This window comes from Acomys russatus, chromosome 26 (genome assembly GCF_903995435.1).
Source record: "Acomys russatus chromosome 26, mAcoRus1.1, whole genome shotgun sequence".
Classification (NCBI taxonomy): Eukaryota; Metazoa; Chordata; class Mammalia; order Rodentia; family Muridae; genus Acomys; species Acomys russatus.
Window position 1 is genome coordinate 23072276 of NC_067162.1, and position 72089 is coordinate 23144364.

A 72089-nucleotide genomic window follows, 5' to 3' on the forward strand; every position below is an offset into this window, starting at 1 on the left:
GATAAAAAGTAGCAGGTAGCCTATGGGCATTTCATTTCTTTATCCATGAAATGTTTTTTGCAGAGTATCACTTCATTATAAGTGTTAATGACCCAAAATAAATCATTCCAGCATGACATGCTTACCTTGGAGTGTTTTTCTTTCCCTTGAGAAGCACCATTTTACATAATATTTTAACTATCACGCTATTCTGTCTTTTGGATGGAGAATTCCCATGGCACCATTCTGGATGCGTCATGTTAAAAGGCTTGGCATTCATTGCTTTTGCTTTTCAAGCCTCTAACTGTGAAGATATAAGAATCGGGCCGACACCAACCACTTCAATGTTTTGCTTAGAAACGCAGTGGAGGATTGTGCGCCAGGCACGGCATTCATGTTGAGAAAGACTGAACTCTTCAGGGATACAAAGTGGCAACATTCTGCTTTGTGTAGCTTTTCACAAGCCCTGGACCTGTATAAAATAAAGTCTTTGACATGGGTGCCCTTGGAAAATTCCCATGCCTATTATCAGGCCAGCTCTACCTACCTGGTTCTAATTATCTTGTTTTAACAGCTTGAGAGGAGGTTTTTTGTTTTTGTTTTTATTTTGTTTGGGTTTTTTTGTTTGTTTGTTTAGGGTTTTTGTTTTTGTTTTTGTTTTTGTTTTTTTTTGTTTTTGTTTTTGTTTTTGTTTTTGCCTGTCAAGAAAATACCAAACTAGAGGGGATAGTGCAGTTTGAAATGTTTTGGTTGAAAGAAGCTAGTTTTGGAGTCCACTAGATGTCTGAAACCAAATTTAACACATTTGCAAAGTAAAGAGACCCCAGGAGACTTCTAAGTGGGTGGTTTTCTGTTGTAGCCATCTTGCAACTTTTTTCAAGCTCTTAGTGGAAAAAAAAAAAAACTAAACACACAGTTTAGTTGAACTTACATGGCATAAACTTAAATGTACGTATGCTTTCACATTTTACTCATTGAAAGACCTTTTCAGAAAAAGAAAACATTACTATACATTTTTTTTTTCAAAGATTTGGTGTGTCACTGATGTCTTTATCTTCGGCCACAAACTATGATAGCAACCTTGTTTTATTTAGCTCTGATTCTTGGACATACGACCTCACTGACTTAAGGCTTCATTCTGTATATTGGACGAAAAAACTTCTGGGAAGTTAAGGGAGTTGCTCATGCTGGAGTGTGAGAGGAGCTCAGGATGTCCTATCCTGGTGGAGGAACCCTTGTCAACAGATGGCTACTTCCAAAGGGGGGGCAGTTGTTTCTTCATGGATCAGCACCCCTAGTAGGCTGTCCCTGTTCCAGCAGAGGCCCTACACTAAGTGGATTCCATACATTAAAAAAAAAAAAAAAAAAAAAAAAAAAAAAAAAAAAAAAGCACAAGAAGTTGGAAGGGAGATGTGGTTGGTAGGTGGTTTGAGTGAAAACGGTTCCACGTGTCCATTTGGAGTGGCACTAGCAATTCTGTCCTTGTTGGAGGAAGTCTGTCACTGGAGGTAGATGTCGGAGTTTAGGTGCTCAAGCTGGGCCCAGTGTCACTCTCTCCTTGCTGCCTACTGACCTGGATGTAGAACGCTCAGCTCCTGTTCCAGCCCTACAGTCTGCCTGCATGCTGACAGACACACTTCCCACCATGATGACAATAGACCAAACCTCTGAACTAGAAGGCAGCCCCAACTAAATGCCTTCCTTTATGAGAGCTTCCATACACATGGTGTCTCAGCAGAGCAGTAAAACCCTAACTAAGACAGTAGAGGTGCATGTAGGAAGGACGTGGAAGGGATGACATGTATAAAATTCTCAAGCACTAAATTAAAAAAATAGAAAAGAAATGGACTCAGTTTTACACAACTCATAGCAGGACATAGCCTAGCTATAAAATTTAAACCATGTGATCGTGATGTTGCCCATTTTTCTTAAGGACTTATTTTTAATCGTACACATGGTTGTGTGTTGGAGGTCTGTGTGTGAGAGTATAGGTGCTCTCAGAGAGCATCAGGTCCCTCAGAGCTAAATTTACAGACACTGGAGAGCCTGCCTACACAGATGCTCGGCATGACACTTGATTCCTCTGCAAAAGCAGTGCATGCTTTTAGCCATCCTTTCAGCCTCACCCGCCTTACAGTTTTGAGACAAAGTCTTACTTACACTAAGTTATCCTCAAACTCACTACATTACACAAGGATGAGCGTGACCTTGATCCTCTTATCCTTCTGCCCCTACCACACTGGTGCTAGGATTTCAATGCACATGATGCGTTAGTCGGTGCTCTTATGTAGTGCTTGGGGATTTGCACGTGCTAGGCACTCTACACACGGTAATACAACCTCACTCCTTGTGTAGCACATTTTTAACTGTACAACAGATATCTAAGAAGATGAAAGTGGCAGCTGGATATTGTCCTTGGTAACCTCTTTTCCTCATTCATCACGTCGCTCAGGTGGCTCAGGCTGGCCTCCAGTTGATATGTGACTCAGGCTGGCCTCAAACGGGAGATCTTGCTGCTTCAACCTGTCAAGGGCAGGCATGGCAGTCTTGTGCCATCACACTTGGTCACCCTTACCTCTTTCCTCAAACATGGCCCTTCAATGACTGCTGTATTCAGTCAGTCCCTTTTTCTTATCTATTTATTTCTCCCAAAATGATCAATGAATGTATCATCCTGAAAATGTTTGTGAAGCAAACTCTACCTTGTGCCTGATATGAATAGTGTCTCAGGGTAAAGGCACTGTTTTCATCATTTTTAATGTGCACTTTAAAGGGATCATTGCTTTCCTTGTATCCCCCAGCTAACACAGGGGGAAGGTTATTCAATTCTTTGTTTTCAAACACATTAGTCTCTAATCACAAAACGTGAGATCCTTCTATTATACTAAGGAGCTTTGTTCAGATTTCCAGTTAACTTTTGTGCTGACACAGTTTCACCAGGAGAGTGAAAGGTGAGGGAAGTGTTAGATCTAAATATTTTGAATGGTAGGCCAATGTGTACTGCTATTACTAAATTTAGTAATTCTCTGAACATTAGTTAAGAAAAGCAGCAGTGCTGCCAATATGTGAGATTGGGTGGGTTTACAAAAGAGCACATAAAGTAGAAATGGGAAAGTGCTGGAGTAGTGCGGGGGCAGGTGGACAGCAAGGAGTCGGGTTGGATTCGATCAAAACATGTGTAGGCTTGTAGGAAATTCTCAAGCAATAAATTATTTTTAATTCTTTTTTATCAGCCCTGCACCTATTCATTCAACAGATGTGAATATACAACTCAAGTAAGAAGCTGCTCTAAAGGGGTTAATTAATTTTTTTAAAAAAGTAACTGCCATTTTTGGAACAAAATAGTTACCACATACTCATTGGAAGCTGTTTGAGTTCTTAAAGTAAACAAAATATGTAACATTTACTTTAAAAGAGATGAAAGGCATGTGATGTGATTGGGGTGTAAAGACGAAGTTTTCTGTTCCTGCTTGCTCATCCTTCTTCAATTTTTGTGGGGAGACAAGGTTTACCAGCAGGAGTGACCATGGCAACACTCATAATAAGAGGTTATCCCACAGGAGTGGCCTAGATTAGCTTGCACTTCAGAGGGAACTGTTACTACCTCAGAAAAGAAACAGTTACTTATTTAGACAAAGTTTCTTGAGTTTATTTTTATCTCACTAAATAGGAGTAGGCCCACATGGTTTACAATGAGGGAATGGTGATGTTCAGAAAAAAAATAAGGTATCTCACTAAGTCATAATAGGATCTGAAAATCCAGCTGACTTTTCTTTCATACAAAATAGATCATTGTCTTTGCATACTTATGTATTCATTCTTTCTTAGTCAGAAAGTTTGTATTTTCCCTACATTTATGCTACATTCCAATGTATATTATATTTATGTATTAGTTTAGTATAAAAGAAATATTCAAAGTGTCAGAGAAGCCTTTCACACACCACGCTATTTGCTGAACTGAACTGAGCAAGTCAGGACTCATGTGTCCACAGTTGTATAATCACCCAAAGTCAATGTTGAAACATTCAGACATGCCACAAGGAAATTCTGTCATCTATAGAACAACATGAAGATGATATCATCATGGCTAAGAAGGTAGAAAATTTGAGCTATCAAATAGAAGGAATACTGTTAACTGATGAAAAAGAGTGAATAGTTAAGTTATGTAATGAGGGGAATCTAATATTACAGTAATGACAATAACACCTGAAATGTACCACGTAATAAGTTATAGCAAAGTTGGCTGTCAAAGTACACATGGTAGTGTCACTGACAAGTAATGCTTCCTCTGGTCTAGGTTAGCTTTTCATTACCCAACCATTTTCTTTCATAGATTGGAAGCCTGTATTTCAGAAGTGATGGTGGTGGTAACAGATAGGAATGTGATAGACACTGAATTACATTGTGCTATTCTATAGAACCCTCAATGTTTCACTGCAGAATGGTTGTAAATATTAACAGAGATCATATAATGCTCCTGAAAGCCTTTATACACTTCTACTTTACAGAAAGATGTATTCTTTTGTTGGAAAGTAACTCGAGCCAACACCGATTATTAACTAAAGCAGTTTGAACCTATGTTCCCATTGTGGTCCAAAGAATATTCTTGGTATCACATGATGCCTCTTTTTCTGACTCGTTTTCTTCAAAGTTAGGCAGCATAGCTTCCTGTGATGAACAGTTTTATGACAACATGATAATAACTATAGTCATCTGAGAGAAAGGAACATCAATTAAGAAAAAGTTTCCATAAGATTGGGCTACATGGGTCCCAATAGAGCATTTTCTCATTTAGTAGTTGATGAAGGATAGTTCAACCCACTGTGGGTTGTGGGTGGTGCCATCCCTGGCCTAGTGATTCTGGGTTTTATAGGAAAGCAAGCTGAGCAAGCCATAAAGCAGCATCCCTCCATGGCCTCTGCATCAACTCCTGCCTCTAGGTTCCTGCCCTACTTGAGTCCCTATCTTGACTTCTTTCAAATACAAACAGTGCTGTGGAAATGTAAGCCAAATAAATGCTTTGCTCCCCAATTTACTTTTGGTCATGGTGTATCATCACAGCAATAGTAAACCTAACTAAGAGACTCCCCCCCCCCCAAAAAAAAAGAAGGAAGGAAGGAAGGAAAGAAGGAAGGAAGGAAGAGGGGAAAAAAAGGTCTCCTGCTTAAGCCACAGACTTAGTCATTATAGAGACATAAAATAAAATACTTTGGCCGTCAGCATTTCTTCTTTGGTAAGCAACTGGGTTCCATTTTTTTTCAGGATAGAATATTTATTTATAATTTACCCCCTCTCACACTATTTGACTAATATGTTTCTTATATTTATGTATGAATATATGACTCTTTTTTGTTTCCAGATTATTTATCTTAGTAAATGTATTAGACTTTTTCAAGATGTGAAACATGTCAAAATCAATTTTGTAATTTATTATTAATATGTTTTATTACTTCTCATTTATTTATGATGTATACATTTATTTATATTAAATTTATTAGTAAATCTATAATATGAGGTGTTTTCAATTCTTTACAGATATATTTTCTTTTTCATATTTTGCGCTTTTCTCTTTATAAAAATATGCACCAGTCAGTCTGGATGCCGTAAGTATTGGCTCCTCTGATCTGGAGTTACAGGTGGTTATGAGCTGCCTGGCATGGTTGTTGGGAACCAAACTAAGGTTCTCTGGAAGAGCAGCAAGTACTTTTAACCACTTAGCCACCTCTCCAGTGCCCTCAATTAATTTCAGTGGTGAAATATGCATACAGTGCATCCTAGGCACCCTTCTGGGCTCTAGGTGTTGATCAACAATCAAAATTCCTGCCTCTGTAGCCTTTCTCTCTAGTGCTAGAAGCAAATTGGCTTACAAAGAGATCAGTAGAAAGTAGCAGTGAGTTTTTCCCAAGCGTTCACTTTAAAAGTTAAAAATGAAATATCTCAAATGGTGTGTGAGAGAAGATAGATAATCATAGGATTTCTCCTTGATGAGGCATATTTAGTGTAAGATTTCAAATTAAGGAGGAGTCTGTCATGGCTAATTTTTTTGTGTGTGTGTGTCAGAAAGATGGTATTTCAGACAGAGCAGAGGGTTAGTTAAAAAGCTTACAGCAAGGGAAACCCTTGGAAATCAGAAAGAATCCCTTGGTTCAATCCAGTGATTGAATTGGCAAATGATGAAGTTAGGAGGCAGAGCAAGGAATTAGAATTTGTTCTAAATATAATCTAAAGGCACTTGAAGCTCACAAGTTTTATGCAGAGAGTGAACCAAATTACAGTTCATCACCGTACATAGTGATGCTCTTTTGTAGGATAGCAAAGCCCGATAGGCTCAGGAGAAAAATTCAAAATTCTTAGAAATGTCAGGTCTGGGATGCCTCTAAGAGCTAAAGTGGGCATATGAAGAAGACATTGGATGTGTGACTATGGACATCAGGGGAAAGTCTTCAAGCAAAGATATAAATGCGGCTGACAAGTTTCTAGATAGTCTTCAAAGGCACAGTTTCATCTGAAGAGGAGAAAACGTTAGTTGGGGCAGCACATTTCGAACTGAAATAGCTGAAGGTTAATGAGAGCATAGTATCTGGGAAGAGCCTGGATAAGGACTTGACAGGGAAAAAAGAAACTTCTATGTGACACGTGAGGACATCATGATCTCTCAAGAGGCCAGGGTTGGAGAATGTGTGAGGCATGCTTATGGGGATATCGGTCTTCACGGAGCGGTTAGAGTTGCAACTAGAAAGTCATGAAACATGAGCTCTGCACTTCTTTCCTTTCTGTTTGTTGTCTGTGTTTTTGTTAGTAATGGAATGCTTAGTTGCCCCCCCAGACCTTTGCCAGCATCTCAAGTAGCAAAATTAAATCCATTGCCTACATTCTGATTTCTGAGACCGTTCTCCAATAAGATGTCAGAGTTTCTGGGGGAGATGTCGTTTTAGAATTGGAACAAGAATATACTCTCAAGCATCAAGGAAGCATGTTGAAAAAGTCCTGGAAAAAGTACCAAGACAGTCTAAGAGCTTTACCGATAAGTGTTGTGCTAATTGGAGAAGTGAGCCTTGCCTTTAATGGCTGAGCCATCCTTCCAGTCCACTGCTTCATTACAACTAATTATAAATGTGTCTAAGTGTTCCTGTCACTACAAATTAAAGTATTAGATAAATTAATGGGAGAGAAAAAGAAAAATTATTTTTATCTTTTTGTTTGCCTATAGTGAGTATGTGTGTGGTGGGTGTGCATGTGCATGCTTGTCTGTGTGCAAGCATGTGTGCACATGGGGAGTCCGAAGCAGCCCTAGAGTGCCATTCCTCCTCAGACACTATCCACCTTGTTTGCCAAGTTCTCTCACTGTGAACCAAGGCTCACATAATAGAGCAGGCTGGAGAGGCAGTGAGTTCTCCCTGTCTCTGTACTCCCAGCCCTGGGATTTCATGCTGTGAGTCCACCTGACAGAAGCTAATCAATTAGGGATTATGAGTAACACTGGCAATGACGTCATGCTAATCAAACACTCACATAGCAGTTGATTGGTGAGTGTGATACAGATGAAAGCGGTGCATTACCTTTGTAATTTAGCTCTTAAAAATCCATAACCCCAATATAATCATAAGAAAGATGATAGGCCAAGTCCATTCAGAGGATATCTTATAAAATAGATAATGAAAATATCAGAATAGCTTGTTATCAAGAACAAGAAAAACTGGAACAGTTATCAGAGGATCCTGGGGAATCCACGACAGGCAGTTATGATGTGGGAGCAGAGATATGGGTTTAAAATAGAGAAAAGGGACATCATGCAAAAACTGAAAGCATCTGTGTCAAGCACGGACTTCATCAATGAATATTCCAAATGTGTGGCACTACTGTAAGAACTCAATAGCAAAGGAGGAGATGTAGAATTCACTACACTTTATCCTGTTTTAGCCATTTTTCTGTAAAACATGTGTTCTAGTAACTTAGTCTATTTTAAAGTCGCTTATCAACAAGTTCCTGTTTAGTAACAGTGTAGGGTATCAATACAAGGCCAGAGCTAATGGGTATCAACAGGAATGCTCACTTCCCCTGCATCTCATTCTGCATGTTTCCTGCTGCAGCACCTAGAAGAGCCATTAGGGGGTGTTTCTTTAAAATTCACATGGAGGAAAACAAACTCCTTTGTTCTTGCAGAAGTGAAGAAGGAATTTAAAAGTATCCTGAGGAAGATTATTCTGCAGGAACCTGGAATAATGAATCCATTCCATTCAAACAGCAGGTGCTTCTGGGGCTGGAGAGAGGACTTTTGAAGAGGACTGAAGTTCCATTCCCAGCCCACAGCCCCCATTTAACTGCAGCTCCAGGGGGACCAATCACCTTCTTATGGACTCTGCAGGCACGCACCGCACATATCCCTGAAAGAAAACACTCGTGCACATAATTAAATAATAATAAAAGAAATGATATTCTAGAAGGGCAGTCACGAGTAAAGCCGGTGTATCTGGGTGAAGCAAACATGGGGAATAACAGTTAAACATGCATTTATTTATATTATTTATGTGACCCAGCTCTTCGTGTGAGATCAGAACGAGTCCGGGGCACTGGTCCAGGTGTAGAAGAACTTATGTGCAGAAAATGAAAAGCTCTTTGTTGAGGAAATGTCAGTCATTCTGAGAGTAAGAAGCCATTTTTCCTGCCTAAGATTTGGCTTCCTAAGTATGCTGAAGACCACAGATGAGAGAGCGCTATGATAAATGATAACGAAGAGACATTTCTCCTGAAGGAAACTCATATGCATCTTGAAAACTGAGGATATTACAGGAAGAGAGAGCAAAGGGGGAAGGATTACAGGGCAATAACAAAGTGATTCCATTATTTACTTTTTAAGAGTTTGTAGGCAGCATTTTTGCAGAACCTTTCCTTTAAAACTGTTTTTGTTCTATACATCTTAAATGCATATTAGTTTCCTGATTTAAACCAGCCTTTAAAAACATTGCTAATATGGCTTGGGTGAATTAGGATGAATCACCTTTAAATGTCAAGAGCTGTCACTGAAGTAATTAATAATATATTTGCATTTATGTGATGATGGCATATTTATCGGTTTGTTTAATATCAATTAAGACCTTTTGCATTGATTTATGATCACACTAGAATATCAACTTTTAAAATTAAGTTATTTTTTAAAAGTCTCTTTTAGAGACATATTTGGGATAAAATTTCTCCATATGATTAATGTTTCAGAAGGCATGCAGAGTAGAATTTACTTACAACAAGAAGAATTGGCACACAATACTGAGAAAGTGACTCAACTACATTATATCATGGCTTTTGGGGGGGTCTTGACAAGAGACATGTAGGATATAGAAATATTGGTTTTTTGTGTGTGTCAATGTCATGCAAAATAAGGTAAAAGCATCTTGTCAATTATTCTACACATTTAGTTTAACCAGACTGTGCATAGCAATTATAATGTAAAGTAAAAACAAGATAAAACTAATTAAGTAAACAAATAACTGTTAAACCTTTAGAATACAGTACTAGATAAACAACCAGTATGCTATTCCCTGGGAAAAACTATTTCTTTTGTTCTCAGCATAACATTATACATTATATATGGTCTGAGCAGTTTGTATTCATGTATTTAGAAACATATATACTTGTTATATATGCATATATTGCAATGCCTCATTACATATATATGTAAAAACAAGTAAAAAGAGGCCAGAACTTTTAATGAGAGAGGAGGGAAAGTGATAAAGGAGGATTTGTGTTTAAAAAGAGAGGAAATGGAATATGTAATTATATTATAATCTCAAAGAATAAAAGAGTTTTTTTTTTTTTTTAAAAAGAATCTGTTACTAAATAGGTATCTAAAGAAATATGGGATTCTGAAGTACACTTGGGGTTAGTGTAATTTTTTTCTCATTCGTACACTTCACAATTGTGAAGCCCATAAGGCCAGTGTACTGATGTGTCACGAAAGAGGCCTCCCACACTCAGGCACCACATAGCTGAATGGTGCCAATGGATTCCCCCTACATTTCGTATCTACCTATAGGTAACTTTGATGGCCCAGTAACTAATGCTGTGGAGATTAATGGAGCATATCTCAGGAACTGAGTTTTTCTATTTCCAGCACCCATGTGATGATACACACCGCTCTCAAAATAATTGTATAATATATTTAGAAGTGTCTCCCATATACTATTCTACTATCTATAAATAAATTTCAAAGAGGAAGACTAGAAAAGACAAGCTAACCACTCATTTCAGAGATTAAAGCAGACAGATGTCAATTTAAATCATGCTGTGTAGGTAGCATATATAGATGGGCATAGTATGCAATATAAGTCAATTTACAATATTGTCTTTTTTTCCTTCTAACAAATAATATGTTATCTAGAATAGCTGAAATATCATCTGTTAAATAAAAATACCCATTTGTTCCCTGCTGGATAGGTTATAAATTGTCTAGACTTAGTCATGTGCCAGCTTGAAAATCTCTTTATTGTGTAGTGTTTTCTAATATTTCCAAAGGAGGCAGAGCATCTGTCCAAATGCTTGCTATTATGCACTATTATGCTCCCAGAAACCTAATTTATCTTTTTACCATTCATAGAAATAGAAAGAGTAATACCTAATATAGTCTTTAAAACATTTATTCATAGAAGGCTCCTAAAAAAGGCAAATTTTTATCTTTTCCCTTTTGGTATTAACCTAACACTTAAGTGCAATATAGTACACACAAGAAGTCCAATGCTTGATTTTATTTACTTTTTGCTGTTGTTGTTGGTTTGTTTTGTTGTTTTAAGTTAAAAATATAAGGAATCATTTGTAGAAACTATCAGTTTCTACATTTCAATGGTATCATGAAATATTTCATCATAAAAGCTGATTATCTATCAATAAAAAAAAATCAATGAGCAAAATTCTTAACATTTTAAACTTGGCCCCTGCTAGTCACAAGTGCTATATTTCAGTAAACCACATTTTAAAAACTCTCAAAGGCATGCTTATGCTCTAAAGATATTAAGCCACTTGTATTTATAAAGCAAAGTAAGGAAATAAAGGAAAAACAAGGTGATTTGGTAATGTTCCTGAATACATTTTCAAATAGGCAATAATCATCCAAATGATGGGATTGAATGCAGGCCTCAATTAAAAACAGTGTGCTAAAACAATAAGAACAATCATCCTGGAAGCCTGCTAAAAAGGTCACTAGTCTTGGCAAAAGTGTATTGTTGGCAGCTTCTTTTTAATTGTTCTGTCTTTCCTCATTAAGGCACATTATATATAATTGGGGTTTCGGGTTAAGTCACAAGTAGATTATTTTCTTACCTGCCACTCCTTAAATGTCCTCAATCAATCTTCTATTTCTTACAAACACACACACACATATATATATATACACTTTTTTCCTGAAGAAGATTTGTTTGGAGTTTAAAGTGAGAATCCTGAGGCAGGTTAAAGTACAAACAATAGGAGCACTCATGCACGATGAGAAAAATAAGAAAAGAAAAAAAAAGCAAAATATTACCCTTTTCTAAACTGGAATGCTGCCCTCCCACTTTCCAGCTCCACTCTCTTCTTTTTAAGCAGAGATGAGCCTATTAATTTCCTACTGTTCTACTTAAATTCCTACATAGCAAGCACCTCAGGTACAGTGGGTTATCTCAGCAATACAGTGAGTTCATGTTAGGTGTTGGGGCCACCTAACCTTTCTAAATTTGGAGGGGCCTCTTTCTATGTCTCCTGTGTTTGCTGTTGCTTCTGGCCTAGGTCCATGAAGGTGTGCAGTGTTTCACTGTGTGTGCTTTGGCTTATTTTGGAAACTTTAATGAGTTCCTCATGGCAGCCATTGTTTGGGAAATGACTAGAAGGCGAGACAGAGTCTGTTGCTACCTGGTTTTGTTTACAAAAACAACAACAACAACAACAAAGAAAACAAGACATGTGAACTCAGCGCTCCCACCTGCAGTTCCCTGACCAGAGTCCTACAACAAGCGCTTGATTCAATCTTTGCTGGAAAGTTTAGAGAAGGGTTCATTCAGTCAAGGAAGATTTGGGTGAATCGTTTGGGTTAGGATCTGGACAAGATCCTGCTTCTAAAGGGTAGCCTCTGGCTTCTCACTGGTGAAAAGGTAGACTAGTATATACAGCTGCGTGAGGGACAACAGAGAGTGGCTTCAGGGTGAAGTTTTACATTGATAAAGTGCTGGGTCATAATTACATAGTAGGCAGTAGCATCCACTAATATTCATAAGATAATGGATAAGCTCGTCAAGATGTCCCTGTGACCGTAGCACGTTTTGATACTAATATATCTTTGACAGAGGTAAATAGATGCATAAACCCTGAAGTGAAATCAACCACCTCAGATGCTTACCTCTATGTTTTCAGTTTCTTATTACCCACATGAAATATGGAAGAATTCCCATTGCAGTCCCATGGAACATATTCCATAGTTAGTGTTCAATGCCCTCTATATAATAAGAACTGGAGCTCTCTATAATCATTGTAATTTCTATTATCTGGTTTCAACTTTCAGGTACCTTGGTTATTAAAAAAAAAAGAATGAAAAATAAAAACAGCTGTGGATTTCCTGAATGTAGTAAAGAGCAGATAAAGACAATGAACATTAAAGGGCATTTATGAGACTTAATTTGACCTCTGCTAAAGAATATTTAAAATCATGACCATCTAGGGCTCATAGACATGAAATGTTCTCAAGTTTTGCTTGTTTGTTTGCTTTTTCTTTTATGTTAACTTGGAAATAAATGTATATAGAGCAAATAAAATTATTTGTGGAAATTTTTGCTCTCTTATGTAAATCATTCTAGTTATGTCTTTATGATTACTTCATTCATACATAATTTCAAAAGTCTTTTGATTCAGGTTATATATAGATAATATATTATGTGTAGAATGCCATACTGTGGATTGTGTCCATTAGGCTTTCATCACTGTGACAAAATATCAGAGACAACCAACCAGAAAGAGTTTTTAGGCCATGGCCAGTTTTCCTACTGCTTTGTGGCCAATAAAGGTCAGCATATCACAGATTGTGGTGCAGAAACACAGCGGTACAAAGCCTCTTGCCTAGTAACTGACAGGAATGAGAGTCAGATATTGAAAGCTAATGGTGATCTGAGGCCCTGATCTCCAAGTGGGGCCTCCTTGTCAAGAGGTAGTCCTCCCCCAAAAGCCGACATAATCTCCAGGCCAAAACTTTCATGCACAGACTTAGGGAGACCTTTCAGATCTAAATATTGCATAGATATATACATTTAATCACAACTCTACTGGAAGAAATTTGTGAAGTTTGTTTATATTACATGACAGTAAAGTATTAGAATAATTATGCAATGCTTATCCATGTACAGGCACTCTTATCTAAATACATGCAGTCACAAAACATAATTTTCCCATATAGTTCCATATAAGAACTACCTTTGGCTAACTAGAAATAACAAGGCAGTTGTGCACAGCAACTTGTAGACCAATCCATTCCTCACTCATTGTATATTGAAAGTTCCCTTCTTGTATTTGGCTTTCATGTCTCCCCAAATTTATTCTTTCAGTCTCTTCAATTAATTTATTAAATGTTAAAAATCCCTTGAAAAAGAGAGGTGCGATGTTCCTTACATAGAGAACTACAGATAATCTAGAAATGCTGAGCGTGGGAAGAACATGCATCTGGTTACCCAGTACCAAATGGTCAGCCCTGAAAAGATGCATACATGTAACATTATACAGACTGTGCAGGTTAGATGAGGAATATCTGTGTGTGTGTGTGTGTGTGTGTGTGTGTGTGTGTTGTGTATATGTATATGTATGTATATAATTTATATATGCACAGAGCAATAATTAATGAAAGAATAGGCCATAATTTGGAAGAGAACAAGGAGGCGGGTGTGGGAGAGGTTGAGAAAAGAAAATGGATGGGAGAAATCATTTAATTATATTATAATTTCAAAACTAAAAGAAACAATTAAAAAATATATGGATGCAATAGGTAAAGGTTCTCAGGAATTCAAAAGCCAAGAGCACACTTGCATTACAAGAATGACTGAAACTTGTTCTTCAAAGAAATCAAAATTATTTTTATTTTAAAAATGTTTATTTCTAAAACTCTTTATGGGAAGAAGAGACTAAGCCAAAGACCAGAAAGAGGAATGACTTCCTAGAAGCTTATAGGGGAAATGAAGAGAGAGCAGAACAAAGAATAGACCCTTTACACCTGGTAAGGAAAACTGGTATCTTCTAGAAAGAAAGCAAATGTTCCATGATTATTTTTTTTTTAATAGGAGCTCAATAAAATGTCACGTGGAACGAAGGCCTCAGTGGTATTTAGGGACATGCTCCTTTTACTCACGGGAGACATTCCAAGTGTCTCAGGTCTCAGACAGAGGCAGAATGATGACCTCTTGTCATCTAGACACATTGAGGCCAGGAGCCTTTAAGCTCATTAGTAACAATAATCATGAATATGGGTTTTGCTTTAAATATAGAGCTTCTCTCTTGGGCAGCAGTTTTCAATCCAAAGGCCAAAAATGAATAAAAATATGCTTATTGAGGGGGTTTATTGTTCTTATTGTCTTTGAAAGGCTTTCCCTCACCCAGTATGTCAACTCTAAAAGTAGATCCTTGAAGCTAAGCAAGCCAGGATTAGGAGCCTCAGATAGAAGGTAATTTATGGTCATATGGAAATAGCTTGCTCTTCAGAAATACTCAGTCTTGTCAAAAGCAGTGCTAGGATTAAGAAAAAAAAAAAGATATTTTTTACAGTAACTCTATGATAAAATGAAAAGATTGTTTTCTTTGTGTTGAATCTAATGATTATCCATGCCCCATTGCACATCACTGAGTAGCGGCTGCCTCAATGGCTCTGCTTGGTTCTGTTTTCCTCTCACCTTTCCACTTGGATTCTAATTCCAGAAATGACATTAGCACTCTTCACATCAGAGATCAAATTAACTACTTAGCCAGATCCCTAAAGTGGAGGACATAACACTCAGAAGTAAGCATTTCATTTACCAAAATGCACGTTATCTAATGCAATAAATGATGATAGTGTGTCTTTAGGCCCTGGTTGTTCTGTCATTTCAGGAAATAATAAAGACTTTTCATTTTCTCCCTTAGATCATAAGTGCTGTGTTATTAGTGCCGTCTCAGCGTTAAACCAGGTTGCAAGCTGCTTATTCTTCAAAATGAAGCTTTATTTTTTCAGTTTAATTGCTTTCTCAGGAGCATTATTAACTTCCAGAAGGGGATAAAAAAATGAAAGCAGCTGAATCTGTGGCTCAGTATATCTGAAGCTAAGAAGCACCATTTCAAAACCAGTGCAACAATACTGCAGCAATTATCAAGAATATTACTTTGGAATATCCATTGCATGGCAATTATAAAAGAATGATCTTTTAAATACCAGGTGTGAGAACCATCTGCATTTTTCTTTCAAAGTGTCAAGTAAAGAATTATCCTTTGTCCCTAGAGACCAAATACTGCCCAAGCTCCCTGGACTTTCACAAACTAAATCTTTAATCCATTTTACATGTGAATCAATCATTAAAATCTAGCTTCACTCTCATTAATGGCTCTCAATCTCCTTCTCTTATTTTCGCAGACCTCCACTTGGTGTCAGAACAGGGACATCTGCTTAACCATCACCTCCTCCCAAATGGCATTGCCATCTGCCAAACCAAGAGAAAGACACAGTTTTCCACAACAAAATCAGTAGTGTGTGTGTGTGTGTGTGTGCGCGCCCGCATGCATGTGTGTGTGTGCACATGCGTTGGTTTTAATAGAAGGGCTAACAGTCTATAGAAATAATCTAACAGTAGGCTTTTGTACACTGTGGCCACTGAGAGCCCAGAATTGTTCAACCCACAAAGCTGGACACCTTGGAAATTCCAGTGTGGTGTCAAAGTCCTGGAAGAGTCCTGGAGAACTGTTGCTCTTCCATTCATGTTGGAAATTCAAGAAGCTGGAGTCTAATGTCAAAAAAGTTTACAGCAGCTGCAGTAGCAGCAACAGCAGGATCCGTTCACTCACCAGCAAGAAATGAAAGCAGTCCAGCAAGCAGCACAGACTTCATTCATAACTCTGTATGTCTGGTCCAACACCAGAAACATCTGTATTCTTTAGGGAAGAGTCTTTTTCTTTCAGCTATTCCTGGTTGAAAATGTCCTCACAGACCCACTCAGAGGGATTATTTCTTAGTTGATTCTGGACCAAGTAAGTCAACAATCAAGATTAACTACCACATAGATAATCTTTCATTAAGTCAGCTGTATGCTATCCCCCAGGAAGTTTCAACATCTATATAGATTCGTGTCATCAATCAGGTTGAAACAAAAGCAATAATACCCAGAATTTCTTGTACGGGTGTGATTGACCATTTCTGCCTCTGCTGTTTCTAAAAGAAGGATTGACTGCTCCTGAACATTTCTCTTTTGCTCCATTTTGTCCAACCAAGTTTGTAGATGTCTCTTAACCACCTCTGTCAAGCAATCAAGATCAGTTTAGGAGATCAGATGTTTCTAGGTATACTGAAGGATGAGAGGGATTTCTCCCTGTACACTTTCTTTCACAAATACTACCCCCTGAACTGTGACCAAGAAGAAACATGGAGAAGTGATATCTACATGAAATAAGCTCATCAACAGAAGTGAGTGGTGCTAAGAATTCAAAAGCATTGTCCTTGGTTGCTTGCATGCAGTAAACCTAGACCCCCCTGTTCAGATCTAGCCAAGGGACAGCTCATTCTCCACAGTTGTGGGGAGAGAGGAGACTGCCTCTGACATGAAATCTGATGCCCCAATTTGATCATTTGCCCTTGGAGGGGTGGCCCTGGCACCTAGGCACACAGAGGAAGAGGAAGCAGGCTATTCAGATGAGACCTGATAGGCTGCGATCATTTGGGGGGCGGGGGCAGAAGGGCCCCTTCTGTCAGAGGTCTAGGGGGAGGGGAAGAGGGTGGAAGAGGGAGGAGGGTGGGAACAGGAATAAACAAGCAAGGAGATAATAATCAGGATGTAATCTGAATAAATTATAATAAATTAAATTTTTTTAAAAAGAATTTAAAAGCGGTCTGTGGTAGGAGCTGTTGGTATTTCAGTGTTCTCTGGAGGGTGGATGAATCCATGGCCTGTTTCACTGTGCACCTTTTACCCTCTGCATCTCATGACTGTTGGTTGCCTTGGAAGTCACTCATGGGTAGTGAGTGTCTAAAGTGTGTGTCCTTTTCTAGTGCAGCTGGTGACTGGTACCTGAATGACCTTGTATGACACTGGCCCCATACTTTAGGTTAAATGGAAACTATGGGAGCATTCATGACTTCAAACTTGCAGTTGATTGGGGCAATGGGATTCCACTGGACACCCCACGTCTCTTCATCTTCACTGATTCTCCCCTCGTGGGCTTTCCTTATGCATTTGGCTTAAGAGGCCTCTTTTAGTTGTTTTCCACAAAAATTCTTCCCTTGCCCTTTACACCTAAGAAATTAACTAAAGATTGTCCCTGTTGGCCATTGGCACTGACTCAAGCCTGTGAACTCCCATTTGTAAACTTCAAGGTCTGCCCATGGACATCCCAACTGCTACATCTATTTCCTGGTGTCCCCTCTTCAGCTCCACAACTCTCCTAGGTGCCACCTCCTTCTGGTCCCTGAGACGGGTGCTGGGTCTTCAGCCTGTGCTGCTGATCTCTTTACACCTCCGGACAGCAACACCTCAGGGTTCCAGAGGAGCTGAGAATAAACCTCTACATCCCTGGGATCTGAGATCATACACTTGGAGAAACTGAGAAGCTAAAGCTCCAGAGAAGACAACACTGCCTGAGGCCTGAGTTATGGCTGCTGCTGACAGGGAACCTGGGGAGGGGGGGCATGGTATGTCCAAATGGAGCTAGTCTGTAAGCTCGGGGCACCATCTCTGTGGCAACAACATTTAAACTAGCCATTCCCCTGAGGCAGGGAGCTTGAGGTGGTCTGCCACTGCCAGTCAGGGACCAGGACTAGATATCTGGCTCCTTAGTATAAACTGACAGTTTATTAGAGGAAAGTTGTTTTGTAGGGCTCAGAGTTCAAGTCTGTGTAACCCACTTGAGGTATGAGTCAGTAGGCCCTTCCCTGACAACTCTCTGTCATAATGGCATTATCAGCTTCTGTAACTGTCAGAAAGGCCATCCCCAGTCCCTCAATAGGACCCTTAGCAGATTATGCTGATTTTAGGTGAAAAGTTTGAACAAAAACCCACCAATTCCAGAGCAGGAAACAACCAATCCCTGAACAGAAAAACCCACCAATCTCTGAACAGGAAAACCCACCAATCCCTAGGCTCCCCCAATCTTAGGACTTGAAATCCCACCAGTCTTTAGCCTGGAAATCTCTGCCTTAGAAAGCACCCACTAAGAAATCCTACGTAAAGGGTGTGTCTGCTCAGTTCCCCGCTGCCTTCTCCCAGGAGCAAGGGCAGCCACTCTTGGATTCATCCTTCTACTCTCCGGACCCTCCAATAACTCTCTTTTAGGGGATTTGCTGCCTGGTGTAACTCTCTCATCAGAAGAAGCCAAGAAGCAATGATGAGAAGAAGGGAAGAAGAGAAGTCAAGTGGAGTTAAGGCTCCTGAGCTCCTGAGCTCAGCTGGGAACACCCTCCCTGGGAGCTGCAATGCCTTTGCTGAAGAGGCTTCCTGTCAGAGCTGTGTGGCTCCCTCCTGGTCCCTGTGTCTCAGGATGCCCTTTCATTGGGACACTGTCCCACCTCAGAGCTGTGTGATTGCTGGGCTCCTGAGTCCCAGGACATCTTCCCATCCAAGCAAGAAGGCCAACAATCCCCATTCTACCATCCTGTTTTAAGTTATATGAATACTTTTGCTTATTTAAAACTCATTTCTAACTTTGCATTGTGTATAATGTACATTTTGAGTCTTATGTTATGTTGTTCCTGGAAGGAATTATGGCTAAGATCCTCAGTCCATTGAATGTAAGTACTAGAATCCAGAGGAATAAGTTGACCAGGTCAACACCAAATAAATAGTTTTGTACAGCAGTTGCCACAGAATCTGCCTCAGTGAAAATGTTCCAGATAATCTGAGTTTACAGATGATTTATTAAAAACATAGTGACCAGGGCTCATTCAATAAAGTGATTTCCCTGTTGGCACAAGGACATGAGTTTAGTTCCAAACATCTACATTGAAGTGTCCAGCTATAGTACCATGCATTTGCACTCCCAAACTTGGACAGGCAGAAACAGGAGGATTTCCAAGAATACTAGCAAGTCTAGACTACTTGAAAAGTTCCAAGCTGGTGAGAAGGCGAGAAAACCTTCCCAAAAGCTAATGTAGACAGTGCCTAAGGAACTTCTCCCTAGCCTGCCACTGAAGTGCATCCATATAATATCACACACATGCAGGCACACAGACACACACACACAGACACACACACACACAGACACACACACACACACACACACACACACACACTTAAAGCACAATGATCATTGTGGTCCACAAGCACTCATCTGAGATTTCTTTCCTTTGTATCATTTCTGCTTCTGGGTGTCCCCCCCCCCCGTATTCAAAATTACCCTAAAGAATGAAATAATGGCTACTGCCTTGAATGTTGTGTGATTTTCTTAGAGGTAGAAAAGTATTGTTTTTATTTTGCTCTAAGAAACTGTGTATGAGTGAGTCCAAGTTGCTGCCTGTGTTTCTTTTTGAAAATATGTTTACTTGCTCTAAAACTGGATAAAAAAAAGAGCAAATGCCTTCAGAATGTTTGAAGAGAAATAAATCAGAGGGAAAAATAAAGCTCACACTTTTCACTCATTGCATGAGTTAACTAAGAATGGGCCATTGACCTATATGTGAATCATAGGAAACTATTAAACTCTTAGAAGATAACAACGTAGAATATAAAAGATCTTTTTTGAGATCATGAGATTTTAGAGATTTTACCAACGACATCTAAAAAAATCTAAATCATTAAAATTTAAAAATCTATTCTTTGTGCAAGAACTCTGTCAGGAGAATGAGAACATATGCCAGAGATAAACATTTGCAAAACAGTTATCTTTTGATAAGTGTACGGTGTACCTGCTCTACAAAGCACACTTAAAGCTCAACAAAGGAAAAGCGAAGAAGCCAGCTGAAAAATAAGTTCTTAACCCACAGTACAGAGACAGAAGGAACAATTTGTCATTTTAATGCAATAATGTCCATGTCCTTCCTTGAATTTCTGCCCCCAAGCACCATCCCTATAAGTCACCATGAGGGAAATTGGTTCAGTCTACCTTTCTGAGTCCTGACTCAGAAATCTATTATTTTTATGAGTTTTTTGTCTTTGATGTTGTTTTTATCTTCTGTCTCTTTCTTTTGCTTTTGGATGCTTGCTAGAACCTAAGTATACTTTTTCTAATACTCTGGGCTCTCCTCTCTCTCTCTCTCTCTCTCTCTCTCTCTCTCTCTCTCTCTCTCTCTCTCTCTCTCTCTCTCTCTCTCACCTCTCACCTCTCTCCCCATTGCTCCATTTGTTTATTCCTTCTTCTATCTCTAGCCCTTACCGATGAATTTATAATAAATTTCTCTCAAAAATAGAACGAAACTTCAAAAAAAAAAAAAACAAAAAAATAGATATAAAATGTAAACAGACATCTAAACTAATAATATTATATAAATGAAAAATAACCACATGAGACAATGCTCTATATCATCAGCCATTAGTGAATTGCATATGAATAATAAGGAGATTTCACTACATACTGTTAGGATGGTCACAGTCAAAACCCAGATACAAGTAAGCACAGATGAGGAAATCAGCAAGAGAAATTGATACAGTCACTTTAGGAGACATTCTCACAAAACCAAACATACTTGTGTGATCAAGAACCTACAGTCCTTAGGATTTACCTGAACAAGTTGAAATTATGTCCCCAGAAACATTTGTATGAAAATGTTTACAGGAGCACCATTTCCAACTACAAAACATGGAAGCAAACTACGTCTCCTTCACTATGTGAGTATACACACTGACCCATCCAAATGATGGGGCATTATTCACTTGACCAATGAGAAATGATACATCCGGAAACAAAAAGTAATTGTAGAACACTAAGTGCATATTACAAAGTGAAGAAGAAAATATAAATGTTCCTCAACACTGATCACTGGCTTGTTCTTCCTGGCCTGGTCAGTTTGCTTTCTTATATAGCCCAGGTCCCCTGCCCGGGAGTCACAGCACTCTGAGTGGGCTGGGCTCTCCCACATTAACCACACTAATCAAGAAAACACTCCAGAGACATGCACACAGAGTTCTTTGATGGAGAGGATTCCTCCAGTGAGGTTCCTTCTTCCTAGATGACCTTAGTTTGTGTCAAGTTGTCCTCCCCCAAAATGGTCATATATGTTACCTTTGTTAAAATTTATAGAGCATACAACCCCAGGAGGGGAGCAGAAAGGAAACCATAGACTTTGGGTAATAAAAATCTACCAGTCAGTGTAGGCCCACTGGTTTCAAGGCATTTGATTCTGATGTGGGATGCTAGCAGCAGGAGAGCTGCACAAGGTAGGAAAGGAATATGTATATTCTACATGAACACTTTCCCCAATTTTACTGCTTTAAAACTATAGAGAGATGGATGTTGGGGTGCAACTTTCCAAGTGGTGGCCTGTGGAAAGAGAATTACAAATGGGGGCTGCTAAGAAAACCAAGAAGACTTTTGTTCGTAAGTGTGTCAGTTGCCATGCTGTGGAAAAGAGAGAAGCAAATCTCCAAGGTCTGTTTGAGTGAACGACAGGTCATGCTACTAGTTTGCTTGCACAGATGCCAACTATAACAAAGACATCACCTGGGGAGAGGATAAACTGAGATTATTTGCAGAAACCCAAAAAAGGCATCCCTGAGGCTAAAATGATCTTTGTTGGGATGAAGAAGGGAAAAAGAGTAGACCTGATAGCTGATCTTTAAAAAGATATCAACAATAGTAGTTAATAATAATAATAATAATAATAATAATAATAATAATAATAATATGTACTGCCTTACTCATTATAAAACAAATTTCTCTTATGGCTTTTTAAAAATATTTTTTAGTTGAAATAGAATTGTACAACTCCTTCTACCCCTTCTAGCTACCATTTCACAAAGGCCTCCCATTTTTCCCCTTAAGATAATAGCCATTTTTCCAATTTGATTAGTATTGTTATACACATATAAATTTGTAAATACATATATAACTGTATATATGTGTTTTAATGGAGCTCATCTCTAGCAGAGGTTAATTTTCCCCCAATGAATTGTTAGTTTCTTGTAGTTCTTTGTCAAGGATTGGGACCCAGTAAAATTTACCCTCATCCATATTAACTTGTCTATTGATACTGTTCATACAGTAATTTCTATGAGCAACTGTTTCACTGCAGACTTCCCTGGGCTTTGATTCTTACAATATGTCTGTCCCCTCATAGGCAATGTTCCCTGAGCCATATACACAGGAGCTGTGATAAAATGCATCCTTTAGAGCTGGGATCCTCATTATCTGTTGATGTCTACATTGTGTCCAGCTGTTACCTGTTACGGTCTCTATTTGCTATAGCAAAGTTCTTTTGATTTCAACACAAAGAGAATAAATGGGTTGTGGGTCTGGAAAGGCTTTTGACTTTGTCTCAGTCGTGAATGGCTACTAGAAGTTTTCAAGCGGCCCTGATTTAAGTAAAAGTTGGCTGTTAGTAAATATATATGTATATATATATACATATACACACACACACAGTAAGAGAAATTGGGTGAAATAATTAGATGAAAGTGACAGCAGAACATCACTTAATCTGTGACTATTTTTCTTTTCTTTTTTTTTTTTTTTTTTGACTATTTTTCATGGTTCCCTTCTCTATAAGAAACAAATCAAGAAGCAGAATTCAGTAACAACCAGGAAGCATCCGTCAGCATAAAAGTTTCTTTGTGTGTTATTTTTGCTATAATTTCCTTATAATATTCATATAACATCTCATGCATATTATGCATTGATCAAAATGTCTCAGTTTCAGCCTACACTTTATTGTTAAAGGTGCCTTGCAATATGTTACATTTTAAAAATATTTTCTGCAAAGTACTTGCGGTTGCCTGTAGTTGCTTAATGCTTCTATGATAAAGATGAGATTTGAACTCACGGAAACCATATGAAAGGCAACACACATCCAGATGATGCATATATAATGAAGTTTTAGTGAAGAATGCTAAATAAGTTCTGCTCATTCCCAAGTCACTGGTGCCAGTAGATGAAACCAAGCTGACTGCCTACTGAGAACATTCATATGCTTTTTTAAAAAGTTTAGCATTTTCAAATTTCATAAGTGTTAACATTAATTAAACATACACTTTGAAGGAAAGGGACTTCCCTTAGATGGCGTACACTGCAGTTCAGTTATTTTTTGAGTATCGTACAGAAGCTTTATAATGACTACTTTCTGGAATGTCATATTGTTTCCCAAATTGCTGGTCTGATGCCAACTGGTGTGACTTGCTGCTGTTTGTTTCCTACGCCTAGGGAAAATGTCAGGTTCTTTCTAAATTAAGAAATTCAATTATGCAACTGCCTCCTTCACCCTCTGCGCCCCCCCCCCCACCGTATCAGTTTTCTGTGCTACTATATTGAATGTCATAAGAAAACAAGAGGAACCACTTAGTTTTAAAGTCTCTGATAATCTTTTCACTGTTATATTCCAAGGCACTTGATCTTTCAGATAATTATGTGCATATACATACACCTTGTTCTATGAATATGTTGTGTAGCAGAATTTAGGAAAAATCAAATTATAAAAAGGAGAAATTAAATCATGACTATTTATTAAATTCCTACATTGATCTACCCACATGTATAACAGAGGGTGCCAATCAGGTAAATGAGAAAAGTAGGATTTCCTTTCAAAAGGAACACTCCACAACTCCTATGTATGATGTCAGAAAGTACAAGAGATGTCAGAAGACATGAATACCAATCTTAATGTCAAAGTCCTTGAGATAGAAAGAAAATAACAGAAAGAAGAAATCAGGAAGAGACAATCATATAAGGTCTTGCCAGTCGAAATACATTCTGCAGAATAGTGAGGCTGACTTTACCTGAAAGCCAAGTGTAATAGAAAAGAGCTCTTGAGCCCAAGTCTAGACTTGCAGAATTAAAATTGCACCACCGCAAGCTTTCCCAGTAATTCAGTGCACTGGGTGTTTGACCAAGAGTGGAGCAAAGGTTTCCCCTTTGAGATCAGTAATTTTGAGTAAAAAAATTCAGCCAGCCCCAGATGATCTTATAGGGGGGAAGATGGAAATCAATACACCTGACCTCACTGCCCTATGTGGTGTCCCTAGGTCCCTGAGTCAAACTTGATAGAAAGTCAAGAGCACGTATTTCCAAAGTGGTTTGCTCTGACCCCACTGCTCAGGGTAGAGATTCCAGGAAAGTAAGTAGATAACAGCACTGGTGTACAACTGGGAGAGAGCTTGGCGATAGGGGTAGGGACAGCAGGTGCCAGCTGAGTCACACCATTCCTTAACCACAGTTACCTGAACATACAATTTGCATAATACCATTCCTCAGCATTGGAATGGGGACCGACAATAACAGCAGGCCAAACATCAAATTGCTTGCTTATCTTCCAGAGAGCATACTTTTGAGGGTTAGGTAAAGGTATGAAAATTTATTTCTGTCTGAACCACATGGCATGACTGAGACTGTCACACAGATTCCCCAATTCAACTTCAGTTTTAGAATCAAAGCTTTAATTTTTTTTCTTTTTCTTTTTTCTTTAACTATTTTGTATTTTAAAGTATTTCTTTTATTTTTAAGATTATAATACAATCACATAATTTCTTCTTTCCCTTTCCACCCTCATTTACCACCCCTAGCACTTTCAAATCCACAGCCTCTTTTTTTTCATTTTTAATACATGCATAAATGTGTACATATATGCATATATATATTCCTAGATATAACCTTCTCGTCTACAGAATGTTAATTGCATGTGTGTTTAGAGGGATGAGCATTTGATATTGGAGATCCAGTTTAGTGTGCTCTTCCCTGGGGTAGACAATTTTTCCTGTTCTTAGCATTCCTATTTGCCTGTAGTTCTGTGTGTGGGGCTAAGCCCTTAAACTTCCTATTGTGAGTCCTTCATTAACATGTGCTTTCAGGTACCTAGACTCTTCCAGTAGTGCTGAGGCCTACTAAGTTAGATTAGAAATGCACATGCTCCCATGCTGCAGTCAGTGGGCCTCTTCACTCTTTCAACTCTCTCTCCTTCACTGTGCAGAAGCTTCCTAGTTTTGTATGACCACCTTTTCTTTTTTTTTTTTTTTTTTTTTTTCTTTCTGCTGCTTACAAAAGTAAAGAAGTACTTACAGAAAATTTGAATTGTATGTTCTACATTTTTCTGGTAATCTCATAGATCCAGGTATTGAATGTATATCTTTGTTCAATATTAATTTTTATTTTGGATACAGTAAAAAAAAAATAGTCATCTAGATAGATAGTCATTCGGTATATTTATATATCAACATTTCAGGATACACTTCCTGAAGAGATTGTCCATTCTTTAACACATTTCCTTGATTGCTATTTTTGGATATTAGTTCTCTATATATACACATGGATTAATTTCAGATTTGTCTATCATATATTCTCTCCTCTCTGTCTCTCTCTGTTTCTGTTTCTGTGTCTGTCTCTCTGTCTCTGTCTCTCTCTCTGAGTGTGTGTGTGTGTGTGTGTGTGTGTGTGTGTGTGTGTGTAACTGAGTGCTGTGTTGTTTTGTTACTGCAGTTTTGTCAAATGTTTTAAATTCAACTATTATGAGCATCCCACTTCCCTACTTGTGCTCAGGATTGTTTTGGTTATTTGGAGTCTTTTGTAAGCCCATATGAATTTTATAATTTTTTATCTCTGTGAAAAATGTCATTGGCATTTTAATAGAGGTTTCAATGAGTCCATGGGTAGATTTGGAAACATCAATGTGAATAACATTTTGGTAATTCTTATTTCTGGCTAAGGTTTTATTCCTACATATGACTGTTGTTAGGGTGAATGACACTGTTCCCTTGATATATCTTTTCAGCAAACATTGGTTATATCAGATTCTGTGTCCATCACTAAATTTATTCCTTGTCTGTGATTGTTCTTTGTTGGAGCATTTAGTGTTTGCTATACATAAAAATCAAGTCATCTGCAAACCAGGATAACTTGACATCTTCCATTCTGATTTAGAATCCCTGTTTCTCTCTCATGCCTGACCACTTTCACTAATATCCCCAATGTGTTGAATTACAAGGGTGAAGTGAGTCTCTTTGACTTAGTCCATGAAATACTGGCAGCATGGATCTGAACATATACCCTTTTTGGAGTGAGATAAAGTAAGTTTCTCTATACCCAAGCTGGTGAGAGTTTCTATCATAAAGGGAGATTCAATTTTATCAAATATTTTCTAAGCATTTATTTGAATAATCCTTTTGGGTTTGCTGTTCATTGTGATAATATGATGTTATATTTAATGAAAATATATAATGAATCTTCTTTTCACTCATGAGATCCATAAATACTAGTTTGACATGGATTAACTTTCAAAATATATAAGGAATTCAAGAGCAATATAATAATACATGAATTATAAATTAATAAACAATCTGGCTCAGTATTCCTGAAAAGAACACCTAGAATAGATTATGGGTATGTTAAAATCTCAGTTTAACTAATTACATCAAGTAAATGAAAAATTTTAAAAGTTTGAATCAATTTTACCAGAAAGACAAAAGTAACAAAGAGAGTGTGAAGAAAGATAAATTCTTGCAAATGGTGGGAGTGGAAATAATGTCACTACTGTAGGGAAATAGAGAGTGTTTCCTCCAGAGCTGAGAGTAGAAGAGCCTTGTGAAGGAGCTGTCAAGAGGCAGAGCATAGATGAAAGGAAGTGGTGTCGTGACACCTAAGCTGAGCGTGCTTCCGCATTTATTGCAGAATGTCTCACACCAGCCTTGTGTCCATCAGTGATGGGACAACAAACGCAATCTTCTCTGGGTCACTTACAGTGTGTAATAAAGCCTATGTCACTAATTGCTATGTTGCATTGGTTAGGAAAAGAGGAAGAAAGTTGTTTGTACCTATTCAGCCCAAGTGCTTCTTTTCTCCCATATACAATATTTTAATAAGTATTGGCTGAAGTCATAGATGTAAAGCATATGCACACGCACATATACATACATAAATACATACATATATATATATACATATATATATATATATATATATATATATATATATATATATATATATATATAGCTGTGTGCACAAAAGGGAATGGTTATTCCTTTTCATAACAAATACACATTTTTCTATTTTGGCAGGTGATGTAGTTGAAATTTTAACACATTTGTTTTCAGCTCCTGGGGAGTTCTCTTTGTGTAGTCTCTTGCTTTCTTTGCCATTCTTCGATACAGAAATCTGCAGTTAGAGAAAGGGTACAACCACCGCCACGAGTCTTGTTCTTGCTGTTGTCACTATCTAATGACACTGCATCACAGTCTGAAGAAGTTATAAGGTAAGGGGGCTTAGTTTGTCTAATGTTTCTGGTCTGAGGGCAAAGGCCATATATGATGACAAGCTTCTTGATGGCCAACTTCCACGGTAGCCTGGTAAACGTACATGTAAAAGACAGGGAGAGTATCTCTGTATCTTCTTACGTCGCTCACTGTTCTTGAGGACCCACCATTACCAATCTAGGTGTCCCACTCTGATGATCTAATACAATCCTAATGACAGTCCCAAAGAAATGCTACCAAAACCATTGCAATATGGCCCTTCAGTCACTATGAGAATTCCTCATTCCTCAGTAACTTTTCCAGTAAAATTAAAACTGTGGTTTTTTTCTTATTGTTGTTCTTATGCCATTGGTCTCCAAAAAAAGTTTAACAAAAGTCTAAAATGTAACAATATTGAGACAATCAAGGGGACTTGTAGATACTTTCTCAGGGATACCTTCTGGTTGCAAATGCATTGCCACTAAGTTTCTCTTGGGGAATCATGCAGAATTGAGGGAAGAAAAGTTATAGTATATTTTGTAGATTAAAAAGCCACAGCAATATTAAAGCTGGTCAAGTTTCTACATTTGGCAAATGGACATTTTAGTTTGTACTTTTCTGCTGGATTCTTTTCCAAATACCATTGTTTTAGCATTTGGCTTATCAGCATCAATTATGGTTATGGAGTTATACTGATTATTTCCTCATTTTTTTTTTTTCACATTCTGATTCTGATGAGTTCCCAACAGGTGGAGGGGTGGTGAAATATGAATGAGAATGTTTATTGAGTCAGACAATGTGAATCATTATGACTGGATTTTAGAGACTTACTCTAAACACAATACCCACCACAACTGCTTCTTTGATTTCTAATCAATTTTCATTACCAGAAAACTGAAGAAAACAAAGCAAACTGCATCACATTCAATGCATAGGGGTAGCAAATGCGATCCATGAACTCTGTAGCCTAGAAATCTGATGCTCTCCTCTGAATGGTGAATGAAAAGGACAGAGACCTAGATGGCGGGCGGCAGGGTGGGGGTGGCGCTAACCCTCTATCTCCCGTTAAAACCTGGCAGCCCAGGGAAAATGGAGAGCAGATGGCATTCATGATTTCTGATCTGCATTTTTCCTAGCAATGTAACCTCAGGCAATGGACTGAAACTTTTAAAACTTCCGCTGCTTATATCTGAATGTCTCACAAAACACTTGTTCCCCAAAATGTTATTGGGATTCTCTCTATGGAAATCAATGTTCTTGGTGTTATACACAAAGCAGGAAGAAATCAAAGCCTCTGTTTTTGGAGAGTTTCATATGTAATGGAGAGAGATATTCCAATAAATTATTAAACAATCTCTCACATAGTGATAAACACTATTAGTTGTTCTTGTCGGGAAACACTCTGTTGTAATAGAATGCATGTGAGTCCTTCGGTGCAAATATGTCTGTTAGAATGCCTGCCTTACAGCAGCAACGGAACCTCATTGTGTTAGATGGACATACAGAAGAATATATTTATGATGTTCAGCATAAGCATTCTGTGTCTTCTAATTATACATTCTGGTTTCTTTTTATTCATCACCTGATGGACTTTCTCGGGCTCCTGCCATATATAGAGAAGGGACTGTGTTTCTACACTGCAGCAGAGAAAGAGCTACAGAAGGTTATGAGGACTCTCCTTCCATACAAACACTCTGTCTACCTCATTGGAAATGGTTGTGAACTAAGGATAGAAACATGGAAAGAAACTAGAAAGAAAGGGTGGGTGGGGTTCTTAAATCTATTTTGAAGTCAAGTACAGTAAGATTGGAATAGTTTGGCTATACAGTGTGACATAGTAATCTATGCATTTACTGTGGGAAAATAAGTGAAACAGTCCAGGGCCTTGCTGGTCTTTCATCACCAGACATTGTGTGACCAGATCACCTTCTTGTGCTTCTTGAGTATTCTGAAGCGTTTTTGGTCCAGTGTTGGAGCTCTGTTCTCACACTGTCAGACTCTGCCATTCTTCCTTTAGGTTTCCTTCCTGGTGTTTCATTATACGGAAGAAAATTTTTCTCTAAGAAAAAATTGTCAATTTCTAAGTGTTTACATTCAAAATATATCAATCTAGAAAATTATAGCACATCATTTAAATTTGAGGAAGGGTGCTATATAAGTAGTAAAAATTATAATAGATTCAGGCTTCAGGAAAAATTTGCACTTCATTTAAATAAAGTGTTTCTGAGACATTACAAATCTCTATTGTTGAATTATCTTCACATAAAAAAAATTATGTTTTACAGGAAAAAGCTAGGTTTTGTGTCACAGATCATAATCCCAGGCACACAGAATCCTGAGGCAAGAGGATCATAAGTTCGAATTTCCTGGGGTAAAGAGTGAGTTCAAGACCAGCGTTGTCTTCTTAGAATCATAGTGTCTCAAAATTAAAGTAAAAGGAGGCCAGAGCTTGAGAGTAGAATTACTGTTGAGTGTGTGACAGACCTTGGGTTGAATTCTCAGTACTACTACCAACAACAACAACAACAAAAACAAAAAATAAAAAGAAAGGAAGGAAGAAGGAAGAGAACAGAAGGAATGAAGAAAGGACAAACGAAGAAAGAAATAAGCAAGAAAAGCAGCATATGCATTAGATATTAAACTATATCAGTGCATCTTCAGATAGGAAAGAACCTTGAATACATTGATTAGCATTGTGGAACACAATTGAAAGGAGGAATTACAACAACAACAGCAGCAATAGCAGCAACAACAACAAAACAGGAATGAACGATCGACACCATAGATGAAAAGCTGGAAGGAGTTAAGGAGCCAAGTGAAATATTAAAAGATCAATGTATCCCAGTCTGAAACTTGGTAAATCTCTACAAGTTTATCTTCCTTGGGGCTGAGATTTGTTTATTATTAAAGGGGAAAATGAAAACCCTAAGAATTTGCATCCTGAGGTCGTAGGATGAGGCGTGGAAGCTCAAACTGTCGTAGAGGGTTGCAGACGTTTCTAATCATACATCTGTTCATGCACCCATGTCTACCAAGGCGGGTCAGAGAAGTTGCTAGGCTTTGCTTTGTGTGTTGTTGATATCCCTGGGAGGTCTGTTCTTTTCTAAAGCGAAACTGAGGAGGAGTGGATCTGGGGGAAAGGGGAGTTTGTAGGGAGAGACTGGGAGGAAAGGAGAGAGGGGAAAGTATGGCCAGGACGCAACATAGGAAAGAAGAATAAATTAAATAAATAAATAAATTATGAGAGACAGAGATAGACGTAAATCAAATCCATAACTATTAAGTATTAGCAAAGAAATTTGTCAAGAAAATAAATCCCTTTTATGTTGTCTAAAATGTGTATAATTTGAATATATACTTGTACACTGCCCCACATGCTATACCTGATAGAATTATAGCAGTCATGCTGAGGATTCATTCAAAATGTGCATCAGTTCTGTTGTGTCTGAAGACACTGTTTCTTCCAAGCCACCCACCCCCTATGGCTCTTACAACTTTTTCACCTCCTCTTTACTATAGATACATGAACCTTGCAGGGTGGGGTGTGGATTTGATAAAGACATCCCTCTCCTAAGCAAGAAGCTGTTTGAAACTGAAACCTGCTCCTTAAGGAAAAATCAGTTTTCTCCAATGAATTGTCTCTGGGTATATGAAGCATGCTCCAGAGAAAGCAACATACCCAGGAGCCAGCAGAAAATGGAACCCATTTTTTTTTTTATGTGTACTTTTGTTTAGGTAATGTTTTGGGTGTTTTGTTTGGTTGGTTTCTTTGTTGTTCCTTTTTGTTTATTTTAAAGTTTTTGTTGTTTGTTTGGTTTTTTTGGAAAGACCATGAAGATGGTTAGGTAGGGAGGTGAGGAGGAAAAACAACATAGTCAAAATGTTGCATGTAAATTTTTTGAATAAAAATATATTAATAATTTCTAGCTCAATCCATTTATCCACAAATTTTTGAGCTAGAAATTATCATAATGAGTGAGTTAACCCAGAAGCAGAAAGACTTAAATGGTATATACTCACTTATATCTGCATATTAGCCCAAGGGGAATGTCCCACCAAAGCCTTCACTTACCAGGAAACTGGGACAGAGGGGAGGACATCCTATTGGGACTCTAAATGAGAGAAGCATGGGAGAATAGCAAAGTAGAAGGATCCAGAGGGTCCTAGAAACCTACAAGTAGAACATTATGATAGACAGATTTGGGCCCAGGGGTCCCGCTCAAACTAAGGCACCAGCCAAGGACAATACAGGAGGTAAACTTTAAACCCCTACCCAGATCTAGCCAATGGGCAGAACATTCCCCACAGTTGAGTGGAGAGTGGGATATGACTTTCTCACGTACTCTGGTGCCTCACATTTGACCATGTCCCCTGGAGGGGGAGACCTGGTGGCACTCAGAGGAAGGACAGCAGGTTACCGAGAAGAGACTTGATACCCTATGAGCATATACAGGGGGAGGTAATCCCCCTCAGGAGCAGTCATAGGGGAGGGGAATAAGGGGAAAAGGGTAGGGAGGGAAGAATGGGAGGACACAAGGGATGGGATAACCATTGAGATGTAACAAGAATAAATTAATAATAAAAAATTAAACAAATATATATTAATAAAAAAATAAATAAAACAAAATGTAAATGATTTTTAAAAGTAAATCCCAGGAAAGGATATTGTTTTATTTTCAAAATATGTCTACTTATGCGAGCACATAGGCATGTAAGTACCTGTAATGTTCCCTATATTTTGTGTGAAATATTTAATGAAACTTCATAATTGTCTTTTAATTTTTGTGGTATTTTTGGTATGTATGGGTGTTTTGCCTGCATGTAAGTCTATGTGGCACATTCGTGCCTGGTCTGTGAAGGCCAAATTGGATATTATAAACTCTGTGACTTCAGTTACAGATAGCGTGAAGCACCACAAAGGGACTTCAGATCCCTTGGGACGGGAATTCAGATGCCCATGAGGCATCCTTTTAGGTGCTGGGAATCAAACTTAGAGCTTCGAGATCTTCTAGAAGATCAACCAGTACTTTTAACTGCTGAAGCATCTCCCAAGTCCCCAGTATTTATAATAATCTTAATATGTAGGTCAGAACTAGCCTTTCACACTCTACATGTGAATACACATGAAAAAAATCTTCACTGAGTTTGTGTAATGAATGGCAGATCTGGGATTTAAGGGCAGGACTGTCTCACTGTCTGACTCGGAAATGTCTATGATTTCTGAAAAGCATACTACCCCTGCACAGCTACAAATGCTGTCTGTATTTTTTTAAAGATTTATTTATTATTATGTATACGGCACTCTGCTTGCAGGCGCAGGCCAGAAGAGGGTGTCAGATCACATTACAGATGGTTGTGATCCACCATGTGGTTGCTGGGAATTAAACTCAGGACCAGGACCTCTGGAATAGCAGTCAGTGCTCTTAACCTCTGAGCCATGTTTCCAGCCCGCTGTCTGCATTTTGTAAAAGCTGTCCATGTTATTTATCTTTTAAACCAAGATGGGTTTTTTGTAAGGTAAATACTAACTATGACAACAGATGTAAAGCACAACTATATAAACTGGGTCAAGCACAGTCTTAAAGGCATTTACCAGATAGTTACCATGTGGCATCGTGCACTATACCTACCTGTAGGGTTCTTTGCAGGAATCTGAACTATTACCTAATCTGCATTTATAAAATGTACTCTTGCATCCAATTTGCAGGAATTATTCATTGCAAATGGTTGATTTCCTGCCTTTCCTCGGATTTGTGTAAGTGACTCAATTATAATCAAGAAACAGCAGAGCACGCAATGTAACTATGCAATCACCAATATGGATCTCAAGCTCTGATGGGATGCTTCTGTGATAGTAAATGCAAGCTGAAAAGAGGACGGAGAGTAAATGAAGTATTTGCACTTACCACTTCGGAAAAAACTAGTAGTATATTTTCTTCATTTCACAAGCTCTATTCCTCCAAATTTGCTATCCTGACAGATCTAGGTGTTGTGGAAATACATCAGTGTGAGAACAACAGATCTGCACTGGTAATGACACAATTGCAAATGCTTCAACGCATGTGAGAAATTGGGCTCATCGGCTCTGCAAGTGGCTCTTACTCAGGTCTTTTAACAGCATTTTAGAGAGGAGCTCAGAGAGCTGCTGCCTCACATCGAACCTCATATCTGTGTCTTTTCCTGGTTTGTGGTAGAGGATTCTTGGGAATGCCTCGGTTTTTTTGTTTTGTTTTGTTTTGTTTTGTTTTCCTCTCTGGACCTCCATAAAAATGAGACCTTCCTTCTATAAGGGAAGAAAGTACTGTCTAGAAAATACACTAGACTAATTCTCATCCCAGGCTCACCTTTGCAGGGTAATAATAGAACAAGGCATTCTCGGTCAATGCTTTCTGCTGCATCACACACCTACCTGCTGAAATAGACAACAGCAGTGTGATAACAGCCACTGGACTTGTTTCACAAAGATTGGCACAAACCCAACCTAGGTACCCAAGGAGCTGGCAAACACACCAGCTTGAATTTGCAAATTATACTGTCTCCTCAAACATCCTTTTTAAACAGAGCAGAGAGGAGAAAGCCTTTCTTCCTAAATGTATCTTGTCCTGAATCCCAAACCACTAACATCAGTCTCTAAATGGGGCTTGTAGGAATATCCTACAGTTGCAGGAGCTGTGCCATAGCTATTAAGTGAGAGGTCTCCGAACAACCTAGGGCCACTTTTAACATCCTTGTGGCCAGTCTGTGTTATATATTTGAACCAATCTATAATCTGTCTCCACAGATTCATATATCACAAGTAATAAACAGTTTTGCTACGTGTGATGGCATACAAATGCAACTCTGCAACTCAAGGAGACTGAGGCCGAAGGATTTCAGCAGGTATAGGATCGGCCTGAACTATGTCATGAGCTTGAGGCGGGCCTCTGCTATAGAGTAGACTTTGCCTCAAGAACAAAGCACCAGGGGCTCAGTAGGTAAGAGCACTTGTTGCCCTTACAGAAGACTCCAATTTGGTTCTCAGCACTCACACTGCAACTCACAACTGTCTACGGATCCAGTTACAGTGAATCCAATGCCCTCGTGTAGCCTCTGTGGTCACTATACACATGTGTTATACATACATACATCCTGTTGCTAATACACATAAAATAATAATAAGTAAATCTTGTTTATGTTATATTATTTCCCTATTTGGATATTTTCTTATATGCATATAAAAATAATAAGTACACAAGCAAGGTTTTTATATCCACAGAAACTTCTTTTGAAAATTGAAAACAAGATCTCACTAGGTAGCTCGAGCTGGCCTTGAACTCAGGGCCCCCCTGGTCCCTTCCTACCAAGTGTTGGAGTTACAGGCCTGCGGCATCACGATCACCTCTAGATTTTTTTAAATTCTCATTTTTCAAGCACTCTAAGATCCACTTTACAGAGCAACTTATTTTTTATTTATTGTTGTGTACATAAACCAAGAAGATTGACCCCGGGTTCCTCAAACAGATCTTTCAAACCCAGAAAGATGTGTCGCTTTCACTGTACAAAGCAATGATAGATGTCAGATCTCTAACTGGATGAAACAGTTGGAGAAAAGAAGATTCCAAAATGTTTTTTAGCTGGGTTGGTGCCCAGGTTTTTCTTTCTATAGCCCACATGGTACCCTCTAATGCCAAGGAGACTAGAACACAGGGGCAAAGGCTCTAAACCAGCATCAGCTTGACTTCCCTATGTTCAGTGAACTGAGTAGAGATTGTCCCCAGCAATGGGGCCCCTTTGTCAGGTTTCAGAGAGTGGCCTTCTGTTCTACCATCAGCCTGGGTTGTTACCCACAGGGGTTCTCCTGGAGGTTCTCCACAAGATCCCCCTGAGCAACAATCCAATTGAATATAATTAAGTCCCATCCCTGGAAGCCTTGCCTAGTAGCAAAAGAGGTCAAGTTCAGGTCTGGATCCTCTATTAGTAGGAGTCCTCACATGTCACCCTCACAGATTCCAGAAAGTTTAGTAGGCTTCCATACCTTCTGCTAAGCGCTCTCTCTCCCAAATTCAGCTGTCTCTCCTGAATTCTCTCCTTCCATTCCTTTCCCAACCCCACACTATCCCTCCTGCTCCTATCTCCACTTGTCCACATGCAGAATCTATTCTGTTTTCCCTTTCCATGGTCCACCCTCATAGCCCCCCCCTTACCTAACCTCTCTAAGTCTGTGGATGATAGCTTGATTATCACTTACTTAGCATCTAATATACACTTACAAGTAAATACATAGCATATTTGTTGTTCTGGATGTGGGTTACCTCACTCAGAAGGATTTTTTCCTAGTTCCATCCATTTACCTACAAGTTTTATGAGGTTGTTTATTTTTAACCACTGAATAATATTCCACTGAATAATTTTCTTTATTCGTTCTTCAGTTGAGAGACATCTAGGTTGTTTTCAGTTTCTGGATATAACAAATAAAGCTGCTATGAACATAGTTAAGCAAATGTTCTTATACCAGGATAGACCATCCCTTGGGTACATGCCCAAGAGTGGTATAGCTGGGTCTTGAGGTAGATTAATTCCCAATTTTCTGAGAAATTGCCATATTGATTTCCATAGTGGTTGTACAAGTTTGCACTCCCACCATCAATGGAGGAGTGTTCCCTTTACTCCACATCCTCACTAGCATGTGCTCTCTTGTGTTGAAAACTTAACATTTTTATAGAGCTTCCTGAACCTTACCTCATGTTTCAAATATGTATTCAAGTATGAATATTGTAGTGAGATTTTTATACAGTATATTTTTATCATATTCTTTCCTGTCCTCCAACTCCTCTTAGATCCTACTCCATCCTTACCTACCCAACTTCATGGTCTTTAACTGATTAAATCAAAATAACAAAAACAAAGGGAAAAGAAATCACTAATCGCTAAATATATGTTGCCTAACTATTTTTGCCTGCTCTGCCTTGGAAGTGTAGTTGATGTAGCTCTATGTCACTCCATCAAAGATATCTGCTTTTCCCTTCTCCTGAAGTCTATGGTTTGTGCCTATCCTCTGGACTGGGCTAGAGCTTTGTGGCCACTTCCCCTGCGCCATCTTGGGATTTTGTCGGGTTTGAGTTTGTGCAAATGTTTTGCGTGCTGTCATAGTCTCTGTGAAATCATATGAATATGCCCTGTTGTGTCTAAAAATATTATTTTCTTAAAATCACCCATCACCTCTAGTTCTTACAATCTTTCTGTCCCCTCTTTTGCATATATCCTGGAGCCTTAATAATTTGTGTATGTAAAGATACTAATAGGTTGCTCCCAAAATAGAAAGATTCACCATGATGTCTCTAATGCTGTCACATGATCTTTAAATTAGAAATGAACAGTCTCTGACTTGTGGTAGAAGTATAAGGCAGAAAGGGGAGGCAAAGAAAGTAAAAAATGAGAAAGATAGATGCTTTCCCTATTCGAAGTATGAGAAAAACTTGATAACATACAACTAGGGATCTCAGTCCGGTGTTCATGGGGAACTTAAATCTATCCATGACCAAACTGAACCCAAATAGGTTCCCTAAATGATGGAAATTTTAATTGACAGCTGTGAGGTCCTAAGCAAAGAAACCATCTTAGCTACAGTATATAGTCATGTTTCTACTCAAGTCCAGGTTTCCTCACATGACAACTATGAGATAACTTGTGTTGTAATGCTGTAACACTATAGCACTATATTGCTATTATTTGGTAGTGTCACCACCTACCCTACAGAGAATCCAAGGCTTACAGACTTGACATTCGTTACACACAAACCATCTGGAATGCAGCTCAGTACCATTGTCATAACCATGCAGCTGGCGCACAAATTTACGATCTCATGTTAATGTCAGTAGTTGTCAACTTGATGTGGCTCAAAATCCCTTGAAAGAAGTTTTCATATGCACGTGCCTGCCTGTCACCCTCAATTTAGGACTCAGCTAACCTAGAACATGGTTAATAGTATGTTTGTATTTTAATACATCCATAGCGGTTCTGTTGCTTGTTGTCTGGGAATCCCACAGAGGAAACCACTGTTTTACAGGATGTCGCTGTTCCTTTTAGGTGTATTCTTCATCTTTCTTGGAAAAGGCTTATTTATTATATCTGACTTAGAGTTGCTGTGGCAGTTCTTTTGGTGGCAAATGAGCATTGTCATTGGTGCCTGGAACCCAAATGCTCTTCTGTGCCTGAAAAATGGAACGGAAGGACATATAGTATCTAGCTAAATTGCTTTTAAAAGAACGTTCAATGAAAATCGTTTAATCCTATCTGTGCCAACAATGTTAACCACATACCTGCCTCCATCAGATTTCACTCAAACTCAGCAAGCAATGAGTTTCTGCTTGCTTCCTCTGATTTTTTTTTTTTTTTTTTAAACCTGGAGCACATATCGAGTCCCTACTGTCAGGATCTTAGGAATTAAAAAGTCGATGGACAAACAGGGAATCTATGTCTCAGAAATTGGCCAAGAGAAACAACTCAAACAAGGTATCAGGGCCCTACAGAATAATGGTAATCAACTAATGGTTTCTCTTGAGTGGATAAATAAGAGGTGGATATTTGTTAATGTGGGCAGAAGTGCTCTATCCGTTCTGTACATAAGGATCCCCAAGCAAGCAGTGTTTTATGCCACACCGGAGAGTCTCTTTATTTTCTTTTTATATTGGATGAATTTTCAATATGGATAACACATTTAGTGAAGTATTGCTCATATATACAATTCTCTGGTTTTACATGTATCTTGAGCTTCAGCTTAAAATTTTTTTTTTGTCATATTTACTGAGCTATTTTGAAACAGTCCCCTGATAATGTTTCTAATCCTAACCATCCCCACAAGATCACTTGTACTAGTTTACACTTAGTCTTCATGCCTATCTCTGGTCCCTGGTTACCCTCTGTATCTAATGATCTGACTTTTCAGGGCATTTCATGTAGTAATAAATGGAATGGCCTGATGTGGACTTTTTGCCAGCATATGCAGGTGTTATAAGCTGGACCTGGGAACCCGAAAGAAAAGGGATGACTATAATCTGACACTAGACAACTTTACTTCAATTTTCATGTACTTTTACACAGGAATATATGACAAGAAAAGCAATGGTCCAAAGAAGGATGTTTGAGTTCAGGAAAACATGTAAATAAACTCCCTTAAGCACATACTAAATATTGACAGAATAGCCCTTTCCCAGACCTTTCTATTTTATATATATTTTATTAATTTATTCATATTACATCTAAATTGTTATCCCATTCCTTGTATCCTCCCATTCCTCCCTCCCTCCCATTTTCCCCTTACTCCTCTCCTCTAAGACTGTGACTGAGGGGGAACTCCTCCCCCTGTATATGCTCATAGGGTATCAAGTCTCTTCTTGGTAGCCTGCTATCCTTCCTCTGAGTGCCACCAGGCCTCCCCATCCAGGGGACGTGGTCAAATATGGGGCACCAGAGTTCGTGTGAAAGTCAGACTCCACTCTCCACTCAACTGTGAAAAGCATCCTATCCATTGGCTAGATCTAGGTAGGGGTTCAAAGTTTACTGGACGTATTGTCCTTGGCTGGTGCCATAGTTTGCACCAGACACCTGGACCCAGATCTGCCCATCTTAATGTTCTTCTTATAGGTTTCCAGGACCCTCTGGATCCTTCTATTTCCTCATTATCCCATGCTTCTCTCACCTAGAGAACCAATAGGATGTCCTCCCCTCTGACCCATTTTCCTGGTGAGTGAATACTTTCATGGGACATGCCCCTTGGGCTAGTGTCCAGATATAAGTGAGTATATACCATTTGAGTCTTTCTGCTTCTGGGTTAACTCATTCATTATAATCATTTCTAGTTCAATGCATTTGTCCACAAATTTCGGGAATTCCTTGTTTTTAATAGCTGAGTAGTATTCCATAGTGTAAATGTACCACAGTTTCTTTATCCATTTTTCTACTGAGGGACACTTAGGCTGTTTCCAGGTTCTGGCTATTATGAATTAGGCTGCTATGAACATGGCTGAGCAAATGTTCTTGTGTGCTGGAGCATCTTCTGGGTTTATTCCAAGGAGTGGAATAGCTGAGTCTTGAGGAAGCCTTATTCCCAGTTTTCCCCGACCTTTCTTAAGACAGAGCAATTTAAACACAGTTGCCTGGCATGTACTGTGGATCATATCTGGGAAAGCACGAAAGCAAGGAAGAAATCTAGATTTAGAGCACACTGATCACATTAGGTTCTATAGTTATGATATATCTACAGCTAGTTTACCAACAAGAATAGACATGTCAAAAATAAAAAATAAAATTAAAAAAAAAGAATAAACATGTCTTATAAATTAAATGTAAATGTTTGTCACAGGAGGCATGAAATCATGTCCAAGAACAAGCCAGGGAACAAAATGCAACTGTGGTAAAATGCCCTCTGCCTTTTTTGGGGGTAGCCTCTCTCACAGCTTCCCAAGCCATTGTTCACCATGGGTCTGACATGGGTGACCATGTTCTGACAGCCTGACATATGTTTTTATATCTGGTTTTTGTCATATTGTTATCATGATGATAAAGGCAACTCAAGTATCAAGACAGAAAAACATGGGTCAACAACAGGAGTTACATGAGAGAGAGGTTCATAGGTAGAGGAGATTTGTTTGTTTTTTAGGGCCATAAAACCATTTTTTGATACTGCAATGATAGATAGGTGCTGTGATACAGTGTCAAATCTATAGCATGCATAACTTCAAAAGTGGACTCTCAAGTAAATAGTAGGTCTTAAACTTTGGTCATGTGTTAGTGCATCCAAAATAGCACTTACCTGGATAACATTGGACAACTCTCCTGGGGGAGGTCATACAAGTGTATGAATAGGGAGACTATAGAAAGTCTTTAAATCATCTTCTTACTTTTGCTATATCTAAAAATGATTTAAAACTAAATTTCATTAAAATAATAAAAAATGATGAGGAATGTCAGCATTACTAATTTTATATCTTAAGAGGGTTTTTATAGAAATTCTTTAGAGTAAAAAAGAAAAGGTGAAATAAATAAACCCTTTAAAATGTAATTGTAGTTGTCCTTCTAATAGAAAATTTGATGGGTTGTTTGGCTCAGTGCTTTGTTTTTGTTTTGTTTTTAATACCGGGGTCTAGTTTATACCCAGACTTTTGTGGTAGCTAAAGGCTATCTCAGATGGAAAATCCCAGGTGGGAGATGTGTTTTTGGCAAAGCCCAAGTCAACTGGGAGCTTCCAAGTCTCATAATTTTCCAACTCTATTTTCTGGATAAGCCATAATAATATCAAATGCTAAAAATTTGGAAAACAAAACTTTTGGCACCAGATAGATCTAAATGTCAATTATGTTTCTACCTAATTAACTTTTCTCAACCTCAGAATTCCTGGGGATCCTAAGTTCTCAGTTATAGCTTTACTACAATCTCAAATCAATATAAAATTTAAAAATATGCATATTGTAATGCCTAGGGGGTCGTGGTCCTCAACACTGTTGGAATTTTATAGTATGAGTTGTTGGTCAGTCAGGTGTATTTTATGACTCTAATATTGCCTGATCTATTTTTAAGAACTTTTAGTATCAAAGTATTGCTTGTAAAAATAATGATTAATATATATTTATTGGTGCTAAAGTCCCAAAAAGAAAAATGATAAGTTAAAATCCATTATTTAAATCTTCACTAATAGGTCTATAATAGGTATTTTAGGCATAGGTAAAAATGGGAGAAAGCATTTTTCTAGCTCTATTTTTCATGACAGTTAGATCTGAAGACTCACTTCATGTCTCTAATTATAAATGAAAGCCACACATTAAACAAAGAGACCGTGGAGTTCACACTTCCTTAATTAGGGGTTCACAGGGATGCTAGGTTTGGCTATGCTGGCTTCATTTTCATTACTTTGTGCTGACATTCTCCCATAACCTCACCCTAGGTTAGTTTTCTTCCCAGTCATGTACTTTGTGACAGGTTAGCAACAATTCCAACTTCATGCTCCATTTTCTCTGCCTCCTGAGGCAATTTCCTACCCATGCACTTTGTTATTTCCTCCGCTCTGTCGCTCCGACCTGTGAGGTACTTCATGATGGGAGGAGCTGCACTTTGAATATCAACACTTCAACTGCTCTCCTGGCTGAACACTATCTATGTCACTTGCAGGGGAGGATTGTAATCCGTAGGTCATCTTCTGACATTAAATAGCTGGTCAAGACTACGGACTGACTCGTTTCAAAAACCAATCTCATCACACCTCACGTGCTTTTACCATCATGAAACTACAGGTCCTCTGATCAGGTTTCCATCCTCTCCCAAGTCTCTGCTGTCACCACGCCGTGTTAGGGGTGATGGGAAATGCTGAACTGTGTGATGTGCCCTAAATTGATTATGGCATTCTCACTGCTATATCCTTCTGCAGAAGCCACTTTCTCTACTTCTAAGATTCCAGCGTGTCCTGTGCTCTGTACTCCTTAAACAAATGCTGCCTTCCTTAATGATTCTGTTTGAGGATTGCGTCTGCTGAGTGGCCTTTGTGATTCATTACATTCCACTCCCTGACCCTCAAGCTGTCTTAGAATTCTCTGTGTGTCCTCACAACTCCCTGCTTATGACTCAGTTATGCAGTGCAGCTCACTGGGTTGAGGTTTTTTATTTTTACTCATTTTGCAATTTGACAACAAACTCTGTGCCTGTGCCTAATCTCTATGCATCTCCAGCACATCTGTGCTTGGAGCCCAGTCAAGATACTAAGTGCTTATTTCAGGGGTTGACATATTAGACGGAAGCAAAGAAAATAATGGTCTTATCATAGATCTCACCTTGTCCCGAGTATTATGTTAGCATACGTTGAACATAGACAATTACTATTGAGCCTTTTCCTTATATTTTTAAAATCTAGAGAGAATAAGATATAAAAAAAGAGCCATAGTAATTATTTTTAAAAAAAAAGTTTTAATATAGATATGAACATGAGCATTAAGAGAAGCCAAAGAGCTGAGAATGGATCTCAGCAGAGTGCCATAGCACACCCAAGGCTGGGTTTGATCCCAGGAACCACATTAACTGTGGTGTTAAGTTTGTAGGTCAAGCTCTTGGGAGTAATGACAAGAGGATCAGAAGTTCAAGGCTACCCTCAGTCATATAGCAAGTTCCAAGCCATCCAAGCATACAAAATAAGAGGAGGAGGAGAAAGGGGAGGCCGAAGAGGAGGGGGCAGAGGAAGTAGAGAAGGAGGAGGTGGAGGAGGATGAGGAAGAAGAGAAGGAGGAGGGTTATCAAACAGCCACAAAAACAAAACAAAACAAAACAAACAAAAAGCAGTATCTTTTTGTCCTGTCATGCTTCAGATCAAAGCTTTGGGTTTGCTAGACAAACATTGTACCACTGAGCATACCCAAGCCCCCAAAGCATCATGAATTCCATTAGTGTAGGCTGTAACCTAGGCTCTCAGAAACGCATTAAAATGGTGTTTTTGCAGGACTGTGGAATGCATGGAAAGGTATACAAGCTTCAAGTTGAAGCCCTCATTATATGCTGAATGTCCCTCATCTGAAATTCAAAATCCAAGTGTTCTAGAATCTGAAAATTTGGAGTGGTGACATGACACTCAAACGGTTTCAGATTTTGTAGCATTTGGATTTCAAATTTTAAGATTATGAATTCTCAAACAGTAAAGAATGTGCAAAGATCCCAAACCTGAAACTTATCAAATTGGAGACTCTTCCATCTCAAGCATTTCAGTTAAGGGTTATTTTACGTGTACCGCTAGTTACAATTATAGCTACGTGAGTTTCAATAATAATTACTATTTAATAAAGTATTAGGTGATTTACTATACACTAAACTTTCTGCAGTGTTCCTCTTATTTTTCACACTAAACTTGGGAATGAATACTGCTTTAATTATTCTCTGACAGAGATACTAAGCCACCAGAGAACAGTATTAACTTGTCCTTGGAATACAAGGGTGAAAATAAGCCTGAAATAGAACACAGGCCTTTTTTATTTAGTTTTTACTTTTTACTTTTTAATTTGTTCACTTTAATTTGCAGCCTCCTCCTTCATTGCCTCCTGGTCCTACTCTCCCTCCTTCATAACCCCTCCCTCCCTCCTCTAGTCAGAAAAGGGGAGCCCTGTTCCTGTAACATCTTACCTCAGCCTATCAAATCTCATCTGGACTGCATATATTCTCTTCCTCTGTGGCCTGGCAAGGCCGCCCTGGCAAGGAGAAGTGATCCAACATGTGGGGGCCAGAGTCCATGTCATAAGTGATCCCTACTCCCCATATTATGAGACCCCACTAGGAGACTGTGCTGCCTATCTGCTACATCTGAGCAGAGGGTCTAGGTCCTCACCATGCATGGTCCTTGGTTGGTGGAATCAGTCTCTGCAGCAGCCCCTTCCTCCACCCTGATTTGTTGGCTCCATTGGTCTCCTTGTGGCGATCCCGACCCATACAGGCCCTTCTATTATACCCCAACTCTTCTATAAGACTCCCTGCTCTCCACCTCAAAGTTTGACTGTGAGAATTAGAATCTGCTTGGACCCCCTGCTGGATGGAGTCTTTCAGAGGACCTCTGTGGTAGGATCTCTTCCTGTTCCTCCTCTTCTACTGCTTGTGGTGTGTATCCTATTTGTCCTTCTGAATTAGATTTAAGCATTCTCCCTTGGGTCCTCCTTGTTATTTAGTTTCTTTAGGTCTGTATATTGTAGTGTGGTCATCCTGTATTGTGTGGCTAATATCTGCTTATAAGTGAGTATACACCATGTGTGGCTTTCTGGGTCTGGGCTACTTCACTCAGGATGACCTTTTCTAGTTCCATCCATTTGTTTGCAAATTTCAAGATTTCCTTGTTTTTAACAGCTGAGTAGTATTCCATTGTATAACTGTACCACAATTTCTTTATGCATCCTTTGGTTGAGGGGCATTAATCAATCTTGTGCTTTTTCAGACTATTGGGAATAGTGCTACTTCAAGACCCAGCCATACCACTCCTCGGCATATACCCAAAAGATGTTCCACCAGACAACAGGGACATTTGCTCAACTATGTTGGTAGCAGATTTATTCATAATAGCCAGGCCTTTTTTCTAAATAATATTTTGTTAACTCTTTCAGAATTTCATACAATGTATTTTGAACATGTTGGCGCCATTTCCCCTAACTCCTCCAATGTCCAAACTCTTCATCTTCCCTATTTACCCAACCTTAAGTTTTCTTCTTCCTCACCCTCATCATATCTAGTTTATGTTGCTTAACTAGTCTTGGGAGTTGGGGCCTATTTTGGCGTTCAATTGACTTACCAGGCATTTTCTTTCTTCTTTTTTTAAAATATATTTTATTAATTTATTCATATTACATCTAAATTGTTATCCCATCCCTTGTATCCTCCCATTGCTCCCTCCCTCTCATTTTCTCCTTACTCCCCGCCCTTATGACTGTGACTGAGGGGGACCTCCCCCCCACCCTGTTTATGCTCATAGGGTATCAAGTCTCTTCTTGGTAGCCTATTATCCTTCCTCTGAGTGCCACCAGACCTCACCATCCAGGGGACATTACCAGGCATTTTCATTATTAACAAAAACTGATTCTCCCTCTCCTAGCAGGTATCAAATGGCAATAGCACCTCAGCTAGTGATGGGATGGTGTATATACCATCCTCTCTATGTAGTAAAATGTTGTCTGACTTGAGCTTGTCCATGTCTTGTGCATGCTGTCACAGCCACTATGAGTTCATATGTGTAACTGCCCTGTTGAGTCTAGAAAATATGATTTCCTTCATGCTATCTTCCACCTCTGGCTCACATGATCTTTCTGTCCTCTCTTCCATGAAGTCCCAGAGCCCTGAGAGAATTGTGTCTGTCCTTTCTAGGACAGAGCGTGCCACAGTCTGTTGTTTTCTGCATGTTGACACAGTTATTCTCCGTGTTAATTGCAAGCTACTTCAAGGAGAAGCATCACTGAGGATGTTGATGCTCCTATTTAATAATAAAGGAATTCCCCCACATTATCATGACACAAAGATGACCCCTCTGTAATCTTACTGAAATTGACTAGGAAGAGGAACATAGTCTAGAATGCGGTAGTGTTCACGGAGGTGAAGGGCTAGCTGTATTTTGGGAAGGTCTAAGAAGTGTGTTGCTGGGGAGTACAGAAACCACCTTGCAGTGAAATGCCTGCAAACCACCAATTCCAACTCTGTACCATCTTTACCCATATGAGGCTCAGCCCTTACACTCCCAAGGGTAGCAGAATGCAGTGGGTAGCACTGAAGAGAGTAATTATTGGTTTTCCTGTTTAGAAAGTGCTACAGTGCTCAGAAGCATTGCGAGAATGACAAAATACCTAGACCCTTCATCTTCCTTCTTTGCTGAGGGTAAAAGGAAAGAATAAATAACAACCTGGAGGAAAGATCAATGAAGGCCAAGCCTGCAACAACAGATGGACAGCACCAGGCCAAGGGAAACTATAAATGCGACAGAACCTCATTCCTCATCCTTTGAACTGAAGGTCTCCTCTGACCAGAGCGCTAAAGATCAACTGCAGTGCTTCCCTTGAGCACAGGTGCTTGCTTTACTTATCATCCTGCCCAGCAAGCTAGCCAGGCCCCAAAAGCTTAACTGGAAAACACGAGGCAGGCTTTCTCTGAGAGCTAATCCATACACTTCATAAAAGTTACATTTATCTATCTAGACCCATGAAGTTCCTAGTATCCACAATAGGGCATTTACTTCTCCTTCTTCCATTAGTTGTAACATCAAGCTAGCTGGCTGGGACCAAGGTGCTCGGGACACACATCCAATTGTTTCCCTGCCTCTCACTAGTGATGAATGGAAGCGACTGAGTTTTTTCATCCAGAGCGTTCACCCTCCTTTAGATTGTGCTGTTAGATGACAAGGCTTTGGCCGCTGCAGTTTCTTGAACATGATGGAGTGAGGTCATTTCCAGTTGAATCCTGGAGCCCCAGGGAGGCCATCCTGGAAAGTGGTCCACAGAGAATGGCAATGAGCTTCAGCAGTTTCAAATTCGTGTTTATATTCCTTCATGTGTTTTTTTTTTTTTTTTTTAAGAATAGAGAATGATCTCTTCTTCTATAAAAGAGCTACATTTATACTTGGGTATGGTGACACAAGCCTTGAAGACTGATGGTCTTGCTCATACTTTTCATAAAAATAATAGTGTTGTCTCTTGGGATGGCTAATGTTCACTGTCAACTTGATTAGTGCTTAGAATTACCTAGGTCATACAATGTAACATAACATAACATAACATAACATAACATAACGTTAGAGTGTATGGTTAGACACTCAAACTTATTTTGCTTAAGGTATCAGCAAAGTCCAAGGAATGTCAGTACGCATTACTGATGAGCCACTGTGAACACAGTGTGATGACCTCTCTCCAGCAGCTATATGTTTCCCACCATGATGGTCTGATCCTCAAACCATGATCTAAATAAATGATTTCTCCTTTAAGCTGCTTTTGTTAGATATTTTAGCAGCCAAATAAGAAAACTTGCTAACTCAATATTCGATCTCTAAGTTGCTTAAACTTTGTAAGTTTTATCATGACAATAATTACAAGGATGTATGGCATTCATTCTCTAGGTCCCAGACACACTACAAAATAAAAGCACCACATTAAATGTGAAATTCCAAGGAGCTGTTACTATAGTTGGTAGCCATTCCAACTAGATAACCTTTCTAAGCAAAGGTTATCTAATTTACTCTCTCAACTAGTTCAGCTGTCACATATGATGATGTCAGTAAACACAGCTTACCTTGTTTTGCCATTTTTATAACTTTTTTTTGAGATTATAATGTAATTACATCATACCTTTTTCCCTTTCCTTCCTCCAATCTATCCCATACCCCCTTCCTTGCTGTCTTTTAAATTCATGGCCTTTGTTTTCATTAATTGTTGTTGCATGCAACATATGCATGTGCATGTACATGTATTACTACTAACAACACAAATACAACCTATTTGGTCTATATAATGTCATCTGTACATATGTTTAACAAGTTTTTGTGCTCATCCTTGGGGAAACTGTTTCTCCCAATCTCAACACTCCTTAGTTGCCTGTAGTCCTTTGTGTAGGGTTGAAGTCTTGTAGTCATTCTCTCTTCCACTATGGCATGTTTATTGTTGTCTTGTTTCCCTCCAAACTCACCAGGATTCTAACAGAGACTGGAGACAATTAGCTATCCAGAAATCCTCCTCCAGGTCTGTATTTGTACTGTAGAGTCATCCAACCCTTTGGGCTTAACACATGATTTTTGATCTTCTGGTTGTGAGATAGCCAATGCCGGGCTACTCAGAACATATCCTGTAATCTAGTCTAATAAGTGGCTTGTTTGTTTTTAAGTATCTTATAAGATTTTTTTCCTTTAGTATCTCTGACTGCTATGTGGTTCCAAATGTCACACTGAAATCCCTCAGGTTGAGACAGTATTGTGTTTCAATTGTGTCATGTTGATCATTGATTTGATTTATAGGTATCATAGTTGAGTAGGACTATTGTTTGTCTCCTGTTTATGGAAGCTTGCATGATGCCTTTTGTTATCATAAAAGTTTATCCTCGGGGCAGAAGAATTCCTGTCAGATACAGCCCAGGGTGCCATCATTTTCTTTTCAGACCTCACAAAATATGTCATAGCAGACAAATATAAGGCATTATGTCGCAAGTATTTTTAAATTTACTATGATTATTATTTTATCTTATGTGTATGATTGGTTTGTCTGTATATCTATGTGTCAAGTGAATGCAGTCCTTGAGGAGATCAGAAGGAGGTGCTGGAGGCTCTGGAACAGTTGTGAATTGCCATTTGTATGCTGAGAATTCAATCCTGGTCTTTTGGAAAAGCAGCTTCTGTTTCTAACTCCTGCGTCATCTCTTCACTCCCTGCAAATGATTTTTAATGGAAATACTTCCTGAGGCAATCACCATGATCTATAAAGAGCAGGGCTGAGAAGGAGGGAGCCACGTGGGAGTGTCATTTGGGCAAAGGTCTGAGAAGAACAGTGTTATCAAACCTAGATGTTGTCACTGTTTAAGTAAGGCGAGAGTTTCATATTTCATTAACATCTTCAGTTAAGACCACACCTTTGCCCTGTGCATTTTTATTTCATAGATGTAAATATTAGTGAAACATATAATTAGAGTAATATTAGTTGAGCTGGAAGCCAGGGTTATTCCCTAGAAAAGCATGTACTAAGTATGTTCAAGATTTTACAGTTGATCTGAAGAGTTACCATAAGAAGCACACACACACAAACACACACACACACACACACACACACACCACCACCACCACCACTACCACAACCACCACCACCACCACCACCACCACCACCACCACCACCACCACTACCTATGAGAATCATGTTTGCTGTTCCTTGTCATGGATATTATAGTGATGAAAGCATTCACAAAACAGGATAGCAGAGTGGTATAAACCTATCATTGTGGTTTTATTGTGCACTACAAGTCTTTCGTGTGAACCTGAGTCATGGGTTATACATCTGCCCAACAGTGACCATAGCACATACGTCCCTAATTCTGATGGTGCCTCATTTGTCTTATTCTCTAAACCTTGGTTTTGAGTCAGTTGTCATCCTTTCTTTTACCCTAGAAAGGTTATTCCTCCTCATATGAATGAGATGACCAAAAGCAGACAGGGAACTCTTGTGGACCCAGACAAACATTGGCAGAAGGAAAAGAAGGATTGCCCTAAGGAGAAAAGGGCAAGTCACCTGTCACTAGCAACCTCATCAGAAGTCTATCCGGTAGAATCTGTATCAAAGCTTCATGACACGTATTGACATTGGATAAATTTTTACACAGAAGAATAAAATCAAGATGCAAACCTCTGTTGTGTATGTCATACCATACAGCCATCCCAGAGAGATGCAGTAAAATTACTGCAGCTGAGGATTTAGATCTTAGACTTAAAGAGAAGGGCTGGTATCATTTTTCTGGCAGTACATCAATCTATTGTCAAATGGATGAAATGAATATTTCTTACTGTAAGTGCAGCATTTCCTTCCTTCCCTCACCCTCCTTTCTTTTCTCTTTTATTCATTCTGCTCTCTTTCCCCCATTCCCTTAATGCATAATTTTCTTTCTTGTTTTTTTTTTTCTTTAATGATTTTCCCTTTGTGAGAGAGCGTGCGCGTGCGCGCGCGCGCGCGCACACACACACACACACACACACACACACATTGGTTGCTTGAATCTACATACCAACCAACCAACCAACAAACAAACAAAAAACTATAAAATTTACTTACATTTCATTGCAGGAGCAAGCTACCATGTAACTCCTACTGTGTATGAATCTAGTAATAGTTTAACAATAATATATGCCCCAGATGTCAGACTCACCTAGGTCTGAGTCCTGTCTGCCATAGTCACATGACTTTCATTGAGTTATTGGAACCTACATTCAACAATGGTGACTATGCATGAGATTCTGAAAAACAGGAAGTTATATAATCCATGCAAAAATGCTTATTGCTGGGAGGCAGAGAAATTACTAGCAATGAATATCACTTACAAAATCTTCTTCCTCCGTGACATGGCAGTGGTTGAGAGACATTACCATTCTGTCCTTTAGAGAAGTTTTAGAAAGCACTGGGGAAACTCAGCCTGAATAATAAAACTAAGGAGTAAAACTGGAGCAGCAAAACAGTGGGTTCATTACAATAACAGCATGGTGTTCCTGAAACTCTAAGCAGGGAACCCTAGATTGTAGTCAGTGCTAACTGCGCATATTACTGGAATTACATTACAATTAGGTTGCCACTGTAGCTAATGTCTCCAGTCACTGGGTTGGGTACCTAGTCAGTTCAGCTCTTGACTGATTTCTATGGTACCCTGCACAAGCTCAATAGAATAGAAAAAACACACCTCAGAGAATTGAAGTGTGTGTTATGCTAAAAATTAAAACACCTGTTTTGTTTGTTTGTTTGTTTTTATTTTGTAGACAGGGTTTGTCTGTGTAGCCTTGGCTGTCCTGGAAATTGCTCTGTAAACCAGGCTGGCCTGGAACTAAGAGATCCACCTGAAAAAAAAATTCTTTATTTGGGTCTTTATCCAGTACTGCCTTTCAAGAACATGTTCCTATGGTTAGCAGATGAAGAGCCATACTTAAACTTTCATTTATCAAGTTGAATGTGGTAGGACACACCTTTAATCTCACTACTCTGTAGGCAGAGGCAGGCACATGCTGTGAGTTTGAGGCCAGGTCTACATAGTGAGTTCCAGAAGCACCAGGACTATGTAGGGAGACCCTGTCAAAACAAAACAAAGCAAAACAAAACAAAAGGGGAAAACTATAATTTATAAATCAATTTAACTGTGAGTAAATAAAATCTATCCATTTACATAAAATGAAAGCATGTCGTATCTGCTCCTAAAAAGAATATATAAAGCAGGAGTAAATTCTAAAGTAGTGAAATAATGTACAATATAGTGTGAACTAACTCCTCACTTTACCTAAGGATCTACTGCAGTGCCAGTCATTTAAGAATGTGTTCTAAAGTGATTTCTTTACATGGTGCTGGTCAGGTAAAAGAATCAAACCTTTGAGACAAAGATTTTCCATATCTAATTCCAACCAGACTTGAAAGGCTTCCTTCTTAGGACATTAATTCTTACACTATACACTTCTACCAAACTAACGAAATTGCTACCATGGTCTGGGTTTCATGTTCTTGCAGCTTTGACCTTTGTTTTTTCTATTCCCACTGAATCTGGTGTATGCCATCAGCCTCCATCCCCAACCCCATTGCTGAAGATGTACACGTCAGCAAAGTGTTAGACGCCTTCAACAATCTTCCTACCACCTTTTCTCTGCCTGCCATTCAAATGATGGAGCTCTTTGTGGGTCAACTTGAACTCTCTTAATTGTATCATTCCTGCACAGACAATTTTCCTCCCTCTCTAAGTTAAACTACCATCCATTCCGATCAGTCAAATATGTGTGCGTTCAACCTAGACATCTCGTTTAACTGTAGAGTTTGGTAATATTCTTTGTCCATCTCGAGGACATTTAAATGCCTGTGCATGATCAGTGGAAATCCCAGAGAACCCTATACATCAAATCAAATGACCACCAGTGGTTCTTAAGTTATAAAAACCCACTTCTACTCATCCGCTCTCTTGTCCTAAATATGTAAAGGTGTTTTTGATTGGTCTTTCTGTGTCTAACTCTTCTTAGGTGAGCCTCTAACATATTTCACAGTTTCAGCCTCATTTCTCCATTAACACAATTCAAATACAATTGACCATTATATCTTGTCTTAAACATTTACTGTTCTAATAATATTGCTTCCCACTTTAGACTATTAATTTACTCAGCATGCAGTACGCAATCTTTGTAAATGCATTTCTGTCCTGATGGCGTTGAGGTTAGAAACAAACAAACAAACACCTTGATCAGCTTTGCATTGCCCTTCAGATAGGGCATAGTAACAAAGCTGGCTTTGCAAATTACATCATCCAACTAGGTCAGCTTCTTTGCACATGCCTCATGACACTCTTCCTTCCAGAATATACTTTTTCCAGATTCCAATTCTTCCTAAAAGCCTTGATCTCTGTGTGTGATATACTTTCTCCTCTCTTTGCATATTGAAAAGCATTACTCTCCTGTATCATCTTTTTTAAACAATAAAAATTTATTTATTATTATTTATACAATGCTCTGCCTGCATGTACACCTGCTGGCCAGAAGAGGGCACCAGATCACATTACAGATGCTCCTGAGCCACCATGGGGTTTCTGGGAATCGAACTCAGGACCTCTGGAAGAGCAGTCAGTGTTCTTAAGCTCTGAGTCATCTCTCCAGCCCCTTCCTTAGATTATCTTAAATGTTGCTTCTTCAGAGAACTCAACGCTGGACCAACTGAAGAGTCCTTATTATTTACAAGGACATCTTGTGCTCTATCCTTACAAAGCATATGTTTATAAATTATTCTTCAAATAATTATTTAAAATTCTATCTTGGTCATTATAGTTTATGAAAGGCAAACTTTACTGCAGAGAATTGTATCTACTATTCTTAGATGTCAAAACAAAATACATCTTTAGCTTTATTCTTTCTAGGCATATTTTCTCTCACACATATCTATATTCAGATTTTAACCTCTAGTACTTCAGAACGTTAGCTTATTTGGAAAAGGAATCATTGTCGATTTAATTAGTTAGGATGAGGTCATAATTGACTAACATGGTTTTTTAATCTAACATGATTCATATCCTTAAAAAGAGACAAGAGAAGCTAAAAGGGAAAACATTAAGTGAGAGATGGATAGAGGTGATCTAGCTAAAAGCTGAGATGCACTAGAAGAGGGGAGAAGGAGGAGAGACCACAAGGCAATGAAGGATAGGGCTACAATCACGATGTTAAGTGAACAAATTAAATAAAAAGCTGAGATGCAGAAAGATAGACGGACACCTCCAGAGAAAGAAGGAACAAGGCACTGTGAACCTTTGATTTTGAATCACTGCCTTCTACAATGGTGAGCATAAGGACCTCTTTCTTAAGTAATGGAGTTTGCAGTGCTGTTCTGTTACAGTGTTGTAAGAAACCAATACAGCTTCTATCCACGTCTTCATGTCTTCTTCTAATACGTAGTGCATTCTTTCACTCTGGGTACTCAATGACTAGTATTACTTGGAATATAATATAAACTTGACAACAGATAATAATAACAATGTTTTATATATGATGTATAGATATAGAATCTATCACCTTTAATGCAAACAAACAAAAATAGTTAATATAAAAAAGTTAACTGATCCCCAGATCTTGCCTTTATGTCTTTAAGAAACATATAAATACAAATGCTAACAACAGTGTCATGCATCATAGCTCTAAACCAGAATCCACCAAAATGTCTACATGTGAATTAGCAAACTGTAGTTTCTGCAGCCAGTGGTATACTATTGAATAATAAATAGTAACTGTATATACAAATAATATCTACCAAGCCCAAATGCATTACTATAAGTGAAAAAAGCTAGACTCGAAACATTTATACCACCCATGAAAAGGGGAAGCTGAAAATAGGAAGAGCAGAGACAAGACACTGTAGTTTGAAGTGAAAACAGCATTTGAACATGAAAATTAAATGTAGTCAATTTTCTTGGACTTTCTTTAAATTTTCGGAGTTTTGTTTGTTTTGGTATTTTGGTCGTTGACTTGGTTATGAGATACAAAGGCTTGATTTATAGAACTTAATAAAATAACTTATACTTTCATGTTTATAGGATGAAAAGCCATGGCATCAAGTTAAATGTGTGGAGGAAATAAGTTTTAAAACTAACAGACTCTGTGTGTTTAAGGTTGTTTCTTTTCTGTTGTTGTTGTTGTTAGAAAGTGACTCAGTTTTTTTTTTTTTTTTTTTTTTTTTTTGAACAGCTGTCTATAGTTTTCAAAGACATAAATCAGACTATATCCATCTTAAGAGAAAAGTCTGCTGTGTGGACCTGGTGGCTACCCTCATCTATCACTCCCTACTTAACAGCATCCTGCTTGGATTTGTTTAAGAGCTTAAGGCCTCTTTCATTCCTCATGATTAATCCAGAACTAGCCCTGAGCAACAGCAGCTGGAAGTTATTGCTTTATGATAGTGACTTCCCATTATGTAGCCTCAGTAAAGTAAGTCCAGTTTCTAGTAAACAGGTGTCCACATATCAAGGGTTTTGCTAATTGTCATCCTGCTGTCAGATTCGGTGAATCCATAAGAGAGAAGGAGCCCGAGAGGTTGGAAGACCCCACAGGGTGGTGTTGGATTTAACAATCTAAAATGGATGGTGCTGCTGGTCTCGCTGGCTGTATACTGGACATTGATTAGGGTCAGTAGTTAGCCACGGTCGGGTGATGGGAACAGTGCAACCCGTATTTCTAACCTGCCTTCTGTCCAGCCAATAAACGCATTTTAGGACCATTGAGCCAATTCGTGTTCTATAAGAAACACAAATAGTTTGGGAGCAAATGTTTCTTATTTAATATGCATAAAAATGCAAAATCTGGCTCCAGTGTTCCCGCTAGACAATCCAGTGGCATATAGTTTTTCCTTTAATAGGTTGAAGCTAACAGATCTTCCTAATTATTCTAGAGTGGACTGGTATTCTCTCAGGAAATAACCAGGCTTGGCTTCTAAATCATTTTTTCTTTTAATATAGTTTGATAGATGCAATTAATAAGTTGTCACTATCACTAAGAAAAGCAGACTGTATTTCAAGAATTCTAGGGTGACATTATCTTACTTTGGTCACCGTGACCTAATATTTAGTTATAAGCTTGGCAAGAAGACTAACTAATTCTCTCACTGTCCCTAGACTTATAAGATTTGGGAAGCTAATACTTACTAAAAAAAAAAAATAAGATACCAGTATAATAAAAGTAAATAACTTGTAAATATTTGATTGAAATAATCTTGATGATTTCCTCTTCCCATGGCATTTGGAACACTGGCTCTTCCCATGGTAAAATATTGTGGAAGCAGACTCTATTCCATGGTGCAAATGTAACCCAGGTGATGCTCACTCAGAGGTTATGTCCCAGCATCACTCAGTAAGAAGTGTAAGAAATAATTGCACCTGTGGCAGGTGTCATGCATATATATTGAATTGCTTGTTTCTACTTTTAGAGACTGTTCTATGCTGTGGTGTGTGTGCATTGTGTTTTGCACAGTCTTCACAGAAGTTGTTCTTTCTCAACCGCTGGAAGAGAGCAAACCCTTGGAAGTGAATACCAGAAATCTCCTGAGAGGCATGTATGTTCTGATAGTCAATTCCAAAAGGAAAGGTAAATGATAAAGCACAAGAAAAGAATGTAGGCAGAGGAGCTCTTTATGAAGCTGGACACGGACACACTCATTATTCCTTGCTTGAGCTTTGGAAGCTCAGCTTTTGCTAGGTGGCCATAAAGGCATGCATAGTACTGTAAGGAATACACAATAAAACTTACTCATGATAGTTAAGGTCTTGCCTGAAACATGCACAACAAAAAGAGGAAAGGATACGCTATGTCAGCATGTTGGAACAAAGGATGAAACACAACACGGCTCCTCTGGCTGTGATGACCATGGCAGAATTATTATGCAGTCATGCCCAAGTGGAAAGTGAATTCTGTGGGCTGCTATCATGCTCAAAATGTAAAGATCTGTAGGGATCATCATACGTCTGATGGTGAAGATTCTTCCAAACCCTAACGTGTCTGACCAATTTTCTACCACAGCAACCCAGAGCAGCCTTCTCTCGTGGGTGTTCTGTTGCTGATTCTCTTTGCTGGCTTTTATTTTTTTATTTTTATTTTTACTTTTTCAAGAGAGAACTGCCTCTTCTTCCCACACTGTCTTTCTCTAGCAGTACATAATACAGTCTTTAGAGGTGACTTCAGTGCTTCAATTATACTTCAGTTCTTCCTTCCTGAGATTACACATACACTGCTGCAACAGTGATCACTCTTTGCTGGGCATGTTGGAGACATGCTAGTATGAAAAGTTTCTCTTGTTGAGTTTGTGTTTCTTTTTCTACTATAGAAAAAATGATGACATTAGTCTGTCCTTCACAATGTGTTCTCTATAGGTGCTGTGTGTGTGCGTTTTTGCTATGTCTATTGGAACCTTACATAAATTATAATTATATTTAACATAACATTATTGGGGCGACATATTTGGTTTTTTTTTAACTTTATTGCTCCGAAAGACTTGGTATTTTTAGACTACATGTGCTGTTTAAAGAAAATTTAAAGATTGATAGTATGGAACCAATCTATTTGAGAAAAAGTCTGAGAGTTGACACAGTCAATAGCTATTATGGACAAAAAATATTTTTTCTACTACTATCTATTTTTTAAATGTTTACATGTAATATTGTTTTGAATTTATCTTCTGTTTTCTCAGAGTTAACAGAAAGCAAAATTAATATTATTCATTTGAATATGGTTCTTTAAACAAAATTCACTTGAAAAATTAGGTCTTACGTCAGTGGGTTATTTACTATATAGCTGTGAGAGCCCAAATTCGGTCTTTAGTATTTACATAAAATATCTGAATGAATTGGTGTGTTCCTAGTGTACTGAAAAGGCAGACACAGGAGTATTTGCGTGGGAGTGGTGGTCTTCCTGTGTAACTAACCTGGCAGAACCAGCCAGATCCGGGTTTAGTTAGAGACACTATCTCAAAAACTAAGTTGAAGGGGGCTGGAGAGATGCAGTGGAGGTTAAAGGCACTAACTGCTCCTCCAGAGGTCCTGAGTTCTATTCCCAGCAACCACATGATGGTTCACAACCATCTATGATGTGATCTGATGCCCTTTTCTGGCCTGCAGGTGTACCTGCACTGTATACATAGGAATAAATAAATATATTAAAAAATATGTTGAAGTAAAATTGAAAGGCAATTGATATCAACCTGTATCCTCCAGGAGTGTGGGAGAACCTGTTCCCATGTATATGTACAACACACACACACACACACACACACACACACACACACACACACACACACACATACACACACATACACACATAAACAAACACAAACACATTCACTCTGAGTACTTTTTAATTATTTTCATTGACTTGAGCTCTATTTTTCATTGGAGATTTATACACAGGTGGTCAGAAATTGTGTTCCTGTTTCAAGGAAAGGAATGGTACATATTTTGGAGGGCCTGTTACTGTTGGTTTTAGCTGGAGAAAGGGGATTATTTTGCTTTATGATGGAAACCCTCCCCAGTGTGTGCGTATGTGTCTGTATGCATTTAAAAGTATAGAAGAAAATGGTAGAAAATCTAGCAATTAACATCATAACATTCAAATTTTTAATTCAGACATCATTCAAGAATTAAATGCTAATGGTGAAAAAAAATTTTTTTTGTTTTTTCGAGACAGAGTTTCTCTGTGTATAAAAGAATTGGATGTGTAAAAAATGTAGGTAGAGTTAGGACACATTATTTTCACATTAAAAGGGATCACCGTGACAAACAGATTGAGTCTCAAAATATCCCCAGAAGTTTTACCACCATGAAACATTAAACACTTAAAAGACTGAACTTTAAAAGCTTAGAAAATGATTTGGTACAGCACTGGATTAAAAAAAAAAAAAATCCAGAACACCAGATTATCATGAAGCAGTGTTTTTAAAATGCTGAAGGTAGGATTTTGATTTTCAAACTAGACTTCAGTGCTTAGACAAACTGTTAATCGGATGGAAGAGAGACAAGGAATCTCTGACATGTGCAAAGCCTCCAAATACAATTGCACCTCACAAACTCTGAAGAAAATGTGTTCAAATTTTAAAAAGGAGGAAATTAAGTAAGCAGCAAGAGGAAGAAGGCTGCATTGCATGAGAAGAGAGGAACAAGTTGCCAAGAGGAAAAGATGAGTGCGGAGGAACAGAGGACATTAAGAAGGGCGCTTAGGATAGAAAGCAAGTGGAGCAGGAGCCTGGATATTTCTTAAGTTCATGCAGATTGAAACACCTGCTAGGGTTGGAATGAATTGCCTATAAGTGCAAATCAAACTACAAATTTTAGAAGGAGGTGACGATTCATTATGCGCGAATCAGTATACTAGAGTCTCTTTATGACCACTACATGAATATTGCTCTGTGAAGAGGATCAGTAAGTGCTTATTATTTAATTCATAACGCTGACAAGATTTTAGTGGGAGCTCATGTAAGAACACGAAGTGTTCACCGTTCTTGTTAGGAAGTTGATAGTGCCGAAAACTGATTGGGTGGATAACAGCAACATAAACACATTTTTAAAATAAAGGGGTGTCTACCAGAGCAGAAAGTTAACAGAGTTTGTATTAAGCACATTGATAAATAGAGTGGATATTTTGTATAGGGAGCCACAGGTAGTTAAGCGCATGAGATCTATCAGGATTTCCACCACAAAATTAAACAAATCGTCCTTTGACCGGAACATAGGCATGCTGGGACATAACTCACTTCTAATGCTTTCTACCTTTCAAGTAGCGTTAGCTAGCACACAGGCTAGGGAACTAATCCTCGAAGGGCTGTCCCTCGTTTTCACACAACAGTCACAAGCACAAACACAGATTATGACTTGTGTTGCTTAACAGCATGACCTCTCCTAAGGTTCAGCTGATTTGCCAGAGTGCTTCATATAATTCAGAGACATACTTATGTTGATTGTAAGGGATAATGTGATGGGAGCAGAGAAACAATCAGGAGGGAAAAAATGTATGCACAGGTGAGGAATAAGAGGGGTTTAGGGATTCTGTCTCTTTGGGGAAGATCATCTTTCAGGTTTGTCCACATCTCAGAATCCACAAGTTGTTCAAATGTGTGTGGGGTTTTTTTTTGTTTTGTTTTTTGTTTTTGTGGGGACTTTTTACATGGGCTTAACTGATCAAATCCATGTGTTGTGCAGCTTTTTCTTCTGTGATTAGAAAAAAAATCCTATTTAGAGGGAAATTCACTAAGACACATATGTTCTAAGGGGAGGTGAAACATTTCATCCTGTACACACCACACACACACACACACCACACACACACACGCACACACACACACACACACACACACACACACACACACACACACACACACACACACACACACACGAGCCCAAACCAAACCAACCAACCAAACAAACAAACAAAACTTGCATCACTTTGGGTAGTCCGAAGATTTTAGGACTCATGTTTCAAACATTAGGGCCAGAGACCAAATAAATATTTCTTCTTATGTCACAGTGCTACAATTTATGTGAGTTGTTTACATGGAAGAACTTGTTCTATAGTTAATAACATCAAAAATATTTCATACAACTTTGAGATCATTATATATTGGCAGACTTATTTAATATTACATATTGCATATCTGTATAGTCACTATCTGTTATCAGGTTAGTTCCAAAAATAGCCAATTCCTCAATGTAGAACTCAAATAAATGGCTGATATGAGCCTTGATTCTGGATTCAGTGACCTTTTGTTCGGATACATGTGCCTGAGTACACAACTCCTCCAATAACTCCAACTAGCATTGCTTTTCCTCCATTCATTTAACTTGTCAAACTTCTGCCTTGCTTTCAAATTAATCGATGTTTGCAATTTCTTGCATCAATTTCCTGAAAATGAGCCAATCACGTAAGGCCATAAAGCAGGTTTGTCATAAAATGCCTCTGATGAACAAGAACAATTCTGTGGTACAAAAAGTCTTTCAAAGCAGAGTCACTCAGAAACACGGGCATGCAGAGCTTGAATTTTATGGTCCATATCAATATTTTACTGTGGTTACAAATCTAACGCAGATGCCAAGATAGTTTATGTTGCCAAATGGTTCTTTTATTTTGCAGCACATGGTGTGTGTTCTATTTAGCAGTGAACACATCTGCTAGAACATTTTTTTTCTCTTTCCTTGCATGTGTGTGTGTGTGTGTGTGTGTTTGCAATTCTAGTTCCTCCAAAGATACAACCCAATGCATAGATCAACCCAATGCATGTTTTATGACTTATAAACATTGTTAAGCGATGCTGTTCTGAACATTTGTGGGCTAGGAAATTACTGCTTTGGGAAAGGTATTTTTAGTGGCAAAAGTACTTTTCATTAATCTCAATTCTCCAGGTTTAGAAGCGAAGCAGAGCAGGAGGACTCTGAAGGCAGCTGGGTTTTAGATTCTGTTGGGAGTATGCAAATAGAGCGAGGGCAGGAAGAAACAGGTGTGTTGTGAGGCGCCATTTAAGGCTTCCTACTTACACTTCTTTACTGCACGTTAGTATCTTTTGCCAGCTTGGCAGACAGTGCACCAAATGTGGGGGTGGCTAGAGACAGAGGAGCAGGAGTAATAGCTCTTCGTGCCAGTGAAAACTAAGAGGTGTGTTGTTTTCAGGAGCCTCTGCCAGCCCTCCACCTCCAACTTTACCCAGCCTGTCTTCCCCACTGAGTTGAATCAACATTTTCTGAAGCAGTGATCAATGAGGGAATGTTGCTTTGGAGAGGAACTGAATGATTTAGCTCAGTTGGGGAGATGCCTGATCGACATCTGACAGCAGGTGGGAGAGGACAGACTGACAGTAGCTTTTCTAGGCCTTGAATCCACATGGGGGGGGGGAGTGCAGAATGAAAAAAGAGGGATAGAGCAAGGAAAGGTGTGTGGGCTGTAGGACATAGATAATCCTACCTCCTTATCAATTTTGATGTTATTTGCATTTTAGATTTGAGTAGATTCGCAGAAAGGAACTACAGTTGAGCTGACTGATAGAACCAATAATGAGTGGGGGGGAAAAAATCATTGGCCAGGCTGTTACTCCTCCCCACCTGTTACTCTGGTTTTAATTTTCTTGGTTCCTTCTACACCTCCTCACCCTTACCTGGAGGAACTGAGCAGCCCCTACTATCTTAACAGACACACTTGAAACTTAGTTTTGTCTTAATTTTGTTCTTTTATTTATGATAGAGAATACCAATGGTAATACGGATTTGACTTGATGAAAGCTGACTTTTTTTTTTTTTTTTTCTAAATACAGTTCTTGGGCTGAAGAGATGGCTCAGTGGGTGAGAGCACCCTCTGCTCTTCCAAAGGTTCTGAGTTCAATCCCCAGTGACCTGTAATGTAATGTAATGTGATGTGATGCCCTCTTCTGGCCTGCAGGTATACATGCAGGTAGAACATTGTATACATAATAAATAAATAAATCTTTTTTAAAAATTTAAATACAGTTCTTAGCAGGTTAGGTAAGGAAGGAAATGTAGATAATTCTTTAGTGTCTACAAATTGTCAATTGTCCTAAGGAGGAGAAGATAAGTAGGGATCCTGTATACTGATTTAATACTGTGGTCATTGTAGTGGGCTAGGTGTCCTGCCACTGTAGGAGAAGGAAAGGGATTGGCAGGCAGAGAGAATGAACACACCTTTTAGACCAAAGAAGGAAAAATACCTTTACCAAGTCAGTCCATTAACAGAAGATAATGAGCTGAGGAATACCTCTACCTGCAATGTGGCTCTCTCTCTCTCTCTCTCTCTCTCTCTCTCTCTCTCTCTCTCTCTCTCTCTCTCTCTCTCTCTCTCTCTCTGTGTGTGTGTGTGTGTGTGTGTGTGTGTGTGTGTATGTATGTGTGTGTGTTTATTGGAGAGAAATAGTTTTACTGTTAGGGTGAGAATCTTTGTGTGGCAGTTACACCTTGTGAAGGACTACAATCCAGACTTGATAGTGTACATTTCTGGGAAGTTAGTGTGAACTGTCATATAATTTTTAATTTCCAGTGGTGTGAACTCTGTCATGCAAAAAGCTTCCATTGAGAAAAACAGGTCATGCAAATAATGGCGGCCCCGGTCAAAAGGTGGGTCACAGGGCATCACCAAATTCTCTGACTTGAACTTGGCTGTGCTTGTGAAAAGTCTTTAATGGGACCTGCTCCATTTCTGATCTTTTACCGATGATCTTCTCTTCATTTTCCCCACTGACAGAGTGTCAAACTCAATCTTTGGAAATTGGCTGGAGATCTGTTCTTTTTGTGACTGCATCCAAGTGAGCAGGTACAAAGTATTGGCCTTCCCTTTTATTTATGGCTCTGGGATACCATGAAGGGAGAATCATTCCTGGGAGTGCTTTAGATAGAATGTCTTTGTTGCCTGGACCAGGGAGCTTAGGGTAAGAACAAGAAAGCCTTGTTGAATCATCATCTAGAGATTGCACAGTTGAAAGCACAAGCTTGAAGAACCTGGTTAAAAATACAAGAAATCAAATGAAAGAAGCGAACTGAGGTTCGGGAATGGTCCAGGTAAGCAAAGAAAAGAGGAAAATTATGACATTTTTATGCTCTAGGTGTCTTGATCTGGTATGTTTTTCTATGAGAGAGGAAGAAGGCAGCCATTTTTGAAGGTCAGCCATCTTGGAAATTCACAGTCTTTATTATCTAGATATGGCCCCTTTTCTTATCCCTCTGCCTAGCAGGGGACCTGTCTAGTTCTTAGTTGCTTGACATGGCAGGTATCATCTTGGAGCTTTAGACTTCAACCATCACAGTTCAGTTTTTACAAATAGATGGTATCAAGTTAGAATTCAGCCCTCACCCTCCAGGCAATACATGATAGATTATTCTGAGGTAAATATGAGTCACCATGGCCTGGGTACCCAGATTCAGTTAGCAACAAATGACAGGTTACAATATTTAAGAACTCTCACAGTTCCACAGAAAAAGACATCAATTAAAGTATTAGCCAAATATGTGCTCAGCATTAGGTAGCTGGGTTACAGAAAAGTGCACGGAGGATTGCTGTTAGGGGTTTTAGATAGTAATGTCATTCTTTGTTTCAGGGTGGGGAAGTTAGTACTTTGATAAGTTAATACAATTCAAAATTGTATTAATTTTGAATTAAGCTGTATTGTATTGAGTTAATACAAAAAATTCAAAAGTTTTAACCTAAGAGTCAAAAGGAAGTTGATTGAAACACACAACAGGGCGATACATGGAGGGTAAGCCCTTAACAGAGGTCTAAAGAAAGCCAACGATTTGCTTTGGGACCTGTAGCTTTCCTACTCTTCCCAAACACGAAGCACTAACCAGTCAACCAGTAGAGGTTTGTTTGATTTAGTGTACAGTGGGCATTTCTTTTTCCTTTCTTCATTAAAAAATAATCCTTTCTTAAATAGATTCTATCTTAATATCCAGAACGGTTATTTTTTTCTTTCTTTTTTTAATCCTTTACAGAATAATGCAGACAACCTGCTCCATTTCAAATCTGGGCTACTCTGAGGGTTTTTTTTTTTTTTTTAATGAAATTATTTTTAATTTCCACCATCTAGCTTTTGATGTTAAAATATGTATGGTTATGGAGCCTCAAGTAAGAATTAACTTTAAAGCCACGATAAGCAATTAATTCATTTGAGTTCCCAGCCTTCAGTAACACTTCTAAGTGTAAGATTTCATTCCTTAAAAGGGTACATTTACAGTAAATGTTACTTCCTATGGCAAAAAACAAATGCGAAGCTGGAGATAGCTTGTTTTATCTAGTTAAATTTAAAAAGCTAAGTGTATTAAGGTCTTCTTTACAAATTTTACTCAAGCAGCAGTTTGTGTTTCTAATTCTGAGGTCCACAGTACAATATCATAATCTACTGTCCTAGATTAGGTTTGTAAAACAATGCTGATTGGGTGTTCAATGCATTCCTCTGCATAGTAAACATGGTATAGCATAAAATACCTGCAAAACCTGGGGGTGATTAATCATCTCAAGCGACAGCCTAATCCATGGTATCAGAAGAGAAGTTTGGCTTCATGCATATTAGAAGGACTTCAGTAGAGCCTGGATTCACGCTGTGCGGGGATTGTTAAAAGGAATGTGTTAAAAAATCAATCAATACTAAACTTATGCCTTTCTTAGCACGTAAGTGTTCTTCCTTTAGAAAGGGAAACTCCAACACCTCAGACCACTTTAAAAGTAGTCATGTGGGTGCATATGGTGAGTATGGGGACTTAAATGAGACTTAAATGCCTCTTCCATAACCACCACACCCCACCTTCCTACCATTGGTGTAACTCACTGGGAACAGGCTTTGAGGTTTCAAAAAACTCCATGACATCCCTAGTCAGCTCTCTCTGCCTTGTGCTTCTGGAACAAGATGTCATCTCTCAGCTACTGCTTCAACACCATGCTTGTCTGCCCGCTGCCTTGCTCTCCACCGCTCTCCTCCTGGACTCTAACGCTCTGGAGGTTGATCGTCAAATTAAACACTTTCTTGACATCTTGATCATGCTACTGTACCCCCTTGTACAGAGAAGAAACTGAGATGGTGGGCACGCCTGAGATCCCAGGACTCTGGAAGCTGAGGAAGGAGAATTCTAAATTTAAAGTCAGTCTATACTTGGTAGTAAGACTCCATTTCACACAGCAACGGTGAAAGATAGCCACAATAATTTTCTTAGATTTCTTTGTTGTTGCTTACTTGTTCTAATGGACAATCCCTACTGGAGAGGGAGAAAAAGCAAATCACTTCTCTCTATACAGCTGTCAGGATAGAGAGAAGTCTACTTGGGTTTGCTGACTTGTAATTTGAAGTAGAAATTAAATTAGTTTTTGAGCATCGAAATCAGTACTAAGGATGAAGGCAGTCATCTGGAGTTAGTAATGGCTTTACATGAACTTTGAAGGTGTTCCTCTGTGGAGGTCACAGTGGTATTAGAAAGTTGAGCTTGTTCTGTTTTGTTTGTTTTGGCAGCTGTACACCAGAGAGCCACCTGCTGGCTTCTACAAAGAAACACATCTCTGACACTGGAGATTATGAAGAACAAGAAAATCAAAAGAAACAATAGCACCGTTAGTATGAACCATTTGAAAAATAAATTTGTTATTTGAAGCAGGCAAGATGGCTCAGATGGTAGCAACCTGAGTTTGAATCCCAGAAGCCACATAAAGATGGAAAGAGAGAACCAACTCCTACTAAGTTATCTTCTAACCACAAAGGTCACACACACACACACACACACACACACACACATACATACACATACACACACACACATACACATACACACACACACACACACACACACAGTCTTAACAAAAAAAACTATCATTTGCTGTAATAAGAACATGTTCCTCTCAGTTCACTGCTGACATTTATAATTTACATGGTTTTCAGATCATCTAAAGTGGGCTATATTAAAAAGTGATTTGGATCCATTAAGCATAACAAAGAGCATCACTGTGGTATGACAAAGTGGTTTCATATTCATATTCACCTTAAAATTATTATTCATATTTTATAGTTGGGGAAAGCTAGCGAGAAATTTGGGCTGGCTAGCTCTCAGGTGAACAGGAACCTAAGCCACACATACAACAAACCTGGAGTGGTGAACGAGAGAGAATCTGCCCTTTCAATCTCACCTGGCTATAGTGTACTTTTTCTTTATACACTGCTTCCAATTTGCATCTCACCATGCATGTGCAAAGGACACTTACTTTCAGTGTTTGTGACTTATTTCAATGCTCAGTTCAGATTGAGTTGCTATGTCCAGAAATGTGAGCTAGAGCTTCTGGTATTGCTTTCAGTGTAATTTGAAGAATGCCTTCTCAGCACAGCCCCATTCTGCCTCGCTTGTTGAAGGACATTTCATTTCCAGTTGACATTTCATTACTAGTTGTAGAGCATGTTTAATTTCTGTTTTGTTTGTTTTGATTTGATTTGATTAAAGTGCATGTGATTTGCCTTAGCTCACCTTATTCCCATGAAAGTTATTGTCTTCTGTGTGTATAGGCCCAGCAAAATATTAAATATTTCACTTTTGTGATTTTCCTATCTGCCACAATCAACCACTAACGTTGTGCTTAGTTGTATAGTTGATCTGTTCTTTCTACTTCTTACATTGTTTTCTACTTAAATGAGCAAACAAGGATCTTTGCAGTCGGGTTTGAGACACACATGTGGAGCAGTGATCTGACCCTCTTATTGACTAGCCTGAAGTCACAAGAGAAGTTTCTTATCCTACTTTGCCATATCACCTTCTTCAACAAGCATCAGGTTAATGACAACTATCAACAAATTTACAGAGTGGGTGTGGCGGTTTGGCTAGGAAGGGTTTCCATAGATTCATGTGTTTGAATGTTTTCCTTACAAGGAGTGGCACTATTCAGAGGTGTGGCCTTGTTGGAGTAGCTGTGGCTTTGCTTGAGGAAGTGTGTCACTGGGGTGGGGGGCGGGGTTTGAGATCTCAGAAGCTTAAGTAAATTCACTTCCTGTCCGCTGTGGATCAAGATGTAGAATTCTCAACTCCTTCTCCAGCACCATGTCTATCTGCTCTGTGTTCTGCCATGACAGCAATGGACTAAGCAGCTAAATCTAAGCCATTACCAATTAAATGTTTTCTTTTGTAAGAATTGTAATTGGGGCTGGAGAAATGGCTCAGAGATTAAGAGCACTGTCTGCTGTTCCAGAGGCCCTGAGTTCGATTCCCAGCAACCACATGGTGGTTCACAACTATCTATAGCGTGATCTAATGCCCTCTTCTGCCATGCAGGTATACATGCAAATAGAACACTCATATGCATAAAATAGACAAATAAAATCTTAAAAAAAAAAAAAAAAGAGTTGTAGTCACATGGTATCTTTTCACAGCAATAGAAACCCTAGCTAAGAGAGTGGATATTGAGGAACATTCTATCACATGGCTTTTTAAATGATTGCGAAGAGATAGAAAAGTTGTTTTTCAACCCTGGCCACTCAGTACTTTCCTAGATGGCCTCAGGGCTGTTCTATTCTTTCCAAGAAAAACCACATCCTCATACCTGTCCCAAGCTCCTGACAGCAAGTGATGTCTCAAACTGAGCTCTTGCCCCCTCAGGGATAAAATGACTAGTAACCAATCATTTTAAAGGTCAACTAACCAATCATGTTTGTACTAAATTCTGCTTCTGTAAGGGTGTTTAACCCTCTGTCATTAACAGAACAGGGTCTTCCATCTCCCTGGAGTTTGATGGATCCTGATGCATTGGCTCAATAAAATTCCTTTGCTTTTCCATCTACTCTGGACTCTGGCTCTCAATCGGCCTTCCAGGAATAGACTCAGGTGATCTGAGTGTAACAATTGCATATGTAAAAACAATTGTCTTTAAAAAAATACTTAATTTCCCCAACCATTATCCACTTTCTCTGGATATTTATTCCATTTAATCCCATTTCCCCCAGGTATTTGCAATAGATATTGTTAATTCACAGATCTACAATATCTGTGGTTCTATATAGAACAAATTGAATCATTTCAAATAATATGACAGTTAGCAATGAACTGCCATAGTTGATAAACCCTATAACCAATATAATTCTGCTGTTCTGTTATGTTCGGGGACTTAGGTATTCTATGCTTCCCAAGTAAGATGTCAGAAGAACTACTATTATAGAATTCTGATTCTGCACTCTGAACTGTCACATCCTACACATTCTCATCATTAGTACAAACATTTCCTAGTCTAAAACTTGCCGTTATACTTAGAATAGAGTCAAGTTCTGGCTGGGGCCTCTGAGGCCATTATGGCTTGGCTTGTTCTTATGATTTTCTGTCTCATATTCTCCTTCCAGTTTTTTGTTTTTCTAAATGGGCTCCTTGAAGCTCCTGCCCAGGGAGACTGTACCATTCTACCCAAGTATCCTGGTTCACCCTTTTCATATTTGTTATAATCTTTCTTTACATCCTCTTTATTTGCTTTGCAGAGCTATGCCAGTTTGAAATTGGCTTCTGCGTGCCTACATCTGCAATGTTTATTTTTCTCCAAGTTCCAAGAACAGTTATTGCCCTGCCCCTCTCTCTCTGTGCCTCTGTCTGGTTGTCTCTCTGTCTCTCTGTGTCTGTCTCTGTGTCTGTCTGTCTGTCTGTCTGTCTGTCTGTCTGTCTGTCTCTCTCTCTTTCTCTCTCTCTCTCTCTCTCTCTCTCTCTCTCTCTCTCTCTCTCTCTGTGTGTGTGTGTGTGTGTGGGTGTGTATTCATGTATTTCTATGCCAACTTCTTAGGACCTCGACCCTCTTTATACATGCAATGAATTAGTTTTGCAATGAAAGATTTTTCTTTAATTTCTTATAAAGAAACTGGTAGAAATTAAATAGCACATACTAAAGACCTAGGCACTAGGCTAACACTATTTGAGCCCAAGTGCACCAGATGACATGCCTATTGCTCTTTTCATAATTTATATATATATCTACATATTCTCATGAGCACATTCCCATGGAGAAAGTCTAAAACATAGAGCTGGATGCAGTGGTGCAAACCCATAACCTCCAGAACATTGCAAGTGAAAGCAGAAGAATTGCAAATTCAAGGCCAGAATGGTATACAGAGTGAGTTGAAGGTTGGCCTAGTCAACGAACCTAAGGAATCCTTATCTCCCCATTTTAAAAGTAAACAACAACAAAACCAAAACCAAAGGTCATCAGAGTGTCTACTGACATGTAGCTCAGTGATAGAGTGCTAACCTAGCATTAATTAAGCCTTAGGGTCAATGTGTAGCACAGGAATAAAATAAATAAATGAATCAATAAATAAACAAATAAAATTTGAACCGTGGAACTCTGCACTGTATACACCATGAAGTAAATAGAGGTGAGAGAGTGATTTTGAAAAGGACGCGTTTACTGGTTGGTAGAAAAACCTCCTGGCCCAATAGTTCTCAGAACATGAGTCCCTAAATAGGACGGACTAGTCTGCCTCTCCCCTCTGGGGAAATGGGAGGATGGTAATTAGCACTTGAAAGCTGAGGTTAGTGGTAAAGTTGATAGCGCCACAGCAGGGAGCCTTTAATCTAAAGTGCTGTCTTCATTAGCGATTCGGAGAATAAGCTTCCCTGATCTTTCTCCGGATTGAAAAGGGGAAAAATGCATTGGAAATCTACCTTTTCCTTAGCGACAGGGAGAGAGAATCCCCTGGACATCTGTCAGTTTAATCACACACAGACCTGGCCTGTATAAAGAAAGGGTTGGCTTATTGTTAAAAATCTTCATAAAGAAACACAGGTTTCCAGTTCATATGGCATATCTATTGAAGCTGGCAGATTGGGTTTGGCCTGACAATCTGTGTTTTTCTTTTTGTTCTCTCTCTCTCTCTCTCTCTCTCTCTCTCTCTCTCTCTCTCTCTCTCTCTCTCTCTCTCATTTGGTTTGTTTCCTTTTGTTTTTTGAAACAGAGTTTTTCTGTGTAGCACAGCCCTGGAAGTCTTGGACTTGGTTTGTAGAACACACTAACCTTGAACTCACAGAGATGCCTGCCTTTGGCTCTGGAGTGTGCACCACCATGCCCTGCTGCTGCTGTTGCTACTTCCTCCTCCTCCTCCTCTTCTTCTTGGTTTTTCATGACAGGGTTTCTCTGTGTAGCCTTGGCTGTCCTGGACTCACTTTGTAGACCAGGCTGGCCTTGAACTCACAGAGACCCACCTGACTTTGCCTCCCAGGTGTTGGGATTACAGACATGCACCACTATGGCTGGCTCTTTGATAATTTCTTAAGCCATACCTGCTGTCCTTTGTAGAGGCAGAGTGTATTCAGAAGTCAACAGAGAATACCAATCATCCTGCTCGTTTCTCAGATAACTAAAATAAGTCTGAATCACTGCTCTGATTAAAAGGTAGAGAAATGGTAGCTAGTGGCTGACCCTCTTCCCACGAAAGATTCTGTTTCCAGACTGTTAGTGCTTTTCCTACCACCTATCTAAGCAGTAGCAATCTAATAGGCAAGGATTCATGTGAATATTTTAAAGGAATCCCTCCCCCTAATCTACCATCCTCATTCTGTTAGTCTATGTCACTGTAACAAAATATTAAGTAAACCAATGTAGAGGAACAAAGATTTGCTCCACCCTTTGTTTTCAGACCTGTCCATTTTGTTTACATGTCTACATGTTTGTTTTGGGCTTGAGGAAGAATGCCATGAAAAGGAAGGCATGGCAGCTATGGCTACATCACAGCGACAGAGAAATAAAGAGAATGAAACAGGAAGGGGCAGGCATCCCAATATGCCTTTTAATGCCACCAACTTTAATAACCTACTTCTTCCAACTCAAATTCACCTCCTGAAAGTGCTGCCTTTCTCAACAGCACCATCAGCTGGCAGCCCCAAGAGCCCTGTACTTGCTTTTCAAGTATCTGAGATCTTAATCACAAATCTGGTTAGAGAATTAGTGCATTAGATCACTAGCCTAGATCCAAAAGTCTGTTGGCCAACCCAAATGTTAATTTAAGCTGCCAAATGGTATAAGCAGCATGTATTCAAGCTGTGTGAAGACATCTCAAGACGTGTGTGTGTGTGTGTGTGTGTGTGTGTGTGTGTGTGTGTAACTTCACCTGTGAATAAAATCCTATTTCACACTAAGATCCTGCTCCATTCTGGATAATTGAACCCACCCCCTTTCACAAGTAGAAGTGGCTAGTTGCATTCATAATTGGCACCCACAAAGACACATCAATAGGTTTAAGATTGCACATCCATGGATTTGAGATGGATCTGACAAGTGTAAATTGCACTGTCTCTGGTTTGGGTCTGCATGTGCAGTTGACATGTTGTGTTGTCTTGAAAAGGACACTAAACCATTATTAGCCTCAGTTGCTTAATTTGGGGGGGGGGGAAGAAAAGATGATTATGGATGAAGAGATTGTATTCAGATTAAATTTCCCATGCCTTTCAGTACCAGTGTTGCTGAGCTTACATTGATACATCATCTTCAGTTCCTTTGAATACCTTGTCAGAATTTCACTCTCTTGGTTCCTTGATGCCACTAATCACCACACTGACTTCAAGTGCTTGAGGTTCTCCTAGCAATGGGCTCCCCCATCCTCACCCCAATCCCTTCTCTTTACTATTGGCTCCTGAGTAGAATGAACGCCAAGCCTCACACAGTAAGTATGGCCTCTAATCTGAATTCCATTCCCAGACTTTCTTAATGATTTGATTTTTAACAGCCAAGGGTTGGTGAATTGCATTCTAGTCTATAACTTCTATGAATTCTACGTGATATTCTAGAAGGATCTGAAGGAGTTGGTGGGGATAATGGGAGATCAAATATGACAGAGATGCATTATATGTCTATATAAAATTCTACAAGAATAGATAAAAGTGTTACCGATTAACTTTTTTTTAAAAGAAATGTCCTTGTGTTTTTGTGTCATATAATTGTTACTTAGCAAGGCCTTGCAGCTAAGTTGACATAAAAGCCAATGCTGTGACACTGTCCTTTTACAGACACAAGACAAACTTGAGTGGCTAGAGGAGATGCGTCAGTCTCCTAGTTAGAGAAAGTTGGATGGATAATAGGAAACACCACTGGGGGGTGGGAAAGAAGTATGCTGTGTAATCGGAACATAATTACTTGGAAAACCTGGTTTTTCCTGCTCATGTTTATTGTTCTCCTTAGGTGTGTATTACTTTATTTATTATTATTATTATTATTTACTGTTATTATTATTATTATTATTATTATTATTTTGTTTTGTTTTTTTTTTTTTGAGACAGAATTTTTCTGAGTAATATCCCTGGCTATCCTGAACTCTCTTTGTAGAGCAGGCTGGCTTTGAACTCGCAGTGATCCTCCTGCCTCTGCTTCCCATGTGGTGGAGTTAAAGGCGTGGGCTAGCCCCCCTCCCCAGCCCCATTATCTTATTTTTAAATATATTTTAAGTTAAAATATAATTATGTGACTTCCACTTCCCTTTCCTTCTCACATCTCTCCTGCCTTTAGCTCATCCTTTGCATTCTCTCCTTTATTCTCTCTCAACTTGATTATCTCTTTTTCTTCAATTATTATTATTATTATTACACATATATGAGATGCACATCTATGTAAATGTAGCGTGCTGAGTCTGTTTGTGAAAGCTGTTTGGAAATCAGGAGAGGACCACTTTCGCTAAGGAATTTATATCTGGATATGTCCAAGGCCTTAGTCAATTACAAAATAAAAATAAAAATAAATCAGTAATTGTATTCCCAATGAGAAAACTGGAGGTTGGTTCAGGAAAGGATCCAGTCTCAGCAGTGATGTTTTGTTTATTTGTTTAAGTAATTGAGATTAGCTGAATTTAGCAATTAATACAACCTTGTCCTTTTTTAGAAAGAGAAACAGTCTTCATGGGTTCCTTT